The sequence below is a fragment of the Mytilus edulis genome, chromosome 14 (genome assembly GCF_963676685.1).
Source record: "Mytilus edulis chromosome 14, xbMytEdul2.2, whole genome shotgun sequence".
Taxonomy (NCBI): Eukaryota; Metazoa; Mollusca; class Bivalvia; order Mytilida; family Mytilidae; genus Mytilus; species Mytilus edulis.
This window is the reverse complement of record NC_092357.1, coordinates 3,907,227-3,979,315: the sequence shown is the minus strand read 5'-3', so window position 1 is coordinate 3,979,315 and position 72,089 is coordinate 3,907,227. Positions and strand designations below refer to the sequence as shown.

The 72,089-nt window shown below is 32.0% G+C and overlaps 1 protein-coding gene across 1 annotated transcript; it reads left to right on the top strand.

Moving 5' to 3' along the window:
• The first annotated feature begins 39,135 nt into the window (after positions 1-39,135).
• LOC139503401 (ankyrin repeat domain-containing protein 2-like) lies at positions 39,136-41,190 on the top strand. The gene is made up of 4 exons (XM_071293180.1): positions 39,136-39,162; positions 39,824-39,922; positions 40,290-40,388; positions 41,080-41,190. The coding sequence occupies exons 1-4, from the start codon at positions 39,136-39,138 to the stop codon at positions 41,188-41,190; spliced, it is 336 nt and encodes a 111-aa protein (XP_071149281.1).
• The last annotated feature ends 30,899 nt before the right edge of the window (positions 41,191-72,089 follow it).

The following is a 72,089-nucleotide window of genomic DNA, read 5'->3' as shown; positions in this document are numbered from 1 at the left end:
ATGACAAGTGTTCATGGAAATTAATTAAATATTTTATTGTCTACGATGTATGACAATTTTATATATTCATTAAGTTTTTGCCTAATAGCACATTTGTTACTTAATTCATACTCCTGTTTGTTAAACAGGTAGATATTTAAAAGTATTTCTATTCATCTGAAGGTCGTGAGTACTTTTCACAATTTACACGTGTTTTACCTGCACAGGTACACATTTTTGTATTACAATGGCTGAATTTGTTTATGCAAATGTATTGTTTTTGCAAGATGTTTAGAATGATGTTTACACTTACAAGGGTGATGGTTATGATTTTCATCACCTCTGGAATGTTTTAGAAATTAAAGATGATAAATTTAATAGGAATACAAGAGGTATTTTGAATAAATCCTCTTCTTAAACAGTTATAAAACCTAGTAGTTTTATAATAGATCATAATGGCATGGCAATTGGAAATAATTGACAAAGCAACAGAACCTGTAAAAAGTAAGTTTTAAAATCTAGTGTTACTTGTATAACTTCAAAATCTACTTGATTTGTGATTGTTTCTAACGAAAGTGCTGTTGAGATTTAGATAGGCATGTATATTGATACATTTACTATTTATTATTAATGTATTAAAGAACCTGTATGAATCATGAGGTTTGAGACAGTTTCACTGCCTTCAACTCTAGCAGAGTTTGTAGAGAAACCTGCTGCTATATTTGAATTTTTGCCATTAGAGGCTTACTTTAATGAAGATTTAGTTCTAAATTTTGATCTTATCTACTGAATTGATACGGTGTATGTACCTCCTTTTGGAGTATGTGCCATGGCTGATGATAGTCCAGCCGGAGTTGAATTTGATACGTCTTTTGATCCTGCATTAAGGTCTTTTGATCCTGCATTAAGGTTTTCAGAAGCCTTTAAGGCTTCTTTTAGTGAGATTAATGGTCCATTATCTCATCCTGTTTGTTGAACAGTTTAATCATGATTTTGATAAAATCAGGAATATATAAAGTTCTTAGAGGAAATACTATCACACTGAGAACTGTGACAATCCTAGTGTGTCTAGGATAATTAAAAAATCGAAATGGCAATGCCTAGACAGGCCCACTCTGTGGTTTCAAAGATGCAGGAAACCCAGAGATACTTTATTAAGGGGTTGATCATCACCCCTATTGTTGAGTTTGCTATTTCTTGTTGTAGGAATGAGCCATTGGATCTTGATAATACAAGGATTTTATTGTAAAATTATATTTGTTTGTTTTACCATGGTTTTCTGGTTAAACCCATAGGAGATGCTCAGAAATATTTAGATGATAAAACTTATTTGTAATTCTGTTGTGATAGTTGCTTTATCACATTTCTAGTTATGATTGCAAAAAGCAAACTTAGTGTTTATACAAAGATTCTTAGCAAATTATAGATTCCTTGGAAGAGGTTCCAGGTCTAGCAATTAATTTACTACCAGCTGTTATGGGAAAGGCAATATCAGTTTTTTAACTGCAGAGGCTCTGTTGGTCAACAGGGCGACTATACTACATGTAGTAGGCAATTCCCTTCATTGAGAGGGAGACGTTTCCAAAAAGGGAACAGAGAATCTCAAAGAGGTCACATTTCTCAACCAGTTGCTATATATACAGTAGATAACTTAAATATTATGATTTGGAAAATGTTACTAATGATCTATTGATATTAGATTTATTAAGAAATGGTTATAAAATTATTTTTAATCATGTACCACAAGGTTTATCCTTTTTGAATTAAATACATTTCACCTTTCATAAGGATGAATTAATTTCAGAAGTCCAAAAATTGATAGCTAAGAGAGCTATTTAAAAGGTTGATCGATCAATGGAAAATCAGTTTATTTCCTATATTTTCTTGGTTCCTAAGAAAGATTGGTCTTCAAGGCCTGTATCTATTTGAAAAATTAAAACAAACTAAGTTTGTGGCTTATCAGCATTTGGAGCAGGACCATTTATCTTTTGTTTAGATGTAATTCTTTAGAATAATTATCTATATATATATATATATATATAGATAGAGCTAACATCTATAGATCTCACAGATGCATATTTAAGTATCATTTATGTTTATATCACAATTTCCTGATTTATGTGGAAAAGACATTGATATGATATTTATGTTTTTTTGTTTTGGATTGGCTTCTGCATCAAGAGTTTTTACTAAGGTTTTAAAACCTGTCTATGTATTTATGAAATAATGTCACTTGAAGTATATACATGCTATAGTTTATACATTGATGATTATAATTTATTATGGATCAGAGTTTAGATGATTGTATTGTGAATACAGAAGAAGTGGTGCAAATGCTTGATAAGCTGTGCTTCAGAAAAATTTTGAGAAGTTGGTACTCATTCCTTGGAAGCACATTGTTTTCCTTTGTCTCATTATTGATACTGAGCTATTTAAGTTTTTTCTGACAGATGAGAAATGGTAAAATTATCTCCCTTGGGAAATTCTTTTTAAATAGAATTGTGTAACGGTATTATAGATGTTTTACATCATTTATTGGTCTTGTGATGAATGCTTTTAATGCAGTATCTGTGGCATGCATGGGAATGTTACATTGCAGAAACATGGCGAGAAATAATGTTGAAACACTGTATAGTTGTTACAGTGTTTATTATCATCAATAGGTGAAATTTTTTAACAATTTAAAATCAGAAATTAAAAATTTGATTTATAGACCCATCCAAATAAGTTTTTGGGTTGTACCAGATTCCTCTGACATAAGGATTTGGGATCCAAATTTGAAGAAAATGTTTCTGTTGGTAGACGGAGCTTCTTTAAGAGTATGCACTCATTTCATATAGATTTCATAGTATTGTTGGCTATAATATTCTTCTGGAGAAAAAGTTTTAGTCACAGAGAGTTATACAATCAGAAGATACAATTTCAGTAGCTTTTATTATGCAATAGGAGGTGTAACCTCTTTGTCACTTAACATGCTTACTACAAATATTTCATTATTTGGGCTTGGTGTTCAAGAAAGAACATTTTTATCACAGCTCTTTATATTCCTGGTAAGAAAATTTTTGATGCTTATCATATGTCTAAAAAATTTACAGATTCAAAAGGATGTCAATTGAAAGAAGATATATTTGTTTTGTTGTTATTACGTTTTCATTTTCAATCTGTAGATAATTACTTCGTTGTCTTTTGACCAACAAGCTCCTTTCAGAGATGTTTTTATTTTCATGATCAGAATTATGACCTTATGTTTTCCCATCTTTTTCATTGTTGGGGATATTTATAAAGAAAATTATTAGTGATAAAGTTCAGAAGGCTCTTTTGATTATCCTTTTTGGCTTGCTCAGAGTTGGTTTTCTTTGCTAAGACCAATTTTAATTTATTTGCCAGTTAAACTGTTAAGCATAAAAATTAGTAACAATGTTACATACTGAAGATAATGTCTTTCCGTCAGGAAGAGACTTAATTTAACTGTATATTGTAAAAAATTAAAGTGAACCAACACCTGAAGGGTTGATTGTGCAGTAGGGTAAAAGCGTGTGTATTATACTCAGAAATCACTTTAATATAAACAGGAGATTTCAGAATCATTTGTAAAATATATTTACACTTCATCTTGGAGACCATGCATCTATAATCAAGCATTATCAATATTTTTTTGAGAAATTTCATTATTTGATGTGTTCAATTAGAGAACCAATTCCTTATCACCATCTAAAAAGGATGTTAGTCACGGATTATTGAAATTTTTGTAAAACACAAGCTTTTCATATTCAGCATGTTTAATGTGAATTTTTCTTGGTCTATGTTGAAACAGACTTTATCCTTTAAGAAATAGATTTTACTGAATTTGTTTGTTTACTACATGTATTTGTGGAAGGTTGCTTAAACCTGAATCTGCAATTGAAGAGTTAGATACTCTTTCACTTGGGAAATGAATTTTAGCACTATCTTTTTTAAGTTCTTAATATTCATTGGAGTATTTAACATTGAAACTGTCTTTTATACTTGTGTCTTTATTTGCCTTGACTACATCTGCCTTGAAGTACTATCTTTATCAGCTGTAGATTTACATTCTATGTCTTTCATTCAGAGACATGGCACTTTATTTTTTCATATACATGAGTTTTTGAAAAATACTAGATCTGTTAGTTAGTTTACCTAATGAGGTGATCAAAGGTTTTGATAAACCAAAACTTTGTGTTGATTAAGACAATGATTTATCATGTTTTGTGTACAAAATAGGTGAGAGAATTCATCTAAGTCTTTTCGTAAAGTTTAGATAGTTAGAGAGAGTTCTAATTTTATCCGAGGTTTTAAGGTTAACTCATTTGGAGGAACCTCTTCATAAGTGCATTTAGCTTCAGGATGTTCTATTAAGGACATTATGGCAACAGTTTTGTCTGGACATATGGTAAAACTTTTTACAAGTTCTATAACAGGAAAGTAAATAATATCAGTACTAAAACACTTTTCTTCAGTTGTAGTTACTGGATGATCTTGTGATTTTTATCCTTTATTAAATGTTGGCATTTATATAAAAATTGTTTTTAGTTTGTGTCTACACTTTAAACAAGCTAATTCATTACTTGAGACCGAAGGCGAAATATGAATAAGAATGTTCCTTCATCCAAGCATATCTTGGATGTGCAGGATGAAGGTCATTCTTAGAATATGAGCCTGAGGCTCGAAAGTAATTAATTCCCACCCTAGGGATTATCAGTCAGACCCACCCTTTTCCACTGGGTTTTATATTTGGTCGACACAAACTTGCTTTAAATTATGACAAGTTATTATGGAACAGGTGCTTATATACTAGGGTCAAGGTCACTGGCCAGCTATAGGTGGTTATATAGTTTGTTTCTTTAAACAGAGATATTATATGTAAGCTTCACCCCTCATAGAGAAGTAAAGCTAATTCATTACTTTCGAGCCTCAGGCTCATATTCTAAGAATGACCTTCATCCTGCACATCCAAGATATGCTTGGATGAAGGAACATTTTCTTTTGCAAAACAAGCTAACAGGTAACATCGCTAAGGGAGAACCTATTGTAAATGCTGAAATCTTGAGAAAGATAACTCTTACTCTACCAATTTGTCTTTTAGTTACACAATTGACTTTAAAATTGAACTTCTACTGTTGGTATTTTTTTTTATTATAAGCCCAACATACACCTCCCGAATCATTAAACAATGTTTGTATATATCAAAATGCAATAAAAAGTGATAAATCCTGATAACAAATGATATGAATGATAGTCCTATTTCAGGTCTGAAGGGATTTATAGTAAAAAATAACAGTTTATTCTGGCTGTATCAAAGGCTTTAAGAAAACATTAAGGATGTTTTGATAATATTTTATACTGTAAACTGTATATAGTGTATCACAAAACATTCATGTCTAACATATGCAAGTGTTATTTTAATGTATTGTCATGTCTGTGACTTTAAAAGACCAAATATTATAACATAGTTTTGCCTTTTTTATAATGACCCATACAAGTCATGTTACTTGGAAATATGTGGGCTACAACATCTTTTTTGTTTATTTTTTTTAAACCTGATCAAAACATTTTCACTCTACCAAATACTTTTATCAGGTGCACGTTTCAACCTAAGTAAGAAATAAACACTTATGGCTATAGTTAGCAACTAAACACCTACAAATTATTTGTCATGATCAAAAGAAAAAAAAGAACCAACCAAAAAGCAACAAATGCTTCGCTGAGGGCAGACTGATACGACCGCAGATTTGATTTGGCATACACAAAAACACCAAAAATTAAATGTCAAACTTTTATATAGACTATATTGAAAACAGGTATCAGTTGAGCGGCAGAGCCCAACACATTTCTATTCAGCAGCAGTCTCCAACTACATATTCCTATATTTTGTATGGTAGTCCCACAAAAATGTTGAAAATGTGTACTTCTATTTTTTTACCCTAGCTTCTCTAATTTAAAAGCCACTAGAACACACCCGCGAAATCGCGGGCATATACAGCTTGTGAACTGTTATAGGATGATTTTTTGTAAAAGATATTATGCATGGAGAATTTCATAAAAGGTATCAAAAGCTCCCTCCCTTTTCCCCTCTCCCTTTTTCCAAAGCCCGATATTTGTTTCCTCTCTGTTAAATTCAATTATTTTCGTGTGTCTGGCCTCAGACCACAATTATTCCTCTCCTTTGCTACAATGCTTCTTTTGGTAAAAGTCAAATCAAAATAAAAATATGCACCGTTTCAAACATGAAATAAACGTAACTGCTTATATATAGACCATTATTAGTCTAATAAAATATGCTTCTAGGACAATCCTATCAGTGCTTTTTCTTTTGAGATCCTTATTTACATGCAAATGGTAGGATATGAATCATGTATAAATGACTAAGACCGACTAAGGCTTATTTGAGGGGTGGTCGGAGGGGTCCTGATCCCGAAATCCCGAAATCGAAAAATATATTCCCGGATCCCGTAAGGATCAATCCCCAAATCCCGAGCTTAAAAACACCGATACCGACGCCTCTAATCTCCACCTTACCTTCATTTTTGTCAAATCACTATTTTCCCTTTCAACAATAAATTTTTATGCCCAATTTATAGGCATTATGTTTTCTAATCTGTGCATCCGTGAGTTCGTTCGTTCGGTCGTCCGTTTGTCCGTCTGTCCTGCTTCCAGTTAAAGTTTTTGGTCGAGGTAGTTTTAGATGAAGTTGAGCATGTTTTACTTATTTTAATCTATATGCAAGTGGTATGACCCTTAAATAGTAAACATTCAAAGAAAGCAGTAGAGAGAATACAGAGAGTCTCTATATATTAAAGTAGTATAATCGTAGTTTACATGTAGATAAACGCGAAAAATAATTGTCCTCTTTAAGGAGGTGTAATAGTTGTGATTCCTGTGAGAACGCTCTGAATGGCTTATTCATTTTTCATTTTTGTTATCCATCATACGATTGGTTGTACTTGTGTCACTGTTTTACTCTTTTTTAATATATATGCAACTGGTATGACCCCTTAAATAGTAAACATTCAAAGAAACAGTAGAAAGAATACAGAGTCTCTATATATTCAAGTAGTGTAATCGTAGTTTAAATGTAGATAGACGTGAAAAATAATTGTTCTCTATCAGGAGGTAAAATAGTTGTGGTTCTTGCGATCTAAACACCATGATATGGAGAACGCTCTGATTTGCTTATTTATTTTTCATTTTTGTCATCTATCATACCATTTGTTGTATTTGTGCATGTTTCAAACCGGAAGTCTTATCTATGACTAAAAGTCAATCCGATGACGGAATCATATCCGGACTCCTTTTTTTGTCGTTTTTCTCCCAAAATAACTCAATCGGAATAATCATAAGAATGGATGACAAATGCGACTATGCATGTTACCTATAGGACACAGAAGCATGATGATTGGTTTACTGTGGAAGGAAGAGAAGCGACACCCAAAATGAGGTCTTCTCGTTTAATAGTATAGATACGTTTTTGGCCACTTTATATGTGTTGGGTCTACATATGAATTGTAATACTTTATAGTGACTGGACAGGTTAAACAAATACTTCTCAAGAAACAGAAAAAGGAGACAACTTGGAACAGCACCATCTATGCCGGACAATTTATGAATAAAAACTCAGATTCGAATAGTATGGACAATATGTTAGTTATATCTCCTTGTGAATAGTAATGAAAGCTATCAATAATTCTGAAGATAACGCAGTTTTATCAGGTGTTAGTACATGTTCTGTTAAAATTTTCACACAATCAGTGAATCGTTCAAAAAGCCTAAACTATATAACTTTTAATTACTGAAAGTTTCAAACCATAACAAGTGTTAAATTCACCAAATAACTGCGTATCTGCGAACAAAAATCATGTGCAATTTTTTGAAAAAAAGAGAAAGTAGAACATTTTGCGGAGCACTCATGCATGGCATTCGTGTGTATCTCCTGCCATATCAGTATTTGAAATTTGGAAAATCTTCAAGAAAAATGAATGAACCCCTACAAAAAATATTGGTATCAAAATCCCCCATCCCATAAAAAAAATAAAAATAAAAAAAAAACGTTTTAAGCAATTACCCTGAATATCAATCTCAGCCTTCCCTTTGTAAAAAAAATACATTTTTATGGCTATGTAAGGAATCGTATATTTAAGTTGTAACAGCATGTATTGTCCAGAATGGATAGAAAACGGCAAATGTTGTGATTCAAGACCGTGTTGTGTGTGTAAGTATACTAGTATTAATCTTATCTATACTTCATACAAATGAGAGGTTTAGCGCTATAAAACCAGGTTGAATCTATCATTTTCACATAATACAATGCATGTACCAAGTCAGGACAGTTGTTGTCCATAATGATTATCGTATTAAAAGCTAATATCAATGTTTGTTTTAGCTTTTTTTCAAATGTTTTCCATGCCCATTACATGCTTTTAAAATGGGTTTTACAAAACACTTGTAAACTGACCACTTGTGAAAAATCTAAAGGCAGAAGAATTTAAAATTGTCAGAAGCAATATGAGAGAGACTACTTATATGACCTGTGCCTGCTCGCCTTAATGTGACGAATCGCACTGGCGCTTAGTAAAATAGGCTAGGAAAATCGACTTCTAATAGAAGATATCGTATTATTAAGATTGTTCTGGATTTCTTGAAAGTAAAATTGAAATCATTATTTATGAAGATATACACCTAAAATTTTGAGCTACAGTCTGGATTTACCATGTATTGTTTCATTAATAATCTACAATAATTGAATTGCAGTTCAACATGTTCAATGTGAAGATATTTCACAGATTCCAAACGGAAAACTTACCAAACCGGAACAGCTGTTGGTTCTACTGCAACTTTTTCCTGTGACACTGGGTATCGATTACTCGGAAACCAGTTAATCGATTGCATCACAGATGGATGAAATGACTACACTCCAATATGTTTTGGTACGGACATCATTAACGGAGTTATTAATGTTACAGTGAATTAGTATAATCATGGATTTTGTAAAATCCCTGAAATTTTCAGGGATTATGTAGATCACTAATTAGTCTAGGGATAATAAATACATAGTAATTGAAATGATGAAAAGTTTTTGAGAATAAAGAAAATTAATGAAAGTTAAATAAGTTATTCTATCGAATCATATTAAAACTTCATTATAAACATGAATTATAAACGGTTTAGTACAATACATGTGTTTATTAAGATGTTAGGTACAATATTTCAAATGTAAAGTACAATATTTAAAAATGCAAACCTTTATATATGAATAAAATGTTAGGCATAATATTTTAAAATGCTACACGAAATTGAAATATTAAGCACAATAGATCATTATTAAAATGATAACCTAAAATGTATATTTTAATGTAGGTCACATTATATTTAAATATTACATCTTACTCGTATACAGAAATGTTAAGCACACTATATTAAAACATTCATTACACAAACTTGGATGGCAGTAACTATTGCACATTGAATATGCTTTTCTACAGGTAAATCTACTTGAAACGCATCTGTTTAACCACACTATCCATATTAAATTTTTTGTTTAATGATTTAGGAGGTGTATGTTGGTTTTATAATAAAAAAGTTCATCAAAAGGAAATATAACATTTTTTAAGTCAATGGTGTAACCAAAGGACAAATTAGTAGGTTAAGAGTTATCTTTCGCAAGATTTAGGCATTTACAACAGTTTCTCCCTTAGCAATGTTACCCGTAAACATGTTATGCAAAATAAAACAAACAACTATGTTAAAGATTTAGTAAACAAAATCGTAAAAGTAAGTAAAGGTTATATCGTAATTGGAAATAGTGTCCATGTTTTACCCTTTATAAAAATCATTTTTTGAAAACATTTCCTTAACTTTGAATAATGAAATATATTGATTATAGAAACATGCACCAGTAACAACATATAGAATGGGGGGAATGGAGCACTAATTTCGTAACTGAATCTTAAAATACACCTTAAATCATTGGTGTTACTGTCATTGGTGAGACCATTTTGATAAAATAACACCATTGACCAGTTTAGTAACACCACTGAATATATCATGACAATCAGCATTGTTGTGTGTCTATTTCATGTTTAACAAGCGAAACATCATATTATTTATGAAAAAAAATATTTATTTAACAATGTTTTAACAATATCATGTATAACAGTTATACACAGTTTTCACAAACTGATGTACTTTGGTAACACCAATGACACTATTTAGAAACACTATTGACATTTTTAGGAATGGATGTTATGTTATATAATTTGAGATTTTTTAGCCTAAAATTATTTTTTCATCTTTTTCTTTTGCCAGGTGATCTTTGCTTTGTGTTCAGTATTTGATAAAGGTAAAATTTGAAATGTGATATCAATGGTGATACTTTTGTGTCATTGGGGTTACTGAAGGTTTCAGTGGTGTTACTATATAAAAATGCGATTTTATTTTATCGTTATTCATAAATGAAAGTGTTTTTAGGTCTTGTACGAAGGATTAGGTATATTATTATCATTTAATCTTATACAATTCACACATATTCAGATTAACTGTATTTTTTAGTATTAACAATGGCCATAATTAGGACAGCCAACTTTTTTACGACAATGTATTCTGAAATTTATGTTTAAATAGAATGAAAAGCTAAATGAATAATGTCAATAAGTCGTCATTTAAACCTAAACAACAAATTGGAACAGTTTTTTGATGTTTAACAATCATATTTAGTACCTAAATGTATGCTTTAAATTGGTAACACCATTTACACGATTCTATCAAAGGATGACCTAACATTGTTGAAAATGAAGAAACTCTTCATTTTTCCCATTGCATATTTCTGAATATCGTTGCTATCATACTATAGAATAGCGGGACACATTTAAATGTTTTAAACAATGACATCATTTTTCAAAATATTACCTCGTCGAAATTTGCACATTTTTTTATAATGACCCATATATGAGTACACAATTTTGTACAAATAAACATACAGAACAGTTATCCCTATTTAAATATTTACTTTGTTAGTAGAGAGTTTATTACTAGGTTCGTATGTCATCAAAGTAAAAATACCATTGTATTTGTTCCTTGTCAATATCTTGTATTTGTTTCCTCTGTCATACTTATTTGTGTGTAATATAATGTGGTGAACATATCACTAGTAAAACCTTTCCCTATTTTTTTTCATTATTGATAATCCATGAAATGATATCAGGGAATTTGTAAAATAATTAATAAATGTTCAGTGAATATGTAAAATCACTAGCCATTGACAGGGGTTATATATCATCACTACTACGTTTAGTGATTCTACACAATCCCTGAAACTTCACTGTAACATATATATGAGTACAGAATTTTGTACGAATAAACATATAGTGCAGGTTACCCCTCATAAATACAAAGCCGACATTAAATTTATAATAATGAATCATTGTGTGTTCCCTGCACTCCCGACGAATTGGTCTCAACATGGTCTGTGACTAATATACTGTGTCCTTCCTTACAACGACTAGTGATAGTTTCCTGATCAACGCTGTTTATACCGGTGAACAAGTTCACACATTTCTAGATTTTGACCTCAAATCCGGAGAATATAATTATTTTCCCGTCTATCCTCTAAATGCCTTTACCATGTCAGTATTATAACAGTCGTTGTCCATGCGTTTGATTTGTTTTATCTTTTGATTTTGTCATCTGATTAAGGACTTTCCGATTTGAATTTTCCTCGGAGTTCTGATGATATACCTATAACCAATTCACATGTGAGTGTCTAGGTGAGTTGAACGCTTAGGCGAGTTTTCAACTTTTCAAAGAGAAATAATCTATGTTTTGCTTACAAAGGTTTGATATTTCACCCATTTAACTTTTATATTGGTTATGTTTCCCCAAAACTACACATTATTTAAGAACAAGATAGACTTCTAGAAGAATATTTTTGAGTTTAGAAATATGTCTTGTTGTAGATTTTCACGTTTTGATGTAGCTATGAACAATTCTGGATAAGCGTATGAATGAAGAAGAAATTAGTGATGATTGAATTGATATTAAAAAACAAAACAGTTGTTATATCAGTATACAGTAGTGGATTGAGGCCCCCTGGGCCCCTTTTTTCAGAAATAGTGTGGTTGGTTATATAGGGAATCACTGAAGCATGACGGGATCGGGCCCCCTCTTAGGCAGTCAGTGGGCCCCCACTTATAAACATTTCTAGATCCGTCCCTGGTATAAATGGGAATTGTGTTTACTCTATTGTTATAAGACTTTCATTCTCTCTCTCTCTCTCTCTCTCTCTCTCTCTCTCTCTCTCTCTCTCTCTCTCTCTCTCTCTCTCTCTCTCTCTCAAATATTGACACTACACATGCCACACGAGTGGTTTAATTATCTAATTATAAATGTAAACTAATACATTAATAAATGTCCAACACAGTTTTATGTTCTCAAGTTTAGCTTTGATACTACTATATTGTGTAACAACAACGTGGTTCCTAAGCTGCATCTTTTTAACTTTAGACTTTCTGTCAAGTTCAAGGCGATCAACTGACAAGCATTGGGAATGAAGATGGAAACAATTATCTAAAATATGTGGCTTCTTTAATAACGTTTGCAGACCAATCCATTCCAGGTAATGATTTTTTTAAAATTCAATGTATTCAATCGACGATTTTAGTTTTATATACATAGTACTTACTTTCTAATACATTTTTGTATGAATTATTCCTTTTAAATCCAGACCTGAATTACTATGTTTTAGAGTTTTAGAGTTTAAGGTTGTACTAAGGTAAAAGTAAAAAAAAATCTCGAATTTAGAATAGGTCCTATAAGCATGATAAGTCAGAAGAGCATTAGTTAAGGAACTAAAAAAGCTAAATATATTAAGAGGTTCCTTTTCAAGATATTCGATTGTTTTTAAATTACGGGAAAAGTCTGACTAGGACTGTTAATTTATAGTTGCATAGATATAATAAAGAATGAAAATAAATCTTGAATCTGTTTAAAATCGGTCAGATGACCTTTCATTGACTTACATTGGTTTATATAAAAAGAAACATCGGCATCATATTGCAATGTATGTTACCCTGCTATAGAATAAAACAAGGAGACATTTGACTCAAAGTCCTAGAATCACTGTTTGTAAGGAAAACTATTGTATAATGGAGTCTTTTTTAAGTATTGTGCTTCTTGAATCAGATGACTTTGTAACACCGTATATATGGCAGGCTATTCTTCGTCTTGTCCTGATTGACATCATTAGCATCACTGTACACACCACAATCCCAACCCTTGTGTGGAAAAAATGCACTTCTGGCGTATTACAATTTTAAACTTGTTGCCTTTTGTTAGCTATTATTCGTTTGTTTCTTTGTCAATTATGTTCTCCTATTTATTTATATTGTAGTCCTGTAATGTTGTGTTGTCATTTTAATGTTATATTTCACATGGCCATAAAAAATGGAGGTTTGACATGCCACAAAACCAGGTTCAACCCACCATTTTTTCCTTTAAAAATGTCCTGTACCAAGTCAGGAATATGGCGATTGTTATATTATAGTTCGTTTCTGTGTGTGTTACATTTTAACATTGTGTTTCCGTTGAGTCGTTTGTTTTCTCTTATTTTTGAGTGTGAATTCACATTACTATAAGACGTGTCACGGTACTTATCTATACAAAATTCATGTATTTTGTTTTGATGTTATATTTTCTATTCTCATAGGATTTTGTCTAATGCTTAGTCCGTTTCTGTGTGTGTTACATTTTAATGTTGTGTCGTTGTTCTCCTCTTATATTTAATGCGTTTCCCTCAGTTTTAGTTTGTTACCCCGATGTTGATGTTGTCCTAGGATGATTTATGAGTTTTGAACAGCGGTATACTACTGTTGCCTTTATTTACCCTAACCCAACCCCTAATTCTAACAATAAACCGAACCGTTAACATTAACCCTAACCCTAACACAAATCCTAATTCTAACCCTACACAAACCACAAACTTAAAATCCTAACCCAAACCTTAACCCTAACACTAACCCTTAACCTAACCTTTACCCTAACCACACACTTACCACAACCCTCACCATAACTCAAACCTTAAACTGAAATTCATTCCTTAAAACACAACTATTCAAAAGATTTTTTTTATATTTATACAGCACGTAGTGTGTGGTCTTAATGATGTTTCATGTTTGGGTATTTTTAATGATGTAAATATATTTCAACTTATATTTAACTTATTTCTAGGTCATTGGTGGATAGGACTATCAGATAGAAACAAGGAAGGCTCATTTCAGTGCCTTTTGGGACAATTACTTGTATTCACTAACTGGATTCAAGGTCCACCCACGCAACCTGATGACTTGGATAATAATAGGAAACTTGATGCGGACTGTGCTTCCCTAAATCCTTTTTATTGATTTCAATGGGTTGATGAGTTATGCGATTCTGTAGGTTGCCAAGCAATTTGTTAAATTTGGTCAGTATGCAGACAGTTTTGTAAATAAGGTACCTTTTTAACGTTAGCTTTCTTGCATGGTTTCATGTCACGTGTTTAGTAAACACTAATCGTGTAGTCGTTGCAAAGCCCAATAATGCATTTGGTACATAGTCATTTTCATTCTTAAATATGAGGTCATGATAAGATGGATAATATACTTAATCATACACGTGTAATAGGATCACACTCTGTTATGTTTATTGCTGAACAAAAATAGTTGACAAACCTTAATAAATTTGATATTTGTTGATGAATTGGACTGGCTTACAAAAAGGTGTCCTGTTGTCGAATTCTGTTTTAAAAACGTTTTTATTTGACCTTGCTATACCAATCTTGTTTTCCCAATCTGGTTGATTATTGACTAAACGTTTCCGTTTCACTTTCTTTGTCAATGAACATCAACATCACGATTTTATTTTTGAAGTCAAAGTTTGAAACATATCAGACACCAAAGGACATCATAATTAATGTGTGACAGTATGATACCAACACCCAGGTTCTTAACTTGAAACTTCTTTCCAAACACGTTATTTAAATTAATGATGATTCCATGAACTTCAACCTGTTTTTATTCTTGTTCTTTCTGTTTATCTTTTATCCCGTTGTTTTAACCCATTGAAAGATCATTAAATATATTTTATTTGCTTCACTGCCTATGAGAAGTGAACGTGTCTTTTAATGTTTATTATGTAATGTGTTGATATTTTACTAATGCATACGTAAAGTGTTTTGAGCAACTATAAAATATTAACTAAAATTGCTTAAATAACAGTTTATGTTTTGTCTTTTGTAGATAACAGTCATTGATTGAGAACAACATAGTTTATCATTTGAGAACATGCAAAAGGTCTATCTGATAAGATTCAATAAAATAAATTGAAAGGACTATGTCTAATATCTGTATATGTATTTCTTTTTGATATAAAGCTACAAGTCCAATAAAAGGTTGGTATTTTAAGCTTGCCATTGCAACAAATATAATGAATTTGTTTCAAAGTTCCTAAAAGTTTTGACAAATACAGCTAAGGGCAAACTATGCCTGAGGTAGAAAAGCCTTAGTATTTTCAAAAATTCAAAACCAGATTTTATCTAATAAAATTTGTTAATATTAGCCCGAAACATCATACTTACACATATCAACAATGTCGATTGTAAAAAAAACGGATCCTTTTCTCAATATTGTCCCAACCGCAGAAGCAGAGATCATTGTATTATGGTATTAATCGAGGCACAATATCCACATTTTGCATGTACATAATGTAAATGTCCACATCCACATTCATTTAAGCTGTTATTATAATAAGATTTCTTGCAAATCAATTATCACAAATGTTTTGGGTCTCAATGGCTACAATGATTGCTATGGAATGTGTCATTTTAGCAATTTACCTCTGAAATTTGATCATGTTATTAAGATATTTGCCTTTAAAGTGATTATTATTGAACAACTATGATGTGCAACGGTCGAACACTGAACTACAATGGACCATAACATTGATCAAAGGTCTAAGGACATTCAATCTGATTATTTCGACATAATGCCATGGTATAATTATTGAATTTTGTAAAAAAACACATTATATGTATTCTAATAACACTGGTGATCAAAATATATTTTAGGAAACTTCATTAACTAGAAATGTTTGAAAAAATGTATTAATGATAAACTAAATATTTTTCATAAAAACGACAGGAAATATGTCGGTGAAACAAAAAGTTAAAATTTAACTGAAATTTAAAGTACACATAAACTCACTGATCATGATATTATTGCAAAGGAGACAATTGTCCGCCAGACTCCAACGGATATATCTAAGACAAGTCTTTTAAATTAAGAATAATAGAAAAGAGTCAGAACTGTTAAAAGCAATACCAATTCATTTTTATGGTTTGATTTGGGCTTTGCTGTCTAAATTAATGGCGTGCTGTTCAAATTTGCAATCGTTTAACAATTAAGGTAATGTGTTTATTGAAAACAGTTTGTTAGGACATTAAATATTCCTTTGTTTCTCAAGGTATATGCAATGTAATGTGATGTATTCAATTAAATAACAAAATAGATGATTGATTGTCAAATTTTTTTATTATAAATTAAGCAATGTATCTCCCTCATGCAAAGCTCTGATTCATTTCACGGATTTGGCTATACTTTTTGGATCTTTTGGATTATAGCTCTTCGTCTCTTATATAAAATTTTGGATTTCAAATATGGATTTTCTTATCTCAGGCATAGATTACCTTAGCCGTATTTGCACAACTTTTTGGAATTTTGGATCCTCAATGCTTTTAACTTTATACTTGTTTGCCTTTATAAATATTTTGATATGAGCGTCACTGATGAGTCTTATGTAGACGAAACGCACGTCTGGCGTACTAAATTATAATTCTGGTACCTTAGATAAATATTTACACCACTGGGTTGATGCCACTGCTGGTGGACGTTTCGTCCCCGAGGGTATCACCAGCTCAGTAGTCTGATCAAGTCAAGTCAAACAAGTACAAAGTTGAAGAGCATTAAGGATCCAAAATTCCAAAAAGTTGTGCCAAATACGGCTAAGGCAGTCTATGCCTGGGATAAGAAAATCCTTATTTTTTTCGAAAAATTCAAAGTTTTGTGAACAGTAATTTTATACAAATAACCACACGATTGATATTCATGTGAACACTTCACCACTTAAGTGTTGACTACTGGGCTGGTAATGCCATCGGGGACGAAACGTCCTCCAGCAGTGGCATCGACCCAGTGGTGTAAATAGTTATCAAAGGTACCAGAATTATAATTTAGTACGCCAGACGCGCGTTTCGTCTACATAAAACTCATCAGTGACGCTCATATCAAAAATAGTACAAAGTTGAAGAGCATTGAGGATCCAAAACTCCAAAAAGTTGTGCCAAATTCGTCTAAGGTAATCTATGCCTGGGATAAGAAAATCCATTTTTGAAATCCAAAGCTTATAAAAAAAGACGAAGAGCTATAATCCAAAAGGTCCAAAAAGTATAGCCAAATCCGTGAAAGGAATCAGAGCTTTGCATGAGGGAGATACATTTCTTAATTTATAATAATTTCTAAAATTTTGTAACAGCAAATCTTAATAACACAAACAAAATCGTATTTTCATGCCAGTACCAAAGTACTGGCTACCTGGCTAGTGATACCCTCGGGGACTAACAGTCCATCAGCAGAGACATCGACCCAGTGGTAGTAGTAACATATACGGTAACAATTTTCCTATACCAGATGCGCATTTCGACAATAAATGTCTCTTCAGTGATGCTCGTGGCCAAAATATTTCAAATCCATAGCTTATATAAAAGATGAAGAGCTATAATCCAAAAGGTCCAAAAACTATAGCCGAATCCGTACAAGAAGTCAGAGCTTTGCATGAGGGAGATACATTCCTTAATTTATAATAATTTCTAACACTTTGTAACAGCATATTTTAATAACACAAAAAATACGTATTTCCATGCCAGTACCGAAGTACTGGGTACTGACTGGGCTGGTGATACCCTCGGAAACTATCAGTCCACCAGCTGTCATCGACCAAGTGGTAATAGTAACATTAACGGTACCAACTACGTCTGCATACGGGAATCAGTACGTGTTAATTGATTAATTAAATATTTCTTAATGTGCTATGTATTGGTTGACATTCTGCCTAGTTGGCAATCAATTCATATCACTTATAATAATTATCTGTGTTACATATTATTAACATACCTATAACGAGTGTACATATATAATTACAATGTGTACATTGATCATCTAACCTTAAATTTGGCAATGGCAATTGCAGATATTTGCGTTTTTGTAAGTGAACAAACGAGTGTTATCAATATATTTGATTTTTTCAATACTTATTAGCATATTGAATATTCAAATAAGATGACGGATAACACAGCATACCAATATCCCACTTCTATTTAAGAGAAAGCTCAGAATAATATATATTTCAATATCAAGTAGTATGTAATTGCTAACAAAGAAGCTATTCACGAGCGATGAAATGATGTAGATATTTATATAATTCACCATTTTGGCCTCAATAATGATTGAAACGTATAATATGTTATAACAGGTCTCGACGTAAGTTATTTAAACGAGAAAAAACATATCTTCCTGCCTGGTTAACCGGTAGCAGAAGTTGAATTTAGACATGCATTCATAATTGTTTTTAGCAGTATTTAAGACATTGTATATGATTTGTTCAGTCTGACTATTAAACATTAGCACCCTTGTAATTGTAAAGTAATATATGTTTATTCATATAAAGTTGTATACATATATGCTTAAGACGTAATTTGACATCCTTTTTTTGTTCATAATTAAAAAAAAATGAAAGTACCGAATGACCTTCTGTTAAATTGTTTTACTTTACCCTTTGCATTCACAGTTTTTTTGTGCAGTTGGTTTGCCGTTTTTTATGTTTATCCTCAACCTTTATATATGTTATGTATTATCATCAAATTCAACTTTTATTTCAATATTAAGAATGAACACAAATGCGGTCACTTTCATTTAGTGAAAAAAATAACTAAAATTCTAAAATTGTGAAGATTTCAATCATTTAGTACCCGATATATGTGCATTGTATTGTCAAAATAAGCCCACATGTATGCAGCAGAAGCATTCTTCTTTCCTATAAATAACTGAAAGTTTAAAATTTTAACAATTTTGTAAAACTGCTATATTTTGGGGCCAAAAAGGAGTTTAACCAGACCTACTCCTTTCTACCGACCAACTACAATTGACAACTTGTTTATTTCAGTGTATTTGATTGATCAAATTATATCATTTCATTGACATCATTACATAGTTGTGTCCATAAAATATAAATGACAACCCGAATCTCCCTTTGATGTTGTGTGTTTTTGTTTGTCCATATATATATATATATATATATATATTAATGATGATGATGATGACAATACAATGCACATATATATATAAGTTGTAACTTGTTTCTTGATAAATAAAGTTATAGAATAACTGAACCTTTTACAATTAATATTTCCTTGTTTATCTTACATCCGCTCCATCATTTAATTCACTTTAATCTCATGAAAAATCTACAAACCTCAAACCCTCTCTGAATGTGTTTTTATTTCCGTATTTCTATATAGTTATCAGATAATCAATGTTTATAATTTTTAGGGCAAACTCATTAACTTCAATAATCACGCATGTCATTACTATTGTGTAAATCTGATAATATATTACACGTGGAATGATTGTGTCTCGTTACCTACTTCCTCTCGCGCAACAACTATTTTTAAAACACACCCGTTGTTTTTTAGATAGTCGTCACTAAAGACAATAGTTGTTGTCCACTGTATTTTGTGTTCCTTTCACAGGGTCAAATTGCATGTTTTGTTTGTAAATTTTTATTTAAAGGATTGACAAGTTTATCAGTTCTTATAAGTTAAGGTAGCACAATACAAAGATTTGTCATCCCCAATCAGACATCTTTAAACTGATGCAATTCCAGTCATCCTTCTTTAAATTCTATAAATGATGTACCAAAAGAAAGAAGAATGATTAATCTTTCAAATTGTGATAATTTCATTATGACATAATTATTACATAATTAATTGTTATGTAATTAATTGCTATATTGTGATGTCCATACTTGAATGCATTTAGCTTCTTTGTTATTCATAGCATCCCAAAATATTTTATAAATTCTTGCACAACACAGTTTGACAATATAGCAACTAATAACATAACAATTGCTTATGTAATAATTATGTCATAATGAAATTATCACAATTTGAAAGATTAATCTTTCTTCTTTCTTTTGGTACCTCATTTATAAAATATAAAGAAGGATGAAATGAATTACATCAGTTTAAAGTTATCTGATTGGGAGTGAAAAAATCCTTGTATTGTGCTACCTTAAGTTGTGTTCGATCTGCTACAACTTCACAATTCCATATATACTAATCACCTTTTTACCCTGTTGAGTAGCTCCTAATTTCATAATTTAGCAATATAACTCAAATGTTCCGTTCCCAAAGTATAAATAATATGTCACGTGCTTTATGTATAAATCAGTACAATTTTTAATCAGATTAGTTAGTTTTCTTAAAAGCAAGGGTAAGTAAAACTACCCAGACCAGAGTATATTCAAAATAATGAAAACACTATATAACAATGACATCTGGCTGGAAATTGAATGATGAGGAAGTTTTTTTCACTTTGTACATTTAGGTTAACCATTAATCAATCGAGGATCTCAAGTGGGATGTAGTTTAGTACTTTGTGTTTGTATGTTATGGACGTGTCAGTCAAATGATCAGGCGAACACACAGACTTTCTGAATTAAATGATGGCAGGATTATTGTACTATTGTTGCCAGAAAAATCGAAACAGGTTGACCGTTCTTGGTGTATAATCAAAGCTAAGGTTAGTAATTTGATATATATGTATGAAGAGTCTATGTGACAAAACTATAAAATAAGCTGTTAATATACTTTCTTGTATTACACACTTAAAACCATTATGTTAACACAGGTTATAAAAGAGTGTGATTGAAACTTCTATAGTATAAAGCATATGATCATACACATTTGGTTTGTGATATAAAATAATATACGATCAATTTCTTGATTAGTTGATTAACACATAAAAAAGTTTATTTATGTGGTTCATAAGTGTTTCTCGTTTCTCTCTATAGATTAGACCCTTGGTTTTCCCGTTTGTATGGTTTCACACTATGTAATGATCCCTTTATGGCTTGCTGGTCGGTGTGAGCCAGGGCTCCGTGTTGAACACATTGACCTATAATGGTTTACTTTTATGAATTGGCACTCACACCGCGTCTGGTTATATCTGCTATGAACAAAGTTAGAAAGTCCTTAACATTAATTCATATTTTTATTGGTGGAAGGAAAAGACACATCACAAGATACGAATCGTACACGTTTAACATTACATATAATATATTCAATAGAACATGTACTAGGAAAACGAGCAAGTCGACCACGCTATAAGTATCGTTCTATATTGAAGACAACGCAGAGTCAATGTATCCCGTGTATTGCGTTTCCATCCAATTTCAAGATTATTTTTCTTTTTTATAAATGCGCAATTTAGCTCACCATTTTAAGCAAATTCTCAAATATTCTCCTTTTCTAAATGATATATGAATATTTGTATATTTGTATATCTTGTTATTTATTTGTGATTTTGATTTTTTTTTCTTGGATGTTCGACTGTTCTGTATATCTGTGTAAAGATTTTTACTTTAATATTTAATTCCCACGTTTAGTTTCGCAACTGACCCCAGAGGATATAATTGTTACTCTTATATATTCGATAACATAGATATTAATCATGTTAATGATATTTAACATATTCAAAGATTGTTATCCATTCTTTTGTTTTATTTCCGTGAAATTATTGATTGACTTTTGTTTGTTTCAATATACAACGGATGAGTCAGTTCAGTAGACAGGGAAATACATATAGCTTACCGAATCTATAAATTCATGAATGCAATACAGTGTACTGTCGTTACCAGGAAAACCATGTCTAGAAAGTCTAGTTGACCATTTATGTATAATTTAATCCATGAGTAATCTTTTCTAGGATTTTCAGAGATTATTAGAATTAAATGTAATAAAACTATAGGATAAACTGTTGATAAAAATATAAGTGTATTTATATATATATACCGGTGTATTTATTGCATTACATAATAATTTCCTTGTATCTTACTATTAAGATCATAATATAAAAGTTATAAACAGGAAAGATGTATCAACATATACAGGATTTCATGGACATAACGATACTCTAAATTAAGTGTGTGTTCTGCACTAGTTATTAAAGTACATTAGCGTAGTCTATACTTTACCTTACAAAACATTGCACAACTGTCATAGGGATAAGTCTCTTATATGATCATGGTTCCTACTCCCTTTTCGACTTGTGCACACCTAAAACCTTAAGGGAAATGACACTTGTAAAATGCAATAACATCCAGCTTTTTGTTCTAGTCCGTCATTGAAAGCTAACCTCACTCAGTTTCTATAGCTCTGATAAGTCTTTGCTTTGCTATTTACATAGACGTTTTATATTGCCGACATTCATAACTGATGGAATCCATAATATTTGATACAGAATATTCCAAAAAAGCATGCGGTGCGCAGATGATGCAGATATGAGGATTATATAATACAGTTGTATTTGCATTGTTTGCAAATTAATTTTGTTTTCCGAATATTTTATACTAAAAATCGTTAATCTGCTTGAACACCAGTCTAATTCACAATTTACGCACATTGCATCTTTGGTATATTTCTTTTTCCCATTCCACACTACCTTTGTTTTTTTTTTTAAATTGTTCTTATCCAGACCATTCAGCTTATTATTCTAAAATACAAAGAGATGATTTCAAAGATCTGGTGAACCATCTAGAATAAGAATGGTGTCATCATCAAAGTGTGATAACAAAAATTCTTATCCCATTACTTTCAACACATAACAACACAACCTCCTTGATTGGTGGATAATTATTCTATGTTACCGCTGATTTAGTATATGTGTAGAAAGTTTTGAGTGTTTTATGGAATATCCCAAGTTGAAATAATCAAAATCATCTTGTATTAAAATCCTGGAGATGGAATTAAAAGATATTTCAAAATCAAAGAGAAAGAACATGCCTGGAATATCATTTTCTTCAGTGTAGTGGAATTTATCATATATCTTTCTGATATTTTTACCAATAAATCTACCAGGTATCAATCCGGTCTGGTCATTCTGGTTAAAATGGACGAAACAAATTGTGTCCTGTTTGCAATGCAACATTGTTTAAAAAACTGATAAGAAATATTCATGTCTCTTTGAAGGCGGGACTTGAATTTATTTTCCTTCAATGTCGCACTTGGAAAAAAGTAAAGAGAAATTCTAATTTTTGAATCCAAGTCCCCCAATGAAATGAATGATCAGTCTCTTATATGATAAGTGTATTAATCATTATTCATAAACCTTTATCTATCTTTAGGGAAATGACACTTGTAAAATGCAATAACATCAACTTTTTGTTCTAGTCCGTCGTTGAAAGCTAACTTATCAGTTTCTACAGTTCTGAAAAGTTTATGTTTTGTTATTCACATTGAACTGTCAAAAAAGACTATTTACCAGATTTGTAAACATAAACATCGCGAAGGGTGCGACGTGTGGAGCAGGATCTGCTTACCCTTCCAGAGCATTAGAGATCACCTCCAGTTTTTGGTAGTTTTCTATGTTATGTCTCCTGTACTGGTGTTTGTCTGTTTGTCTTTTTATTTTTAGTAATGACGTTGTCAGTTTATTTTCGATCTATGAGCGTAACTGTCAACTGTTTTCGTTTTTTTATAGTTTGATATGATATATGCACTGCATGATAAATTGTTCTTTAGAGTAACTAGTTGTCTCTGTTTTAGAATTTCAGTAAAAATTCCAGCTTTTTCAACCAATTTAGGAATTTTTTTTGTTGATATCTTTTATTTCTCTCTAAGTTCGCTTCCTTCATTTAACCGTTGTGTTTTAAAACTTGTGCTGTTACACCACTCACTGTCCACTGTAAAGATAGGTTTAATCTTATCCAAAGTTGAAGGCCGTACTTTGACCTATAATGGTTAAATTTAACTTTGATGGAAAGTTGTCTCATTGACTCTCACTCCCACATCTTCGTAAACCCCCGCATAATTACCATGTCCCTGTATTTGGTCATGAGCCCGTAGTTCATTATCATTTTATTCAATTGCATTAATTCATACTTATAAAGTCAGTGACTTTTATAGCCAAATATACGGTATAGGATTTTTTGTCATTTATAAAGTCCGTACAAAACAATGGTGTTTTTATATGTTGTATGTATGCAGCGTATTGTAGGGAGCACATTGGTTAGTAATGCATCAACAATGACACTCGTTACTACTTTTACTACTTTACGTTTATCTTAACCACTCTTTAATCCCTGACCCTCTGCAAAAGGAAGAGTTTTTTTTTTGACAATCATTACGTAAATTTTCAGTATACAGGTGACTACTGTTCAATTCTAATTTGAAGCTAAAGTCAGCAGAGAGTGTCCTTTATTCCAGTGATGAGTCAGTGTTCTTCAGTATTCCGAGTTGAATAAAATAATCAAAGGTTTTGTAAACATTAGATAAAAAAAGGAATTCATAATTTGAAATGGATTCTTTTCCGTTATTACAAAAAGTGATGTTTTAATATTGAATTGGTCATCACCTGAGTTGAAATCTAAGAAGTTGTCATATCATACATAATCAGTATTTTTACTCGGAATTAATTCTCATTGATCGATGTTTCATCTATGATCATCACACACAAATAATAACTGAGTTTAACAATTGATAATGTCAGAATAATAATTTCGATTCGCCCTTAAATATTTACATCTAAGTTTTTTGATTTTTCCCCAAATAATAAAGAAATGAAATAAATGACAATTGTACAATTTATTTTACGATGTCTATCTTACATTCGCTCCAACATTATTTTGTTTTATTTAAAACAAAATACATAAAGCAATTCGTCTGTCATCGTGTTTCTTTTCCTTATTATCAACAAATTATTAGATTTTCAGTATTTGTATCTGTGCTGTTTTATAAAACCCTTATTTTGTGTCAACTAACTTATCATTTTATTTCATCATACACATATGGTTGAAACACACTTCGCGACACTTTTGTGTAACTAACAAGGTACATTTTCAACTTAACGATTTAAATTGACAAAGCGGATTCCAATTAACAGTAACATGAGTAACGTTACATTGCATGTTTTACCCATGGGTGGATGTTATTTTTTTTGTTTGCTAGTTATACAAACATACAAAACATGGCCTTTGTGATATTTTATTTATGTTTTGATATGGAAAATTGCAATACTATTTTCTGTAAAACAAAATATGCATAAAACATAGAAGCCTGACACAATCTCTAAAACTGCATTGTTGGAAGTTGATCTTTTAACATTGGTATTTTCTGGGTGTTTTTCGCCAGGAAATATCAATCATGTTGAGGAGTTAAAATGTCGACCTATTACATTGCCATCTAAATGGTAATAAATCCGAACAAGAGGGTAGGTCATGATATGCATAACACGTTTAAATATTCTTGTCTTGTTATACATGTAACAATGGGGGCAAAAGTGCCAGAGGAACATTCATCAATCGAAAATAAACTGACAAAATAATGGCTAAAAAGAAAAAAGACAAACAGACAAATAAAAGTAATCAAGAAACATGAAAGAAAAGAAAACTAAAGACAAAGCACCTTGAACCCCTCCAAAAATTGGGAATGCTCTCAGATGCTGCAGAGGGGTAAGCAGATCGGGAAAATCGTATAAATTTGGAGATATTTACTCCATATGTAGGCGCTGCTGGATTGTTGCTACATAGAAATGAAATTTCAAAATTAATTGGACAACTGAAATCATCTCATTTGTCGTAAAGTTTTGTTTTCAACCGTACCTCAATGTCAATTTCTAGATGTAAGTCAAGATATGAGGCAGACTTAACATTATCTGTTGTTACCTTTGTCTATTAGTAAAATGTTCCGCCTCATGGACAGTAAGTTATACAATTGGGAAATGAACCAGCGTAATATAATGGTAATCACAGAGAGGGACCAGCAAGCAATTTTTAATTGTAGCTTATTCAACGTTAAAACAATTTTCCACTATAAACGAATGTTACTTTGTTCAAATATAAGGACTTTGTTAGCTAAATCTACAAATGTTATTAGATATTATGATATTTTATTGCAATAGATTAATATGCTAAATTATAAAACATCACTGTTTACATTAGGAGACGACGACATGCATGTTACAGTTGTTTTCAATTCGTTAGATGTGTGTGTATTTTACTTTTTAAATAATACTGAGGAATCCACATGATGACAAGCGCGACACTTCGTCACGATTTGTCAAGTGGGCAGAATTTTGTCGGTATACCAGCATTCCAAGTTAATTTGATGATCAAGTGTTATCATACAACAGATCTGTCTACGCCTCCACATTTAGGTCACGGCTGACTAAACCAAATGATTGGCCATCAATCAAGTAAAATTACAAAATACAGAATACCTGGGATGGAAAACGGAAAATCTCTAAAAAAAAATGGCCAAACGTATTATCTATAATGCACGCACTGATTTGCTAGTCTAACACTTGAAGTAATTTAAATTGAATCATCTTACGATACATGCGCTTTAACTTAACCACTGTTTGTCCTTTGCAATTTTATATTTCATTACACAGTTCTCTTAGAGAATCAAATAAACTGTGACATTATAACATCTAAATAATTTGCAACGAAGTTTAAAGAGTTGATATAAATCGGAACATATCATTCAAACATTAATGATTATAAATATAAACAAGTATTTTATTTATATCTGCTTAGGTTAGTGTTATTCAAGGGAATATCAATTCTATTTGATTGTTGAAAAAAATATGATTGAAAACATGAATAAATTGGTTGGATATATATAGCAGTTTGACTGACACTAATTTAGATCGATAATTATTTTCTACATGTGATTACATACAGCACACTCGATATTGTTAAACATTAACCTGTCTTCACTTGTTTTCACCTAATAAGAAATAAAAACCAAGAAGCAAAGGGAGTACTAGAGGAGGATTTTATTTCACAATAATAACTTGCCATTATTTGATACTATAACCATTTTATTGTTCGCCCTGATATATCTGATACATATTTATCATCATTCAAAAAAAATGTTATGTGTGAAATCGGAGAAAGTAAAATTCTAAATGTAAGTAAACCACAATATTATCTTTCTTTCAGAAATCTCACAATCAGTATGGAAACAAACAGTAGAGAGATTGGCAAGGTAACATATTATATATATATATATATATATATGAACGAGTCTAAATTGAAAACGACGTTCAAACTTATGAGTGCGTTGGATAAAAACCGCACTTTTTATACGTGTGCAGGTACAACAAATTTCGTTGTAGAAGGGTCTAAATACAGCACAAACAACATTTTCCAAAAGACCAAAAAAGTGAAAAAGTATATTTAAACAAAACGCATTTGCCTAACAGGTCGAACAACTGATGTTCTTTAACCCTGCTGACTGCCATTGGCGATTGCCAAATAAAATTGAGCACCAGATGTAACAAAATGGATCTTATTATAAATTGAATACTAAACAGAAAACAATTAACTTGTGGCCACGATGTTATGCCCCAAACATAAGGTGTCAATATTCTGTTTGTACACCAGATCCGGATTTCGACAATAAATGTCTCTTAAGTGATGTTAGGGATCGAAACGGTATTTGGAAGTCCATATAAAATGTACCCTCATTTTTAGATAGACTCTTGAATTTTAAGAGTCAATATAGGATGAATGGATCATATAAACCGGGGAAAATATGATACAAGCTCAAACGAAAAAATATAAACGAGTCTAAATTGAAAGTAACGTTCAAACCTATGATTGCGTTGGATAAAAACCGTAATTTGTATCATGTGCATGTAAAACAGTTTCGTTGTAGAAGGGTCCAAACACAGCACAAACAACATTTTCCAAAAGACCGAAAAAGTGAAAAAGTATATTTAAACAAAACGTATTTGACTAACTTCAGTTTGACTTTTAGACAAATAAATATCCCAGAAACAAAGCGAGATTAAACATCCCATTTGGTTAAGGAATATGACTATGCCAGAGTCAGGAATATGTCAGTTGTTTTTCATCCGTTTTTTTATCAATGTTTTTTTTCTCAACAAGGATCTTTGTTTTATAAATATCAAACTAAACGGAAATCAGTTGAGACAATCTAAACTTGTAAAAACAACATAAAACGTATGCAGATCAGACAGACAGACTTTATTTTATAGTTGGTGTAGTATTATAAAATCACCAGACCCAATGGCATTGAACAATCAATATTTTCACAAACAAAAGTGAAGCTGAATAAGTCATGTAAATCCAATCTTTTGGTGTACCAATTATAAATATAAACTATTATCTTACCTCTTATACATTTCCAGGAATATGATTGGTTAAAAGCGTCCGCGTGCAAACCGTGTATATTTGATATAGGTTAGTAGGGAGGCGGGGCTTATCTCATACACGGTTAGTAGTGAAGTTACGTCCATTTATATTCCTTATTAGGTAAGAAGGGGCGGGGCTTATTTCATACACGGTTAGTAATGGTGTTATGTTCCTTTATAAAAAACAAAACGGTACTGAGAAAAAATCTTAAAAGTTCCAACAGACGAAGAAATTGATGATTAAGATTGAAATAAAAACACATTTAAACCTTACAAGTCGTTATTGTTGGCATCTGTTTTTGTAGGATCAATGGAAGTATTTCTAAGTGCTAACAGTATTGAAGACTTGCTCATTTTGAGAATCACTAGTCTTAATTTCACACGTTAAGATAGTCGGTAAGATAAATTCGTTACATAGTGTGCTAGTGACCTAATACGGTATATATGGGGTCAGTAAATTCCATATGGGGATTCGAGCTAGCTTCGCTCGAATCCCCATATGGAATTTACTGACCCCATATATACCGTATTAGGTCACTAGCACACTATGTAACTAATAGTTCTTGTTTAAAGAAAGATTTGATTTTTTTCATGGACTTTTTCAAATATCGAATAAGTGGCAACATATCTTTTGAGATCCTTTTCACAATCATTAAAATGCTGTACAAGATCTTTCATGATACACAATATCAAATTTTACAACTGTAATCGTTTTTGCAAAGTTTCTAAAATCCTCAAATCGTGTGAATCAATGCATTTTTCACCAAAATTCATACTTAAAACTGTTGTACAAGTTGTAAGTGAATTTTGGTCAAATTTTGTACAAATTGTAATTTGTACAGGCACGTTTTGTACAAATTACAATTTGTACAAAGTCAAAATACAAATTATAATTTGTACAATATTTCCGTACAAATTATAATTTGTACAAAATGATAACTTGTACACAACATATATATATATATGAGTTGTTTAACGATTTTTTATTATTATTTATTTTAACAGGAAAAATCTAATTAACTAAATTAACACACAATGTTCAAGTAATGCTTCTTATTGTAACATATAAAAATAATATTGGAATAAACACGGAAGACATAGTTATGTTATATTTCAAGGAATCGCAATATTTATGACTTCTTGACAACTAACAAAGTCAAAACAGGGCTGTATCAAGATAGGGTTATGCATTGGGGCCAATGTAAAACTCACCATATTTGCCTATCAACTTCATATCAATTCTGCGTGATACATTAAGACTGCAGCTTCTTAATTGTGTCTTCATTGATTAACATGTGATTGGTGAATGATGTCCGTTCGTTAATTTGTATACACATATGAGCAAATTGAAATTTGGTTATGTGTTATTAAAAAAGTTTACGTTGATGACAGTTCAGAAACATAACCATTCCATATAACTTTTTCTTTTCAAATTTCTTAGATAATTTATAACAAGGAAGTTGAATTAATATTAATGTTGGTCTTTAAACAGAGAAAAATAAAAAAATCACAAAATTGACAACGAAAAAGCATCAAAATATTATAAAACTTTTTTATATTAACACCTACCTATATTTTTGTTTTAGTTGAATTTATTCGAATTAGTCCATTTCATTATTTTTGAGATTATGAAAAAATATTAATTGTGGAACTATGATTTTTCACGATAATAGCCCAAAAATGTGAAAAACATTGATGAAAAATGGAAAATCACAAAATTGGGTACACTCATAGAGCTGTAGCAAAAAAAGAAGCACACCACCATATACATTTTTCTTCACCAATCATTTTTTACAGTCATATAAATCCTAAAATCAGGTTTATAAAAAAAAATTGAATTCAAGATATGTACATCCATATACATTAAATTATTGACTTATAAAGAATAAAACTTGATTGTATAGCGTTGAAAAATTAAATGAAAATTTCTGACTCCCTGAAGTTGCTCCCTCAGAAAACAGTTGCACTGATGCTTGTAAGAATAATATGCATTTATCATATATATGTAGCTCCATAATGGATACTAAATCCGCTTCTTTTTTTAAAAAAGCGAGTTAAAGGAAGCAGGATTTGTTTTGTATAGACGTATAGTTCTGTATTTCTGAACAGTATACTGGCTCCAAGCTATTAATTATTTCATCCTACTCATAAATTCAGCGTGAATAGCGGGTAGCATGTAACACGTCTTTTAGCCATTAAATAGCCTTAAGTAAAGAACAAAATATGAATATAATTAACCCTTAGCTACCATACTATTTGGCCTCCTGCGAGTAGGTCACTTTTGATTATTACTCCTGAATGGTGGATGCTTAGAAATCAAATAGTTCTGAACTATTTATCTGATATGCTAAGCTTATTTTTGAGATTTTTGTAAAACAATATGTCAATGCCGATTTAAATATTTGTTTCTATAAAAGTTATCTTGATATTGTTTATTTATCATATTAATTATTATGCATTCAGTTGTTTTATGTTTTACAGGATCTTCATAATGCTGCTAGTCGGGGAGATATTTAGTTCATTTTTGTTATGTTTCGTTTCGTTACGCTTTAAGTTCTTTTTTTAAGTAACATGTACCCCTTTTTTAGGTTATTTTTTATTTTTGAAATCATAATCCAAAATTAAAAAAAATTAAATTCAAATGCGAAATAACCAAAAATGCAAGTTTAGTACTGATTAAGTTTGATCAAAAATATAAGAAATCAATTTCATAAACGATCTTTACATTTTTAAGTTCTAATTATTAGTTGAACCATTGGAAATTTTAAAACTTTCAAAAAATAAAATAAAACTTAGATCAAAATTCCAAAAATCCTCTTTTGTTTAAAGTTTTGAATTGACAAGTGTTACAGAGACCTTGGTTATTTTTACATCGGTAGTATACGCATTGTAGAATGTCAGCATCCTCTTACAGGATGTGTACTGATAGGATTCTTCATGTACAAGTTAGGAGAATCTGGATATTTTTTTAAGCCCCGATGTTAAATGTTGTGTCTTAATTTCTTGATTTTGTTTATTTATCATATTAATTATTTTTACATTCGAACAGTTGTTTTATGTTATACAGGCTCTTCATACTGCTGCAAGTTTGGGTGACACGCAGACAATAAAGAGATGTTTAGAGGGAGGAGCAAATGTCAACTATCAAGACTATGTGAGTTACAGTAATAGTATACAAATACACGCTTCATTTGTTTCTTTGATTTTTGTAATTGATATTTTATGCAGTACTTCAAACCTCTTTCATATACAAATAAACAAACTTTTTTTTTAGGTTATCGCTGGCTATTCTCTATTCCTCAACCAGATACCCATGAATACTTATGACGTTCCCCTTTACATTACCATGATTACCAGTATTATAGGCACTGCATAATTATCAGACGTAATGCGACTGTAGTCAGTGTTTTTCTTAACTCAGTTGCTAGATTACTTGCATTTATTTATATCATTATATATATATACAACTTGTCTAAACATCAACCCAACAATGTTAGATCTGTAAATTTGCTTTCGCAAATTTTTGGTTCTTCCCTCGCCGGGATTCGAACCCATGCTACTGTGATATCGTGACACCAAATCGCCTGCACTGCAGCCGTCCCGCTAGACCACACGACCACCTGGGCTCTCAAAAAAAGAGCTTTCGCAGGCCATGTGTTACCTTTCCTCGTCAGTTTTGATCTAGCGGCGTACTACAGTACATGATATATAAGGCATGTTATTGTTACAGATCAGCTAAATTATCTATAGTAAAGGATCCTACACATTAATGTAATATACAGTCACAGAAAATAATTATATTTATAAGTACGTCTGAGTCAGTGACAACTCTACAACAGATGTATCCATCGGATCGCCATCAATAATGGTGATACATGGCTGTGTACATAATGTATATACAACTCGTCTAAATATATATATATAATAGCCTATAAATAGCAGCCCATGACATACAAATCTATGGGAGTGTGGATTAATCAGTACAGAGATTAATTCAATTACACAAATAAAATTATAGATTGCCTAACAATGTAATTTTAGCACACTATTTAGTATTTAAATATAAGAATGTTTTAAATATTTACAAAATGATAAAAATAAACGCAATATTTTGCTAGACAAACTTTTGCAGCTCAACGTATATGTTGCACTTAGCTGCCTTGAAAATAAGAAAATTTAGCAGCTCAATGTCTATGTTGCATTTTAATTTAGCTGCCTTGAAAATAGGAAAATTTTGCAGCTCAATGTATATGTTGCACTTGGATTTAGCTGTCTTGAAAATACATAATTGGTAGTTGATGTAAGCAACGTCCATTGACCAATATTACGGGATAAAAAGGACGATGCTTTGTTTTAAATTATTCTTTATCTTTCCTGTATCTTTTCTCGTCTTTTTCGTTAAGACCATCAGGTTCTAAAGTGTGGAGTTGGTGGATCCAAAAGTTTTCTCTTCTCCTTCTTGCCGTACTTTCCCACTCGGTGTTGACTTCTATAATTTGGAAAGTAACATTATCAGACGATGTTTCGTTGAACGAAGATGTCTTGTGAGAGGACAGATTTTGTTGGTTTTGTACGATGAACGATGGTTATTGAGCCGAATATTAAATGTGTCCAGTATTTCTCCCACATACTGCATGCCACAAGTGTCACATGTTGATATATAAATTGAGTTCTCCGTTTTACAGTCGGAATTAGAGTAGATGGTATAATTTTGTTAAGTAACGGAGGTGATGAAAGAACTGCTTGTATTGGCAACTTTACAACACAAACAATTCCTTCGACCACATTGTTTGTGGCAACCGGGCGATGGAGTAGGCTGCTTTGCTAATACAGAAGTCACTAATTTGTCACGGATGTTTTTAGGTCTTCTGAATTCAAAATTACATAAACTGCACTGTTTGGAAATTAACACAAGATATGATATTTTGTTTACATATAAGAACAGAAAATGATTGAACGGACTGAGCAACAAAACTACAGAAACACACGTTACTATCAATATTGTCAAAACTATTAAAATTATAAAAATGATAAATCTTATTTAATAATTATCAGAGCAAAGAGTGGTAGCCGTATCGCTGTACAGTAGGTTAGATTAAACCATTTTTGAAAACAGCAAAACAAGGAAGGAAGGTCTGACTGATCAATTTAGAAGTAGACGAAAGCATACTGACAATTGTTAATGTAATTATATCAAACAATACAAAGATGTACAATTCTTTTTGTCTAATCAGTTTAAAATCTGACTGTAGAGTATTGTTGAGAAAGTTTAATCATTTTGACAGACATGTCTTTTTTTCGGATTTGCTCAGCGTTTTAAAAATTCAATGATTTTTTCACCTTTTTTAAATTTCCATTTCTAAGTAGCAACATTCCAGCACCACCTGCATACGGGGAATATATCTCCCAATTGACACGATATTGCCGTGCTTGCATTTCCTATCATGGTTTTCTTGATAGAGGGATGCTGCTTACAAGGAAGCTATTAAACCAAGAGTTCCAAATGGTGAAGTTGAAATCATCCCTTCGTAAATTTTACGGACGCCATCACGAGTTGGTTGACCGTTATGGAATAATCGTTTCACAAATGATATCGGATATGTTCCTTACGTCGTAACTACAATCCCCTTCCCTTTCATGAATGTGACCTACCGGATTAGACTATTTACCGGATTTGTTATCACATAAGCAACACGACGGGTGCCACATGTGGAGCAGGATATGCTTACCCTTCCGGAACACCTGAGATCAGCCCTAGTTTTTGGTGGGGTTCGTGTTGTTTATTCTTTAGTTTTCTATGATGTGTCATGTGTACTATTGTTTGTCCGTTTTTCTTTTTCATTTTTAGCCATGGCGTTGTCAGTTTATTTTAAATTTATGAGTTTTACTGTCCCTTTGGTATGATTCGTCCATCCCTTGAAGTAGAATTTTTTTTCAATTACATTTATGGTCCGATACGAGATCCTTCACGTACCAATCGCAAATCTCGACCATTGTAATATATTCTTTTACAATCTATTATCTCGTTCAATTGAATGACACTTGTGTTATATACTGACTGCGAACTCCTGTTTTCTTTACAGAAAACGTTTATAGTGATAAAACCATATCCTTTACATGTTAAATTATCTGTTTTATTACCTAGGGGCTGGGAATTTGTCTCTGTTTTTGCCACTTGGGCATCACATTTGCTGAATATTATGTTGTTTCTGTGAATATGGAATAGTTAATACATATGTATATTATATCACTTTAGTAATCATTTCATTGAGGTATGTGTGTATCTCTAGCTTGGCTTTTGTTTGTATTTATACTAGTAGAATTCCCAAATTATACATATACAGTACGTAGGCAAAACACAATATCTCTGAATATTACATATCTCCCTATATGAGGCGTGGTTTGTGAAACAGCTGTTTTTACAAAGTGCAACCATAATGTATCTCATTTTATCGATCAAAATAAAGTGTGATTTTCTTGTTTCACGCGTTTATGTGCATGATGTATAACAGATCTCAGAGCGCACTCATTTTTGAAATACAACTCACAAATCTAGATTATATATCAATGTTCAGATAACCACCACGAGGCAAGTGTTTCGGTATGTTAAAATACAAGTTTATAATTTGGTAATTAATTAATTATGTTAATTTTATATAAGGGGTGTTATGTTTTCCCCGGTTTAATGACACTGAGCATCAGCTAAATATAGATTCTACCACCACTGATTCGAGTTTGATACGATAGTTATACACTCGATACAGTTGAACTTTTAAATTTAAAACGCGAGGCGTCTTTTGATGTGACGTCACAATAGGAAATTCAGAAGTAAGCAAACAAAATTGATGTCATAATCGAATTTTGACCAATACGGAATTGAGATCAAACGAACCACACATTGATTCCATAAAAATAGAATAAAAATATTTCTTGTAAGAATTAGAGAAAATACTATACAATTTTAGCTCGCATAAGAAGTATATATCAAGCAAGGGATTGTTTTTGTACAAAACTTTGGAGGAATATTTCAAACAATGGTATACCAATTGACAACAACACACGATCACAATTAAATTGTGTTTTAAAAAATGTTACTAGTGTAGGTTGCATTATAATTGCGTTAAAATGACATGAAACAGGTTATTAATTGATCGGTTAAAACACCACCTTTCAATAGAGCTTGGTATCCGGGTTGATATTTCTATCAGTTTTATACATTTCATAAAGTTTTGAATATTTTTGTCTGAAAAAACGTCAACAAAGACGAAACCCAAAAGATAACGACGCTAACAAAATGTAGGTTTACATTCTTTATATTCCACAATTATCTTTGCATGTTTATCACAAATAACACATTGTTTATAACAAAAGATAATATATGTACTGCAAAATATCAAATGATAATATTGTTAAGTATGGAACAAACGAAAATTTTGACAAATATACAGTCAGATAATATTAGTTACATGGTGTGTTAGTGACCTAATATGAGATATATGGAGTCAAACAAATCCATATGGGATAAGACCCTATATATCTCGTATTAGGTCATTAGCACACAGTGTAACGAATTCATCTTACCGACTATCTACACATGTTGAATTTTGACTAGCGGCCTATCAAAGTGATCAAGTCTTCAATATTTAATATTAATATCGTATACTTCTATTTGAGTATACCGAAAACAAACGCAAACAATAACAACTGTTTAGCTTTAATTTTGTTGTATCAATTTATTTCAATCGTGTATCACACGTATTTATTTCTGCGTCTGTTGAATCCTTTCAGATTTCTTTTTTTTTTTTTTTTTTTTGAAAGAGAAGCAACTGCGTTATGCCAACAGTAACAACTTCTTAGCTTTAGTTATGTTTTATGAATGTATTGCTTATTGAGATCAATGTTCATAACAAGGCAAGTTTTACATTAGCAATATAACAGGCGAACTACCAATATGCCCATTTAACATTCATGTATAATGTTGATTATGAGATAAATCATTCATTAAATATTCACTATTTTTTCGCTTGTACTTGTTTTTTTTTAGAATCAAATGTGTTGTTTCTTTTAAATCTGTATGCACTTTTTATTATACCTTTTATTATATACTTTTTTTGAAATTCAGTAACTAGATATAATATAATGTATTTTTTTTTCATATTCTAAATAAACTTCTTCTCACAATTGATTTATTTGATATCACTTTTTAAAAGCTTCTTTTAACTCAAATGGAAGAGGAAACTAAAATATGCCCATTTTACATGTTAAAAACATTTCAAACGGAATTTAGCGTAATCATAAACTAAGCATGCTAACGTATATGTCAGCAATTCAGTCGTATAACTTGGAAAAACTAACATCGGTAGTAGATAACTTTTTCAAAAGAAATTACTTACGCGACTACTTTATTGCTATAAACAAAATTAGAGGCATACCATTATATATAGGTGAAACAATATTTCATTAAATACTAACCATTTTTTTTCCAATACTAACGCTATACCAACTTTAAATCTTAAGATAAGTAAAATAATCATCTGTAATGTTGATTCATTGTAGAGAATTGCAGACCGTAACCCAAATATAGTTTGAAAACTGTATGCTTTACTGCTGGCAAAATCCATAAAAAAAAATACAAGATCACAAAATGACCTACTTTATCTACATGTCCCACTGATGAATACAGATTATTGAGTCTTGTAAAAAAAACCCACTGAAGAAGCATATTGATATATAGAAATAATGAAAATATATACATAGAACTGATCAGCTTTTGGATTGTACATGTATAAAAAAGGGGGTCAAGCTATATGATCCCATGCATACTCATTGATCAGCCCAAAAAGGGGGCTTCCAACACCCGGACCCCCTTGGATCCGACAATGACCCAATATAACTATATACATGTTCACTGTAAAGTTTTGAGCTCGCATGTCGAAGATTACAGAAACATACTGCATCAATATATGAAGTGACGTATTGATGTAGAATATCGTAACTGTGATAATGCCTTTATTTGAATATACTATTGAAATATGTAGTAGTGTTTCCTTTAGAATCAACGTAACCGTAAAGCAACGCGAATTATAGAAATACTAACATTGGTGCCATGTTTAGGATGTCGTGGATTGCGGAAGCATTACGCGTAATCATGTGTGCCGCTTCAGTATTTTTGTGATTTTACTTTCCACTAACTATTTGACGTCGCATGTAAAATGTCGTAACTATGTTTCTGCTTGTTTTGAAAAGAATATTGAACTGTACATAATTATTTCCTTTAAAATCAACCTCCCCTATAACAAAATAAAATTAACAACCAAAAGTGATCATAAACAGTTTTCAAATAAAGAAGAACTATATAGTAACGTAATCATCTAATAAGAATTGCAGCGTAATAGTCAACAGATGCACCCTGGTGTTTTCCAAGACATTAGAGTTATATGTAGTTCATTGACTTTTAATACCGTCCTCAGGCTGTGTGAAATAACTGAGATAAGAACTGGTAAATGTTACCATGAATGGGACAGTTGATCTGTGTTTATAAATTTAACCTGGCCGTCTGGAGGTTTTGATGTTCTCCCTCGCTTAGATTTATCAGATTCATCTGCTGTGTTATCTTTCAGTTTACTATTGTAATTCATTAGGAATTGTTTTAAAATTATGTTTAACAATTTAGTATCAGGCTTTTCAGTGAGAATTGAACCATTATATGTAAATGTACGGCCTTTAACACGGAGCAATCTATGATGAGTTTATTTTAAGTTAGTCATCATTTCAATTTAATCATGTATATCTATTGTATAGTCATTTTATAAAGTTTACTTTTTGCAAATCTGTGTATTATTCTTGATAATAATGATGTTTTTGTCCCAGGTATGGATGGAGAGTTGTCTCATTGGCACTCATACAACATCATCTTATATGTATGACAGTATCTTTATAATCATGAAAGCATGTGCATCAAACAAATAAAGAGTGCCTTTCAATATATAAACCAAGAAAATGGTTTTGAAAAAAACAAAAGAATAGATAACGCTATGTAGTTTAATTACGATTATAACGATTACATCACTGTCCCAGGCTAAGGGAGGGTTGAGCGCATGTTTAAACATATTTAACCATGCCACATGTTTTATTCTTTGTTCTCTTTTTTGTAACCGTACGGTTGCTTATAAATGTTTCCATTTACTTCATATGAACGTAGGTTGATAGTTGTCTCGTTTGTAATCAAACCAAATCTCCTTTGAAAACTTTTCTGCAAACTAACAAGATCAATGTCACCAATCAGTTTTTAACACAGCGAAAAGATACCGCACTTGAGTTAGGTTTCAGTTGTCCCCTAAACAATATTTTGTTTATGTTTCTTCATTAAGTCAAAATGCATCCGTGCATCATACAATATGTCGATGCTGTTTTCGTTCTTTAAAGATAGGGACAGGTCAATGGGTTATAAGTAAAACTTATAATTATATTGCTTCATCTGCAATAACAAAAACCAAATATACTGCATCATATGTGCATGTCAAAGTAAACAATTTACGCTTGCTATTGTATGTGTGGATACGCATTAGTAAAGTAGTAACAATTGAAGTTACAAACCACTGACCCTGATTGAGCGCATACTAAAATGATTAATCCCGCTACATTCCTTATGGTTTGTTCTCATTGTTAAAGTAGTTATCAAAGGTACCAGAACTTAGTACACCATACGCGCGTTTCGTCTACATAAGACTCATCAGTGACGCTCATATCAAAATATTTATAAAGCCGAAAAGTACAAAATTGTAGAGCATTGAGGATAAAAAAAATTAAAAAGTTGTGCCAAATACGACTACGGTAATCTATGCCTTGGATAAGAAAATCCTTAGTTTTTCGAAAAATCCAAAGTTTTGTAAACAGGAAATTTATTTTAAAAAAGTCCACATTATTGATATTCATGTCAACACCGAAGAGTTAACTACTGGGCTGGTGATACCCTCGGAGACGAAACGTTGACCTGGCATCGACCCAGTAGTGTACCAAAATAGTTATCAAAGGTACCATGATTATAATTAAGTACGCCAGACGCGCGTTTCGTCTACAATAGACTCATCAGTGACGCCGAAGGTCGTACGATTGGTTATAAATGACAATCTAACCAAATTTTCTTTTTTAATACTGCACTTCAAGATAACGACAACAATGTAATAAATCGGGTACCAGTTTGACTTTACGCTAAGTGCGAGTCTATGATGTTTCACTTCCTTTAATGTTATAAGTTGTTTTCTGTTTTATTTCATATCATATTAAAATTACAATTATGTTTTTCTATCCAGTATGGTAACACTGCTCTGCACGTTGCTGCATTGGACAAAAACACAGAAATGGTCAAGTTGCTGATTGATGGTGGTATTGATCTCAATATACAGAATCGGGTTAGTGGATCATAACTTGCAATCGTATCTGCAATGACAAAAACTAAATGCACTGCATCATATATGATTTCAAACTAGACAACACTTGATGGGGTGTGTTTGGTTACTATTTAGTAAAGTATCATTCAAGGTTGCAACATGAGTGAAAAGTGACAAATTGATATTTTCAATAACAAGCCCTGCAGAATGGAGAACCATGGAAAATACTGCACTTCAAGATAATGACAACAATGTAATAAATCGGGTACCAGTTTGACTTTACGCTAAGTGCGAGTCTATGATGTGTCACTTCCTTTAATGTTATAAGTTGTTTTCTGTTTTATTTCATATCATATTAAAATTACAATTATGTTTTTTTTCTATCCAGGGTGGTGACACTGCACTTCACATTGCTGTAACGAACACACACATACCAATCGTCAAGTTGCTGATTGATGGTGGCATTGATCTCGATATAAAGAATGAGGTCAGTGGATTATAAGTTAAACTTGCAAACGTATTGAACTATCTTCAATGACAAAAACTAAATGTACTGCATCATATATGATTACCTAGACAACACTTGATGCAGTGTGTGTGTTACTCTTTAGTAAAGTATCATTTAAGGTTGCACCATAAGTGATAAGTTGCAAATTGATATCTTCCATAACAAGCACTGCAGAATGAAGAACCATTGAAAATGTTGTTGACTTTAAAATGTTCCAATGTTGAGGTCACTATATATCGAAAAAAACACAATATTATAACAATTCTAGTACTTAAGCTTACAAATTTTGCAATTTAAATGTGAACATTCGTATATGCTTTGCATATAAGGGAATACGTTGATTGGTCGAGATGACTTCCAGTAATTGATCTTGCCGTTGGTTATGTTTCGATAGTCAACGTTGACCGAACATTTTTTCGTAACCAATGTGAACAAGATGACGGCGACAATAGCACTGTCATTAACATAATTAATTTTCACTGCACGTGAATCGTTAACTAAAATAATACACAAACACATACACATTCGTTTAAATGATAATACGTTTTTGCAGTTTATTTTGTTAATAACATTTTATTGACACGGTGTTGTTTTATTCTCTTATTTGACATAATCTGCTATCGTTATCATTCAATGATATGTTAAAACTTTTGTATGTAATTATGTATAGAATGGTGACACTGCACTTCACGATGCAGCACGACAAGGAAACACGGAAATCACCATGTTGCTTATTGATGCTGGTATTGATCTAAATGCACAGAACAAGGTTAGTAAATGATCAACAAAACTGACACAAAACTATGTTCTACGTGTTTATATATGCAACGACAAATAACATTGTTTGTTAACATTGTATAACGTTTGATTTCTTCAAATTGAATTGACCTCACCCTTTTTATATTAATTTAGAGTTCTGTATTTTATTACTATTTGTTAACTGCACCATATATACTTTGACAAAAGTAATTGAGCTATATTGTGAGCATCTCTTTTGTCATATACAAACACACGTTACACCGTTGACGCATCCATGTTTGTTAAGTACAGCTCTTTATAAGAACCAGGCAGGGTGCCATATACATGTAATTTATGAGGGTTTCTGATTTGATCTATAAATGGCATAGAAGAAGCGGTAACTGAATACTGCTCAAAAAAATAAATATGATTTTGAAAATACGAGTGGTTGCCATGGTAACGGACATTCTATTTTTGTTGTTGTGAAGCATAGTAAATTTTTTTTTTAAATTAGTTAAATCACTACAATGCAGTGCCTGATCATGAATAGAATCAAGCATTTTTCATTAATTTCCATATGTAACATTGATACAACTTGGTTTAAGCATCATTTTAGTTAAGATTGCATGTAAACCAAATTTGTAAATGTTTTGTAAAATTTTGCCAAAAAATGCATATTTTTAACTTTTCTGAATTTGGGATTTTTGCGAAATTATCAAATTGTCTGTGGTGTTTTTCAGACAAGGGAAACTGTGTATAACATAGTTAGCACTTTAGTTAAGAAGTTTGGATACCACTTTACCAGATTAAATAGAAAAAATCTTGGGACTTTCTTTAGTTTTCTCACCATAGCAACCGATTTTTCCTTGGAAACGGAGTTATTATTTGCAGAATATTGCAGTTTTAGAGCTTAAATGTACTGAACTGTTTCATAAGTGATAAAAAAATTACATTCAAGCAAAATCTTACTCTAAATTACCATCGTTATAGTTGCTGATTTCAATAGTTACCATGGAAATACAAATTACCCATAGCAACATCTATTTTAAAATGTATCAATAGAAACTTATGTAAAAAAAAATACATCTATAATACTAAAATAACGAGGTCCAATTATAAGCCGTCATCGGGTAAAAACGACAAATCAAAGAATTCAACTTTATCTATAGCTTATATAGGACAATGGTGTAGACTAAAAATTACACCACTCCAGACCCTTTTGTTTTTCACATAATTAATATTGCCAATAATTAACAAGTTCCGGGTCGAATCCGATACCGATACCAATAGTATATTCACCTGTTACCTATTACCTTATCTGTACGTTCCGCATCTGACAGGCGCACCACCAAACGGTATATTTGATTTTGCTATATATACGGGTCATAATCACAAGGTTGACACTACTAAATTAAACAATTGTCAAATTGTTCCCTATTGTATGATTGTAGTATTTTAATCAGTAAGACTTTCTAAGATAACAAAACGAATACTAAAAATACGGACTTAAAATAAGGCGTATAGGTACAGTTTTCAATTTGTTAGCGGGCATTACGTAAAACAGCAAATCAAAGAATTCAACTTTGTTGGACAATGCTGTTGATTAAAAAATACTCAATTCCAGGAACTGAATATTACCAATAATTGATGAGTTTTAGGTCGACGGGTTCAAACAGAAAAATTTGAAAGCAGAGAAAACTGTGTATCTTATAATCAGCACGACTTTATCAGATGACAATACCGATACTAAAATAAGGCTTACGTGCATAGTTATATACTTTAATTCAGTAACGGACCCGCAATATCACGGGTGTGTTCTAGTATATTATATACAGACGATGTTTATATTGAAATTGGAATATGACTGCATGCTTTGCTTCACGCACAGTCTTGTCTGTTCTTTTCAAAAGGTTCAACAAATGTAATATATAATAAAACATTGGGGTTAGAACCGAAGGTTTCCTTGCTTGGGGAATGGTGAAACATGTAAGTGGGATTCCAATCTTCCCCGTAAAACATAAACACAAAGTGGACATGGCCGTTTACTTGTACATACTAACAACAAAAAGACACTTAGTACATATATCAGAGTACTTGCAGTTACTGAAAGCTAATTACGAGCCAAAACAACAAATAAAAAAATTACACAACTAATTAAACTGCATGCTCTTTACTGATTATGAAACAAAATACTGATGGGATCATTATACAATACTGGGACTGCGACTACACATTATCTAAAGGGATGGCAAAGCAAGTCAACGAAACATTCCAGAACCCGCGACCAAACATTTTAAACAAATAAAACTACTGAAACATGAGGAATCTAGGCCTCAACCATGATTCACTGTGCAGCAGTAATACCCTACCAAGAAGTAACAACAGTTCAGTTTGGCAATGCAGCCACCCAACTTATTCGCGTTGAATATATTAATAAACTTTAACATGTTTAATAGACTAATCTACGGTGGATTTCTGATGTGTGTGCTACAATGTGTGATTTGCTTTAGTGCTGTTTACTGGTATTGTTTGTTTCATAGTATAATGCTTACGTGACTTTACTTTGGAATTTGTGTTATTAAAGAAATATAAGATAATTTGCTACATTTCTTTATTTCGATTGATTTATGAATATATGGTTGCGTTTTAGTCTCTTTCACTTATTCAGAATTGCCATTCTCAATTTTATTCCATTTCTTTCATTTTTATTTGAATTAAAAACACACAATTCAAACATACACAAAAATAACCTATTTCCTATCCCAAATCCCCAAAAAAACATTGGCCAATTAAAAGTTAATAAAGTATAATCCTTTATTTGCATAAGTATTCCTCCTATTCCAACATGAAATTTTAACTTTTCGTACCAGATTTAGAAAAAGTGGGAAAAGAAGGAATGAACTGTCTAAATAATGTTAAATATCTTATTTATTTATGATTATTTTACTATAAAATTTGAAAGTTTGCATTAAATATTTATCTCTACCATAATATGTAAAAATATTACATACAGCATTTTTATGCCATATTTTGTTATTACAATAACCAAATGATCCTTTCATAAAATCAAGAGATATGAGTTGTAAATATAGAGAAATATACAGATGGGTGCAGTCCTAACCTGTACAGCAAGTTAACTTGATAACCAGTCATTTGGACTGGTCAAAGTTAACCTGTGACCAAATTTAGGACTGCTCTGACCAGTCCTAGGACCAAAATCTAGTTAACTTGAAAAGCGAACTTGGTCCTAGGACTGTTTTTATGTCTGCCAAAAAGTTAACTTCGAAACAGGTCCGCTATTGATATAAGTTAACTTCTAACCAGTCCTGCCGTAAAGTTAACATAAGTTAACTTCGAAACCTGTCCTGCCATAAAGTTAACATAAGTTAACTTCGAGACCAGTCCTGCCACAAAGTTAACTTTTGCTTTGACAAATCCTATCGAAACCAGACCTGTTCCCAAGTTGACTTTTGCCCTGGTCTGCTCAACACTAAGTTAACTTGTAACCAGGACCGCTCTACGTCGATTTTTAAAAAATATTTTTTAATATCTTTGTTTCGTAGTACTAGTATAAACATCGAAAATAAAGTAAAACTAATACTTCCGTTATATAAACAGGATTTAATACAAATATTTGAAAATAAAGTTCGAATAAAACGTTGCTTGAAATACAAATTTATCTGTGATCTGCCAATCTATAAATTAAAAAACGATCTTGGTTACAATGATAACGGGCACTGAATATATATTCCAATACCTATCAAATTCAACCATTTTTGCACTTTTTTATATGTATATCTATGAAAGGACGTATTTTAGAGGAAAGCATCATTTTAACACATGGCTACAAATTTTTGTTCGCATAAATTTAGGGTGCCAGCATGTCCTCCTTTTATTCAAAATATTGATGCATAAAAAAATTTAGTTACGTTTTGATACCTCATGCTGACTTGTACAACACAATTATTTGACCGCGTTGACCAAAACTGACCATGTGTGCACTTTTATTTATAAATCTATATACACGCATAGTAAATCAGCCATATTTTTTATGTCAGGATTCAATGTATATTACAATGGACAGCAATATTGCTATACAATAACAACAATTTTTTGTTTGCATAAATTTAGGGTGCCAGCATATGTCCTCCTTTTATTCAAAATTTTGATATGTAACAAAATTTCAGTAGTTTTGATACCTCTTGCTGACTTGTGCAACAAAATTATTTGACCGTGTTGACCAAAACTGACTATGTGTGCACTTTTTTTTATAAATCTATATACCCGCATAGTAAATAAGCCATATTTTTTCAAATTTTTGTTCGCATAAATTTAGGGTATCAGCATGTCCTCCTTTTATTCAAAATTTTGATACGTAACAAAATTTCAGTAGTTTTGATACCTCTTGCTGACTTGTGAAACAAAATTAATTGACCGTGTTGACCAAAACTGACCATGTGTGCACTTTAATTTGTAAATCTATATACCCGCAATGTAAATCAGCCATATTTTTTCAAATTTTTGTTCGCATAAATTTAGGGTGCCAGCATGTCCTCCTTTTATTCAAAATTTTGATACGTAACAAAATTTCAGTAGTTTTGATACCTCATGCTGACTTGTACAACACAATTATTTGACTGCATCAACTAAAACTGACAATTTGTGCACTTTAATTTCTAAATCTATATACCAGCATAGTTATTCAGCCATATTGTTTATGTCAGGATTCAATGTATAATACAATGGACAGCAATATTGTAATACAATAACAACAAATTCTTGTTCGCATAAATTTAGGGAACCGGCATGTCCTCCTTTTATTCAAAATTTTGATACGTGACAAATTTTAGTAGTTTTGATACCTCATACTGACTTGTACGACAAAATTATTTGACTGCATCAACTAAAACTGACCATATGTGCACTTTAATTTGTAAATCTATATACCAGCATAGTAAATCAGCCATATTAGTTATGTCAGGATTCAATGTATATTACAATGGACAGCAATATTGCTATACAATAACAACAATTTTTTGTTTGCATAAATTTAGGGTGCCAGCATATGTCCTCCTTTTATTCAAAATATTGATACGTAACAAAATTTCAGTAGTTTTGATACCTCTTGCTGACTTGTGCAACAACATTATTTGACCGTGTTGACCAAAACTGACCATGTGTGCACTTTTTTTTATAAACCTATATACCCACATAGTAAATCAGCCATATTTTTTCAAATTTTTGTTCGCATAAATTTAGGGTGCCAGCATGTCCTCCTTTTATTCAAAATATTAATACGTAACAAAATTACATTAGTTTTGATATCTCATGCTGACTTGTCCGGCAAAATTATTTAACCCCATCAACTTTAACTGAACATATGTGCACTTTAATTTGTAAATCTATATACCCGCAATGTAAATCAGCCATATTTTTTCAAATTTTTGTTCGCATAAATTTAGGGTGCCAGCATGTCCTCCTTTTATTCAAAATTTTGATACGTAACAAAATTTCAGTAGTTTTGATACCTCATGCTGACTTGTACAACACAATTATTTGACTGCATCAACTAAAACTGACAATTTGTGCACTTTAATTTCTAAATCTATATACCAGCATAGTTATTCAGCCATATTGTTTATGTCAGGATTCAATGTATAATACAATGGACAGCAATATTGTAATACAATAACAACAAATTTTTGTTCGCATAAATTTAGGGTACCAGCATGTCCTCCTTTTATTCAAAATTTTGATACGTGACAAAATTTCAGTAGTTTTGATACCTCATCCTGACTTGTACGACAAAATTATTTGACTGCATCAACTAAAACTGACCATATGTGCACTTTAATTTGTAAATCTATATACCAGCATAGTAAATCAGCCATATTTGTTATGTCAGGATTCAATGTATATTACAATGGACAGCAATATTGCTATACAATAACAACAATTTTTTGTTTGCATAAATTTAGGGTGCCAGCATATGTCCTCCTTTTATTCAAAATATTGATACGTAACAAAATTTCAGTAGTTTTGATACCTCTTGCTGACTTGTGAAACAAAATTATTTGACCGTGTTGACCAAAACTGACCATGTGAGCACTTTTTTTTATAAATCTATATACCCGCATAGTAAATCAGCCATATTTTTTTCAAATTTTTGTTCGCATAAATTTAGGGTGCCAGCATGTCCTCCTTTTATTCAAAATTTTGATACGTAACAAAATTTCAGTAGTTTTGATACCTCATGCTGACTTGTACAACACAATTATTTGACTGCATCAACTAAAACTGACAATTTGTGCACTTTAATTTCTAAATCTATATACCAGCATAGTTATTCAGCCATATTGTTTATGTCAGGATTCAATGTATAATACAATGGACAGCAATATTGTAATACAATAACAACAAATTTTTGTTCGCATAAATTAAGGGTGACAGCACGTCATCCTTTTATTCAAAATATTAATACGTAACAAAATTACATTAGTTTTGATACCTCATGCTGACTTGTCCGGCAAAATTATTTGACCGCATCAACTTAAACTGACCATATGTGCGCTTTAATTTGTAAATCTATATACCCGCATAGTAAATCAGCCATATTTTTTATGTCAGGATTCAATGTATAATACAATGGACAGCAATATTGCAATACAATAACAACAAATTTGTGTTCGCATAAATTTATGGTGCCAGCATGTCCTCCTTTAATTCAAAATATTGATACGTAACAAAATTTCAGTAGTTTTGATACCTCATGCTGACCATGTTGACTTGTACAACAAAATTATTTGACCGCATCAACTAAAACTGACCATATGTACACTTTAATTTGTAAAGTTATATACCTGTATAGTAAATCAGCCATATTTTTTGTGTTAGGATTCAATATACAATACAAAGGACAGCAACATTGCAATACAATAACAACAAATTTGTGTTCGCATACTTTAAGGGTGCTAGAATGACCTCTTTTTATTCAAAATATTGATACATATCAAAATTACAGTGTTTTGATACCTCATGCTGACTTGTACAACAAAATATTTTGAGCGCTTCCACCAAAACTGACCATATGTGCACTTAAATTTGTAAATCTATATACCATATATACCCGCATAGTAATTCAGCCATATTTTTTATGTCAGGATTCAATGTATAATACAATGGATTGCAATATTGCAATACAATAACCAGCTGATAACAACAAATTTTTGTTTCGCATAAATTTGAGTGCCAGCATGTTCTCCTTATATTCAAAATATTGATACGTAACAAAATTTCAATAGTTTTGATACCTCATGTTGACTTGTACAATGAAATAATTTGACCGCATTGACCAAGACCAAAACTGACCATATGTGCACTCTAATTTGTAAATCTATATGCCAGCATAGTAAATCAGCCATATTTTTTTATGTCACGATTCAATGTATAATACAACGGACAGCTATATTGCAATACAACATGTACAATAACAACATGAACAACAAATGTTTGTTCGCATAAATTTAGCATGTTTAGGGTGCCAGCATGTCCTCCTTTTATTCAAAATATTGATACGTCACAAAATTTCAGTAGTTTTGATACCTCATGCTGACTTGTACAACAAAATGAATTGACCGCATTGACCAAAACTGACCATACATGTATGTGCACTTTAATTTGTAAATCTATATATCATGTATACCATCATAGTACATAAGCCATATTTTTTATACCAGGATTCAATGTATAATACAATGGACAGTAATATTGCAATATAATAACAACAAATGTTTGTTCGCATTAATTTTGGATGTCAGCATGTCCTCCTTTTATTCAAAATATTGATACGTAACAAAATTTCAGTAAATTTGATACCTCATGCTGACTTATACAACATCATTATTTGACTGCATCGACCAAAAACTAACCTGCATATGTGCACTTTAATTTAAAAATCTATATATATCCGCATAGTAAATCAGCCATATTTTTGATGTCTGGATTCAATGTATAAAATAAATGACCGCTGTTGGGATGGTGCCTAATTATGTCTTCTCCTGGCACTCCTTTGAACATGTTAGTAGGACGGCAAATGTAAGCAATAAGGAAAACAATTAATGCAATTTTTTTTCCGCATACATTGAGAATGTCAGCGTTTCATCTCTGTATTCATAATATTGAACAGTCACTAGGGTGTGTAAAACAAAACTATTAGGCCGCATCATCCAAGTACAAGTACCAACACTGACATGACTGAATTCATTTGTGATATTTAATAAAAATGTATTTGAGGTTCTCTTCTGGTAATAGTATACTGTTAATCTATTATGTCGGTTGATTGATTTTGTTTGTAGTTAAACGTCAAGTGACAACTATTTCATTCATGTGTATAAATCTCTCGACAAATCTGACGAATTTGGCGAGATTGTTGGTAGTTTTACCACATCGTACATATCCGGACACTGTACAACTGTACAATTTTCGTTAGAATATTCTGCGGAAAAAGAATAGTAAATCCAATCCAAATAAGTAGAATAACAATGAAATATCCATGCATGTATAAATGCGTAAATTAAAAATTATGAAGGGTCAGGTAAAACACGGGGAACGAAGTAACGTCGACAAAGATGTTGATATCCCATGATATATGAATGTTGTTCCGATGCGTTGGATAACCCTAATTTCTATCCGCCTTCCAATTAAAAAAATATGAAACCGATAACGAGATTTGAAGTGTGAAGACGTACTTTTGGTGGCGGGATAACATTTTATAGAAACATTGTATTTTATCAGGAACTTTTAAATGCCACAGCATTCTATGTGACCAATTGACTTTTTAAACCATTTATTAACTTTTAGTGCGAAATTTTATGGTTTTAAATTGATAAACTTTGTATCTCTGCCAACAAGCATGGCGTCCGACCAATGAAAAAAATGGCCGCCATATTTTGAAAAACATTTTGATTGTCTTATGCTGAGTCCCAAACATACCCATCCATCTACGCTTCATTCATATTATCATTCATAGCGTGTGACTGAATAGCAAATAATAACATTTTTCTGTCTGCAGTAATAATAACATTGCTTTTTTCTCGCTTCATGCATATATGGTACACCGCTTCATCCATACAACACTATATAGCTGTGCACGTATAGATAGCTGAAATATATATTTATATATAAACATTCTAATCCTAACATCTAGTTCTAGTCATTAAATCTCATCGTAATTACAAGGCTTCATCCTGTAAAATATATATGTCCGAGACAAAATTAGTCAAGTATCTACAGAGACCTGTTGCACCTGTTAATGATAGTTTAAATTACACACCTGTAATATTATCAGATAGCAAAGGATTTTGTTTAAGGAATCAAATCACCAATCCAGTAGATAGACATATAAAATGGTGGTGTAAGAGTGGCTCCAAAGTCCAAGACAGTTACAGTTGGCTTAACAATAACATTCATAGTAGAATTAAAAATATTGGAAAAATTCACATCTATATTTGGCTAGGCACCTGCAATCTAACCACTAAATGCAAGAAAAAGATAACACTGAACAGTCAAGGAGATCAAACAGTTGATTACATTGTGCAATACCTTAACAAATTTATTGAACTGTTAAATCAATATCATAGCTCAAAATTAACATTTTTAGAAGTACCAGTATACTCTATAAAAGGATATAATAAATCAACAGATGACAATTTAAACCAGGAATATAAAACCTTAGATAAAGAACTTGAACGCCAAATATTTGTGCTTAATGGCCATATTAGACAATTGAACACCCAACTCAATACAAGCTCGCCTAACTTCTCTATTCATCTGAAGGTTTCCTCGAAACGTCGAACTCGCTCTCGTACCGAAACAGTCCATTACTTCAACTATTCGCTATACAGTGACGGAATCCATCCAAAACAAAACTTGGCATTAGTCTGGCTACGTGAAATCTCCGAGAGAATCAAAACTGACTGCTGGTCATAAACAGTGGAGTTATTAAGAATAGCAACTAAATAACTGCCGATAGTGTTTCAGTACAGTCTGCATGGGAACTCCAAGCTAGCTGTATCTGAACACATATAAAAACAGTTAATATGGCGCTAACTACAAAAACTCCCGATACAAACACTAGTAACAAAGTTATTGATCACATACATGACTCTGACACCATCACAAAATGCTATAGCTTGAATATTGAAAAAGCTTTGAAAAAGAAACTTGATGCTACAAAACGCACAGAAATATCTTATGAAACAACGGGTGGTGGTCTGACCGCTGAGCTTGACGCAATTTCATTTGAGCTTCTTCTATTTGCTTGCAAGACACTTTACAATGACATGTCAAATGTTTGCACTGATATAAGCAAAGATAAAGGTGGCAACATAGTACAATATACATTTATGGTTAAAGATAGCATTAATGGAGGCTATACAATCAATTTATATACAACTAGATGCTCCATGTTAGTCAATGGCAAAAAGACAAATAATTTTATCCATAAAGACCTCGTAAAGATCCATGCAATTATGAGGAATAAAAATCTAAATGGTTTAAAAATAGACAAAGACAACCTCAATAAAATACTAGCAGATAAGCTTGAACATATCATAAGCAATGTAGAGGCTAATAATACAACTTCTGTGGACTCAAACTCTGTTAGATGCTTAAAATGTAATCGTAACTGCAAGACTAGGGCAGTACAGTGTATAAATGGCCACATGTTACATAAACTTGAAGCTAGAAATAATGAGCTTGAAAAAACAGTTAAGTCCCTATACCACAAGATCAACAATGAGGACAACACAATGAACAGTAACAATGAAACACGGGAGAGTGATAGGTCAAGCTCAAATTCTACGAGAAGCAACAGCAATAGTCTAGCCAATGCTATAAAGGAAAAAGTCTCAGGATATATATTAAGGAAAGTAGACAAAGAAATAGATCCAATTCCACCAACGCATATGCCTAGAGGTCACGGAGGTGTAGCAATCATGTGGAAAAAACAACTTGATAGCTATATAACACAACTTCCAGATGGGAACGAACGTATACAATGTATTGAATTCAGTGGTGCTGAACCACTTTTAATCATATCAGTATATCTGCCTTGTAAGGGGTCATCAGACAGTATTGAAGAATTTCAGGAGTGTATAGATCTACTGCACGAAATATATTCAAAATTTAAAGATACTCACAACATACTGCTAGGAGGAGATTTAAATGAAAATGCAAGCCAATTTTCCAATAGTAAAAGATCAAAACATCTTCAGGAATTTATGAAAGAACATAATCTTTTAACTAAAGACCTAGGTCCAACTTTTATACACCCAAATGGCTGTGACTCAACTTGCATTGACTTCTTCTTATATAGCGAAAATTTCAGCAGGAGTATTGTTAAAATCATCAAGCTTGAAAACATACCTGGAAACATTTCAGACCACTACCCCATCGTAGCAAGAATTAAATATGAATATTGTATACACAATAAATCTAACAAAAGGATATGTTCGACTCCGAAAATCAACTGGGACAAAGTAGATATTGAGAAATATAACTCAACAATAGAAAATGGCATATTAGAACTGAACAAAAACCTCCAATCTATACAGGATATTGAACATGCTTATATAGACTTAAATCAGCTACTAGCCAAAGCGGCATCTACCTCAGGACCATCCAAACAAATAAGGAAGAAGAAACCAAAACTACAAGTTATGACACCAGAAATTCGTCAAGCAATAACTGACAAGAAGAATGCATACTATAATTGGAAACAGAACAACCGACCTAATGATCCAAATAATCAGTGGTTACAGAAGAAGAAAGTAACAACCTGTAACCTTAGAAAAGAATGCCGACTAACACTAGCAAAACAACAGCTAGAAAGGAAAAGCGAACTGATTAATGCCAAAAGTAACAACTCCAATTTATTTTTCAAACTTATCCGACGTCAAAGAGGAAGATTTGGAATGCATATTGATGAGCTAAATGTAAACGGACAAAAATACAATACAGAAGGAGGAATATTGGAGGGTTTTAGAGAACACTTTGCAAATCTTGCTAAACAAAGTGATAACAGTCAATTCGACCAAGCATATATTGAGCAGGTAGACAATGAATATGCTACTATCATAGATATATGCAAACATGACTTCAGGCATATTCCAGTAGAGAAGCAAGAGATCATGAATGCCATTAAAAGTCTTAATCGAAACAAATCCCCGGATACCTATGGAGTCACTGCTGAAAATTTAATTCATGGTGGAGAAATACTTGCCTCATATTTACAAACTCTACTAAACAGTTCTTTTGAATTCTGCTTTATACCCGATATTATCAAATTTGGAATATTAACACCAGTCTTCAAAAATAAAGGCAACAAGAATGACGCAAAAAACTATAAAGGCATCACAATAACTCCAACTCTATCAAAGATCATAGAAACAGTACTTAAATTTCGCATCAATCCCAAAATTATATGTATACAAAATCCACTCCAGCGAGGCTTTACCAAGAATGCATCTCCTTTATATTGCTCTTTAATTATGGAGGAATTTCAACGAGAGAACAAAGATCTGAAAAAAGAAACAATATTTGTTATGCTAGATGCTAAGTCGGCCTTTGACGTAGTAAAACATTCGAGCCTTATACGCAAATTATTTCACATGGGACTCACACCGCAAGAAATACTCATGATTGATGATCTATATAAAAATGCAAGATCCAGTGTCAAATTGAACGGTGAACAATCAAATGCATTTAATATTGAACAAGGTGTCCGACAAGGAGGTACTCTTAGTGCCGACCTTTACAAAGTTTATGTAAACGATCTATTAAACGAAATATGTAACACTGGGTTTGGAGGACATATTGGAACGATCAACTGTAGTGCGCCTACTTGTGCTGATGATCTTACCATAACTAGTAATTCTCAGTTTGAAGCACAAATACTAGTCAACATAGCTAACGATTACAGCAAAAGAGAGTCATATATAATACAACCTACTAAAAGCGTTGTACTACCTATCCAAACCAACACCAATGCCCATAATGATATGACACTTCTTATGGATGATAGGGAAATGCCTACAGTTGATAAAACCACACATGTTGGGATACAAAGATCGAACTGTAACACACAACTAGTAACTGCGGAGGAAAACATTAAGAAGGCAAGAAGAGCTTTATACAGTTTAATGGCAAGTGGCTTGCATGGAGAAAATGGACTAGACCCATCCACATCTATATCCACCTTCAGAACATATGTTATGCCTATCCTACTATATGGACTAGATGTTGTAATGACCAACAGCAAATCTTTGAAAATATTACAATCTTTCTACAAGAAAACGATAAAGCAAATATTATCTTTACCAATATCAACTGCAGACCCGGCTATATATTTATTTTCTGGATTACTACCCATAAATGCTGAAATTGATATAAAAATTATAACTTTACTTGGAAATATTCTATGTTCTGACAAATCAACTGTTGAATGGAAAATAGCAAACCGTCAATTGAAAATTAAATCGTGCAAAAGCAACAGTTGGTTCATAGATGCAAAGAAAATTTGTTTTAAATATCAACTAACAGACCCAGTAGAATTTTTGGATACAATAACAACAAAAGAAACATGGAAAAGAAGCATGGTGAATAAAATTAAAACATACTGGCATAGAAAGATCTTGGATGAGAAAGAACATTTCAATAGCCTACAATATTTATCTCCAATATACAGCCTTGGTCATTGTCATCCGTTGATCAGTATATCTACTTCTGACCCAAAAATAATACAAAAACTGCCACCACGAGTGAAAATTGCAACAGGGGTATACATCCTACAATCACAAAGAGCCAAATATAACTCTAATGCAGTGGACCCAACATGTCAATTATGCAAAAATGGAGAAGAAACATTATCCCATTTCCTGCTTACTTGTGTAACTCTAGATGCTGTAAGAAAACCCATATTGGAAAAAATAGTGAGAACTGCTGGTAGAATTTTCTCTGAGAGCAACAGACTCAGTAACATTGAACTACTCCGATTGATTTGCGATCCTTACAACTATTGCAAAAATAACAGTGATCAAATATTTGATAATATATCAAAAATTCTTGAACCTCAATGTAGGAAAATGTTACACCTACTCCATACAACAAGATATAGACTTCTCGGTCTGGATACTAAACAACTCAAAAAGAGGAGGAAAGTTTAAGACTATAAGTTAATTATATATAATTGTATATGATTAAAGTGTTATGTAAGTGGCTCAGCATAAGACAGTCCAAATTATCACTTCTTATTTAGTTAATTTTAGATTTTAAAATTGCCTATTGCGTATAGTATAAATTGACATTTGTGTATATAATATTCCGGTGGATGGAACCATTATTTGTGTGATAATTATATATATATTCGTGGTGGTGGATGTCACTCCAGCTATAATTGGAGGTGTGCCTTGACTGGCAGAATTTATTATACAGATTACAGATTACAGATAGCTCTATGTAATTGACTTATGTTTATAAGAATATATAAAAAGAAAAAAAGAAAGAATTGTGTTGTTATTAATAATGTCTATAGTAGAGTATAGCGAGTAAAGAAATTTGCTATCAGAGGCCTTCTTGGGAAGAACAATGCGAATGTTGTTTATATATATATTTTAATAAAGCTCACGTCTGATATGAAAAGTCGCAAAAACGATAACATTTCATAAGCAGACATGTCCCCAGGTCTGGTCAATAGCAGACTTGTCCACAGGTCTGGTCAAAAGCAGACCTGTCCACAGGTCTGGTCAGAAGCAGACCTGTCCACAGGTTTGGTCAGAAGCAGACCTGTCCACAGAACTGGTCAGGAGCAGACCTGTCCACAGGTCTGGTCTGGGGCAGACCTGTCCTCAGGACTGGTCAAAAGCAGACTTGTCCACAGGTCTGGTCTGGAACAGACCCGTCGATAGGTCTGCAGCAGTCATAAAAAAGCGGACCGTAGGTCTGGTCCACCGTAGACGAAGTTAACTTGCTGGTCTGCTTAAAAATTCTCAAGTTAACTTAAAAAGCAGTCAACAAGTTAACTCTAAGTTAACTTTTGTCAAGGTTAGGAACGCACCCATCTGTAATTGCTTGTTGATTATGGTTGAAAGAAGTCCATTTACAGGGCTGCAAAACAGATATTATAAGGTACATAATGGTTGTGTATCAAATCATGTATTTGATGCTGATTTTGAATTAATTCAGCAATTTCAGACCGGTTGCTAGGGCTTTTTTTTTTGGTTGCTCTGGTCTTTCAGCCACTTAAGTTAAAGCTTATATATTTTGTATCATTTTCAAACAAATCATAAGTTTTATTGTCTGTTAAAATACATTTATATAAAAAAAAATAGCAAAGATTTTGATAATGAACAAGTATTGTGTTTTGTCACTTTTATGAATTTTACCAATTTTTGTTGCCATAGTAAAAAAAATTAAAAAAAAAAATGTTTTTTCCTGTTTTTAATAATTAAATGTATGAACTTAAAGACACAGTCATAGTTTATCATGAACTTGTCTGCCCAATGTCAATTTTTCTTGATTTAAAATATGATATTTAAGCTTGTTTTTTTCTTGAATTTGTCATTATCATAAAATTGCTGCAACCAAAAAGTAGACATTTTCCAATTTTCATGCCTGATGTCATCATAAATTCCTTAAACAAATGGCTACATGTTTCCATAGCAACCGTTCAACAAAATTAAAAAAATAAGCTTGCAAACTTTATTTCAATCTTAGCTGCCTATTATATAAAAGAATAAAGCAGTTCTGAGACATACATGAATCACCCCCTGCCTGGATCTTACAAATAGCTGTACCTAAATGTTATTTCTATGTGTTGCGGAGTGGGGACATTCTAGAAAACGCTTCATCGACGGCGTCATCATCGTCTGTGTTATAGTCGTCATCATTAGGGAAAGTCGTATTAGTCTTTAGCTTTGATAGTTGTTCATAGTTCACATGCTGATATAGTTTTCGATGCCTGTTATATTGTGCCTATGCCTCCTATTTTATAAGACACCATTTTTTATATATCATTACGGAAACATATATAATAATGTCATTTTAACAGAATGACGGTGACGATAATTTTTCAGCGTTCTTCATGAACATTATCACGTTCATTATGAAATGAAAAAAACACCAAGATACTATTTGAGGGGATCGGTCACCTATATCTATAATATGAGGAGGGCGTTACCTTAAATGCCAGCTTTATACCAAGACAATGTTTTATATATTGATTGGTTGTTGGTTGCTTAACGTCCAGTGGCAAATATTTTATGCATGTCCTAGGGTACATTAACATATAGTTTTTGTCTAAAATAAAATAATAAGTTCAGATGGAAAATGTTTAGGGAATGATCATTGAACTTCAAAAGGCAGGAGGTGGTATGGTATATAGAAATAATGAAAAAATATATATAGAACTGATCAGCTAAGGATTGTACATGTATACATTTCAACATTTACTAGTATATTGAAATTAACAATGTTAATAAATGTCTTATAAATTTGATCGCATATGATTTGAGTAATAAAAATAAAAAATGTTTCATTTTTTTTTTCAATTTAATTATTTTCTCAGCTGCCTGTAGTGGATTTTTCTAAAAACATGATTCATGATATGCAGTTGTCTTTAATACAGAAGGCAGCTAATAATATTTGGAAATAATGGAAATCATAATACCAAGTGACAGTTGTGGTAAATGCACATGCTTTGTTTCATCTTTAACCTCTGACCTAAATGGCCACTTGAATTATTTTACATCATTTGGCATTTGTTGTCCATCCAGATGCTATTCTGTTTCTATTTCTGGATATAATGAGACAGCAACCAAACAAAACAACTTGTGTGTCACGTACCATGCTACATATAACTAATAACCTATTTACCTATAATAGTAAATTCTGAAATTATTACAATTTTGCACGAAAGGACTAAATGTTTAGTTCAATTATTGTAATTACCAAAAATTCTGCATAAAGATCTTTAACATTCAGTTATCAGAATGCGAGTTCTTATTATTGAGATGATAACCCTTTTGCATTATTTGCATTAATTAAAACATCACAATAATTTCTGAATTTACAGTATCCTAAAGATCCAGATTACTGATCATAAAATCAGATAAATATTGTTTTGTAAAATTAGATTGCAACAAAGATCTCAACCTCATTTTCAATTCATAGATAAGTGATTAAGGTTGAAGTTACCTGATTATGGCTATTATTTTCAACGTCAAGTTTTGAAAATTGGTGTTTTTTCTAATACTAACAGTACATGTACTAGGAAAGTCATGTTTATATGCTACAGAGTGTAATCAATAGGTCTACTATATTTAGTGTATTGGAATGATTATTAAATGTATAAATTGAAATATGGAATAGGAGGGTGTGATATGATTGTAAATGAGACCCTCCACAAGAGATCAAATAACACAGAAATAAATATAGGTCTCCAAAACAGCCTTCAACAATAAAACCTATTCTGCATATAAGGCCTTAAAATGACAAATGAACAACTTAAAACAATTCAAATAAGAAAACTAATCGCATAATTTATGTACAAAATAATGAATGAAAAACAAATATACCTATATACTGCAGGGTATATCTGTACGGTGACCTATGGTTGTTAATTTCTGTGTCATTTTTATCTATTGTGTAGAGTTGTCTCATTGGCAATCATACCACAATTTCTTTTTATACGACTGCACCAAATATTCTAGGATCGTATAATGGTACATGTATGATGTCATCATCGTTCTGAAGACACACTGGTTTCCAGACAATCACTTTTGTTTAAGTGAAAAGATCTTTAAGAACATTTTTCAGAAGGTTTAATACTAATAAAAGAAGGTTGGGATTGTTTTTGGTGATGATATTCCAATCCGTTTAGGAATTAGGGGCCCAAAAGAAGCATTTTTCTAGTTTTAGGATAATAACTTGTGTATAATTGTTTTGATTTCTCTGAAATTGTATCACAATGCTTAATACCACAAGTAGAAAGTTGGGAATCATATTAGGGGTTATGGGGCCAAGAAACCAGCATTTTTATAGTTTCCAGACAATAGCTTGTGTGCAAGTGTATGGATCTCTCTGAAATTGTACCATAATGTTCCATATAACGTAGGAAAGACTGGGATTGAAATATGGGTTAATTGCCTCAAACATGTAGGAATTCTGAGTCGAAAAAGGTCCAAAAAAAGAATTTTTCTCGTTTCCAGACAATAATTTGTGTTTAAGTGTATGGATCTCTTTGGAATTGTGTTACAAAGGAAAGGCTGGGATTGGGGGAGGGGAGAGGGGGGGGGGGGGGGAGATTTCGTTCACAATCTTTTAAGGGGATTAAAATTTCAAATTTTCTAAAAGTTTCAAGACGAAATTTTTTATTGCGCACTGACAATATTGTGCGATTGATTTGTACATGTAAGATCTGTGACCACACTTATTTTGTGTCCGAAACCTATATTATGTCAAAAATTTGATCACATTCCAAATGCATATAGTATCGAGCTTAAATATTGGGTCCAAATTTGCCCAAACTGTTCAGGGCTAGTCCTCTGCGGTTGTATCATGTTGCACTCAGAGAAGCATTTGATTTTATACCCTATTTTCAATTACAAAGGTTGGAGAGATGTGTGAAATATACATATAAAAAAGGAAGATGTGTGATATTTTTTATGAGGCAACTCTCCACCAGAGACCGATTTACTTAGATGATAACAACTATAGGTCACCGTAAATTTAATGTGTGCATACTGAACTTTCACTGAACAAATATTTCAAGCATAATACGGATGAAAACATATAGATGATAAGTATCATGAAAGTTATGCAAAGTAGGAGGAGTTCGATATATGCTCTACCATAGGAAATTGAATCGATAATGTATGCGAGGTATGTGCACAATCCTCCCTTTTTACACTACGAGGCTTCGTATGTATACATCCAGCTGTATACACACTTTGTCTAAGCAAGGGAACATCTGTCAGATTTTTCATATTTCTATGTTAACCCTATACGATAAGAAAATAAGAAGATTGGCAATGGACAACTACATGTATCCACAAAAGTTCAAATTTAGAAGTCAATATAATAAAAAAAAACATCTTATTATATCATCTTGCATAGATCGATAACTTTTTTACGTTTCTTTGCATCAGGTGGATCAAACCAGTTTTCAAAAAGAAAATTGTCATCCATATTTTTGGTCGCAATGACACACTCCACTTTATTTGTTTTTAATCAAATGCTTTCCTTATTAGCTTCCCTTTTTAAAACGCATGTCAAAAAGTAAGACAGAACTTGAAGTTTGCCAACATCACCGACTAATTAGGACTATAGCGTTCCTGTATACTGGGCGATTTTTAAAAATTACAATCCTAATTTTCTCCTGAACCTAGTAAGTAGATTTTTTATATTGATAAAGTCTTTAGTAGTGTTTGGAACTGCCCGGTAACTACTGGTGTCTCTCCTATAGTCAAAATATCGACATGCATGTCAAACGGAACAATTAGCTGTCATCCGCAAAGCATGCAGTATTGAGGGATAATATCATAGACCGATATAAGGTCGGAATACCACGTCCCGGTTACGATTGATCAATTTTAATCTACATGAAAAAGTGAAAATCAGCAAACTATTGAAGTGTCCTTTTATTTCTGCGTAAAATAAATAATCAATTTAGTGAAATGTGTTGCTGGATCCGTAAGTCTATTATAATGACACTTTCTTCAAGACTAAAGTTTTTAAGCTGGTATTTCCTCTTTTTTACAGCAAAAAATTGCAAATTAACAAAAAAACAATTAGCAAAATATGTAATAGGAATATATCATATTAAATAGAAAACATTTACGCCGCCGAGGTCTTATATAGGACTAGTGTTCGGGAAACTCATAGACTTATGATACGAGAAAATGTGTTCGATATGTTTGTGCCATTATTTGATTAAATGAAAATGTGAGAACCAAGACCCTCAGATCTTTCTATATGTTTTTTTCTTAATATCTGTCTGTCTTAATTTTTAAAGAGTGCGCGCTTATTCTTAATTTACAAATTGACCGTCTTTTTTTGAAGTCCTGTAATTCTAAATATTTTTCTTTTTTTTTCACATTATCGGGAATAAAATCCTAACAAAACTTAGAAATTAAGATCTTTCAAGTAAAAAAAAAGTAATTAATATGACAGTAACAAAATGTTATAAAACGCTAAAAGATAGCTTGAAAATAAACCCCGGTGACTTTATTGCATACAATACGGGCTTTATTTGAATTTGAAAGCCGTACGATTATTGTAAACATGCAGTTGTTTATATCTATAATCGCTATCATATGTTTACGGGTAAACATTGCGTCATTGGCAAGATATTTTTAAATTTCTGTTCGTCGTGACTTGGGGTTTCCCCTGTGTTATAGTTATACTATTTATCAATTTAAAACTAGTTAGTGAGAGTAGTTGTATAACGAGTTCTTGTTTTTATTAAAAATATATACGGGTAATATATGCACGTGAAATACTTTGGCGGTTTAAAAGGTTGGGTTCCGTTAATTTATATAACGAAAATGTGTGGGTGTCATTTCATCGAAAGTGTTCACAGTAACTACGACGGTTTGCAGTTTTTTCCCGACAACGTTATGTCAAACTCCGATTCAGACCTAGATGTTAGAGATCTGACAGAATCTAGTGGTGTTAATACCGAATTATCGACAGACGGTGTCGAAATTATCGAAGTTACTGCGAGCAACTAAACCTATATCTAGAGTTTTGTTTTATCTATTATACCAATGATTTTGCAAAGAAATGTTTTAAATTCGGACGACCATGGCGAGGGAGAATTTAATCATATATAAATCTTAAAGACATCATTATGCCGGTATTTTAATGAAAAAAGAGTGCGAACGGACTTGAGGGGCGAACGTGTATGATGAGAATGTGTGTTTGGAAGCGAACGCATCAGATACCGTCGACATCGTACATGTCAGTAATTATATTTTCCTTTTTATAATGTTATACTTTTAATATCGTGTATATTCAAACTATTATGTGAAAAATAAAGAAAGCACTGTACATATCTGACCGTACGTATTTTCTGTTTTGTAGAACGTTTTGCATCGCTTGTTTACATTTGCTAAGCTTTTTTTGACGTTGTATAAGTCAATGTAAAATAGAGACTGAAATGGGGAATGTGTCAAAGAGACAACAACTCGCTCAATGAGTAAAAAATCCCAAACTGAAGGTCACCAAATGGTGGGTCTTCAACACTGCGAAAACGCCCTCACGGACTTCAGCTGGTCAAAAAACTTAAAAGTGTACTAGTTCAATGACGAACATGGGACCGGACAAAGGGAAACTGAAAATTACTAGGCAAAAAAATAGCTGCTAAATCTCCAAGCAATCAACATGTGAAAACAAATGTTATACTGGCGAGTCCAAAATACATTTCTTTGAGATATTTATACATGATACTGGTTATGACTGTTAATCCACAGGGGCGGATCCAGCCATTTTAAAAGGGGGGTTCCCAACCCAGAGTGAAAAGGAGGGATGGTTATAGCTATATGCTCCCATGCATATGCATTGATCAGCCAAAAAAGGGGAATTCCAACCCCCGGACCCCCTGGATACGCCAATGATCCAATATAACTATATACATGTTCACTGTAAAGTTTTGAGCTCACATGTTGCTGATTACAGGAACATACTGCGTAAATATATGTGACGTCACGTATTTATGTATAATATCGTAACTATGATAATGTTTGTATTTGAATATAATATTGAAATATACATTAGTGTTTCCTTTAGAATCAACGTAACCGTAAAGCAACGATTATTTTAGAACTGAAAACCTAACATTGGTGCCGTGTTTAGGATGTCGAGGATCGCGTGCAACTTACTATTTGACGTCGCATATATATTAGTCCGGCTGATTGGTGAAAAATTGTGGGTTTGATGGATAAAAGAACCAAATTTGACATTGTAGTAGTTCTAGATATTTCAAAACATATTAGCTACGGACCCACCTTGCAATTTCAATATGGCGGCTTTTTTCAAGATGGCCGCCATAAAATATCGAAATATGCATCAATAACTTATATAAGGTCAGTTTAAGATCCAAATTTGGTGTGACAGTAGTGAGAGGTGTTTCAAAAAGTATAGACTATGAATACATCTTGCAATTTCAATATGGAGTGGTTTATTTTAAGATAGCCGCCATAAAAATAAAAATCAGCAAATATCACTTATACATGTTGAAATTTGGGATGTGAGTAGTCCGGGATTATTAGTACAATAATACCTATGGACAAAGTTTACATTTAAAAATGGCGGCTTTTTTCAAGATGGTCGCCATATGATATCAAATCAACACATATATATTACATATAGTTACGAAGAGTTTTGTCTTGACATACCATCAGTAACACAAAGTGTCCTTTTTGTTATACTTAAGCAAAGCAACATTGACTCTCTCAACATTAAAATATTTGCGAAGAAATTATAGAAAATCGTTACTGTGATACCCTTCTTGCAGAAATGTAGCCTACAACAGGAATGACGTGTAGACACTGGCGTTTTTTCAAATATCTAAACTAGAATGAAAACTTCCAGACTCAAACATTTCCTTTATGATTAGGTGAAAGAGGACATAATAATGATCTTAGCATAATTGAAGTTATATGATGCTTGGCATGATCACAGGGCATGCCATTAGCAATGCAGTTACTTCATCTAGTCAAATATTATTTTGTTAAATAAAAAAATAAATGCAATTAAACAGGGTAACTACAACATATTTGTATGACTACGATACAAGAATAAGCTGCACATACAGATAGTTCACACAGACATGATGTAGTCATGATTTCGTTTATGTACTAGATTGATCAAATTATTCATTTATCTAAAGTTACTGTACTAGAAGATTCCATTTACTATGTGTAACCTGTCTCGAATTCTGGTGTTTTCATGGACATAATTGCCAACAAGCTAGAGAATCGGTACACACACGTAGTGTAGCATTGCCTTATTTCAGCATTCTTTTTCTGTCTAAACCAAATGGTTCGAAATGTTTTTATTTTTCTTATATTCTCTGATACTTTGACCAATTTATAAGGTACCAGCACAACTGATTGTCCTATGGCTATGACATATTAACAAGAAATATTTGTATAGACTAAGAATTATCCTAGCACTAACCAAATATAATAATGCGATTCATACTTACATCTAGTCAACAAAATGATAACAAAGATGGGTTGAAGCAGATGACAATACAAATATTTAGTATGTCTTGACATCATTCCACGCATTTAAGCAAGACAAATGGCCGTCCGCATTGAATACTGTTTCAGTAAGAGGTCAAATCTGTCACTACGAATCAACATTCTCTAAGTACAATCCAGCAATGTGTCAATAGTTTTCCTTGACATGTATCAATTATTAATTGTGATAAATCTTCCTTTGTTAGTGCTGATGCCAAATTGCACCAGTGGAACATGGTGAACATTTTGCTTAAGATATATATTTAGTAATGTCATTATAAAGAAGCTTAGTATCTGATTGGTTAGAAAGCTGTAAATGAACATTGTTTTTCGTGAACAGCAGATTCTTTTCACAGGCTCTCATGAATCATGAACAAAATATATCCATGATGTTATAGCATGTTTACTCCTCATTCTGATACAAAGATCATAACATAATTTTAACTGACGAACGAGACAGTGGTAAACTATGTTATATTCAAAGAAAGAATTAATAAGGATAAATTGAGTCCACGTAACCCCTACTAATTTGTAACATTAATGAATTAAGTAGACTTTTGTATGTTAGAAGATTAAGATAAGGTCCCTTCTAATGTCATGAATGTATAAAGGTGTTATTATGCTGCTTATTCTGTGGTTCAAAGCATTGTTATCCCATTTATCATATTGTATGTGTGCTATAGTATGTGATGTACTATTAACTATACAGTTCTAGTGTTGTAAACGTGACTTGAAAGTGGTATATGTAGATCAAGCAATGAATACAATTAAACACTTGTCAAATAAGAAGGCCTGGCTATGGTGTTGAATGTTATTAATAATGTGATTGAAAGATACTCTAGCGGTAGATAAAAATGTAGGAGGATTATGATTTTATGTACATTTCTTTTTCAAATGTGGTGAAGAGTTGTGCAAAGACTAAATGGGTAAAACTTGGCACACATTTTTAAAACTGCTGTGAAAATATGTTGTTGTTTAAATGTTAAAGAAGTTGAGGAAGACACCATGAGCAACATAAACCCTTTCATAAAACTAGGGGTTGATCTAAGGTGTTCAAGGAGGGTCAGCAGGTGTTATTGGTTAAATAGCTTGACGAGTCATATTCAGTCAAGTCAAATTAGAAACATGTTGGTATATGTTAAGTATACCAACATCTTTTTAATTTTGTTATCTTATATTTGACCAAATGTTAAAGTTTGACATGAAATCAGGTTTGCCATTTCTGTAAGATGGATACTACTGCTTTAAAAACTCATTTGCAGACAACACAGATATGAAAAAATAAGGATCAAATCATACAGCATTGACAAATTTTCTTTGGGAAAAAAACCATGTACTATGAATCGGACAAGGAGAGGTAGAACATGTGGTATAGGCTTTACTCATAGTTATAGGCCGTCTGGTGTCTTATAGCTGTTTTTTGTGACATTTGGTCTCTTGTCGAGATTTGTCTCAAAAGCAATCATACAAATTCGTCTTTATTTAAAATCATCATTTGTGATTTAGATGGTACACAGTCAAACAAATCATAAAGGCGTCATGAAAACGTTTGAATGTTTCTATCTATGGGATATTTGATTAACATATCAAAACACAATCCTTAGAACGTAGTATCAACTGCAAATAGAAATTCGAAGAATGAAATGAATATCAACAGAGCCATGTTTTAGTTAGAATTATTTTAACATTTTTGGTGGCCATTTTGAAATGTCCGCCTTTCTTTTTGTAAAGTTTTAAATTCCGCCATGACTTACTTGAAACATTGAATTACATTTGTTATGCTTTAAAAATATTAAATTTGAATATTATTCGCTGTCGGTTAAAACTGGTAACTGATATTTTGACTGATTGACAGCCATCTTGAAAATTGCCGCCATGTTGGATTTTTCTTGGTGGGTTCAAAGCTTAAATTGACTACCATATATAGATCTACCACTGTGCAAAGTTTCATGCTTTTATCATCAAACCCACCATTCTTTTGAAAAAATGCACGAATCAGCTGGACTATATGTAAAATGTTGTAACTATGTTTCTGCTTGTTCTGAAAAGAATATTGAACTGTACATGATTATTTCACTTAATATAAACCTCCCCTTAGGACACAATAAAATTAACAACAAAAAGTGATCAAACCAGTTTTCAAATAAAGACGAACTATATAGTAACGTAAGCATCTAATAAGAATTGCAACTTAATAGTCAACAGATGCACCCTGGGGTTTTCCAAGTTACATGTAGTTCATTGACTTATAATACCGTCTTCAGGTTGTGCATGTGAAATTACTGATATAAGAACTGATCAATGTTACCATGAATGGAACAGTTGATCTGTGTTTATAAATTTAACCTGACCGTCTGGAGGTTTTGATGTTCTCCTTCACTTAAATTTATCAGATTCATCTGCTGTAGTATCAGGCTTTTCAGTGAGAATTGAAAAGTGTCACAACTTCCTACTAACTTCATCATTGTCAGATTGGGATCTATGTGTTTAGTTTTCGCCTTATCAAAATTTCAGCCGAGCTGTAGCCGTTGTCAAGCCATTTTGTTCTAAAAGAAATAGTTATATGTGTCGTCCGACATTTTAGCATTTTTTTTTAATTAGGTGGAGGAAGATGTGATATGAGTGCCAATTAGACAACTCTCAATCCAAATAACATTTTTTTTTTTAAAGTAAACCATTCATTTCAGTTTAATCATGTATATCTATTGTATAGTCATTTTACTGTTTGCAAATATGTGTATTTTTCTTGATAATAATGATTTTTTTGTCCCAGGCTTGGGTGGAGAGTTGTCTCATTGGCACTCATACCACATCGTCTTATGTATGACAGCATCTTTATAATTATGACAGTATATGCATCAAAAAAATAAAGAGTGCCTTTCAAATATATAAATCAAGCTAATGGTTTTGAAAAAAAAACAAAACAATGGATAACACTATGTGGTTTAATTACGATTATAGGGATTACACTACTGTCCCAGGCTAAGGGAGGAGGGTTGAGCGCATGTTTAAACATATTTAACTATGCCACATTTTGTATTCTTTGTTCTCTGTTTTGTAACCGTACGGTTGCTTATAAGTGTTTCCATTTACATTATATAAACGTAGGTTGATAGTTTTCTCGTTGCAATCAAACCAAATCTCGTTTTAAAACTGTTCTGCAAACTAACAACATCAATGTCACCAATCAGTTTTTAACCCAGCGAACAGATACCGCACTTAAGTCAGGTTTCAGTTGTCCCCTAAACTTTAAACTTATAATCATATTGCTTCATCTGCAATAACAAAAACCAAATATACTGCATCATATGTGCATGTCAAAGTAAACAAATTACGCTTGCTATTGTATGTGTGGATACTCATTAGTAAAGTAGTAACAATTGAAGTTACAACCACTGACCCTGGTTGAGCGCTTTCTATAATGATTAATTCCACTACATTCTTTATGTTTTTTTCTCATTGTTAAAGTAGTTATCAAGGGTACCAGAACTTAGTACGCCAGACGCACGTTTCGTCTACATAAGAATCATCAGTGACGTTCATATCAAAATATTTATAAAGCCGAAAAAGTACAAAGTTGAAGAGCATTGAGGATAAAAAATTCCAAAAAGTTCTGCCAAATACTGTAAAACAACTTATTTTCGCGGATACTTTATTTCGCGTTTTACTCTACCTAGACCATATCGCGGCTATTAAATTTCGCGATTTTCTGATTTACTCAATGCAGTTTAATGAGGAGAGATCAATGTTTTACATATTCGCGACGATTTATATTCGCTATTTTTTTTCTACCCAATCCGCACAGGTAATTCTGTACACACGGTCCTACTAAAAAGCGCCAGGAAAAATTTTTGATTTCAAAATTGTATATAAGTAAGCCGTAAATATACACAAGAATATTTAGAAGAATCATGAACGATATTGTCCTCGATCAAAACTTATATTTCGTCATTAAAAAAAAACAGTGCCCGAGCTCTAATATTCGCAGCTGCATTTTAAACACTCTACCAAGTTTTGTATTTTGTGAAACATCCTGGAATGTTCAACTTTATTTGGAAATTATTGGCAAAGTACTGAGTCTGGCAGAATTTACACCAGAAGCCAGTATCATATTGTCTTGCAATTGGGAACTATATGTAAACAGCTGAAACTTGAGAACAACATTAGAAGCCAAGATCAACAATATTTGGAAATATTGGAAATCATAATACCAAGTGGCAGTTGTGGTAAATGCACATGCTTTGTTTCATCTTTAACCTCTGACCTAAATGGTCACTTGGATTATTTTACATCATTTGGCATTTGTTGTCAATCCATATGCTATTCTGTTTCTATTTCAAAAGTTATATTTTCTGGATATTATGAGACAGCAACCAAACAAAACAACTTGTGTCCCACTAACCATGCTACATATAGCTGATAACCTATTTACCTATAATAGTAAATTCTGAAATTATTACATTTTTTTCAAGAGGGACTAAATGTTTAGTTCAATTATTGTAATTACCAAAAATTCTGCATAAAGATCTTTAATATTCAGTTATCAGAATGCGAATTATTATTTTTGAGATAATAACCCTTTCGCATTATTTGCATTAATTAAAACATCACAATAATTTCGGAATGTACAGTATCATGAAGATCCAGATTACTGATCATAAAATCAGATAAATATTGTTTTGTAAACTAAGATATCACTTAAATTGATACAGATTGCAACACAGATCTCAACCTCATTTCAAATTCAAAGATACGTGATCAAGGTTGAAGTTACCTGATTATGGATATTATTGTCAAAGTCAAGTTTTGAAAGTTTGTGTTTTTCTTATACTAAAAGTACATGTACATGCACTAGCAAAGCCATTTGTATATACTAAATAATGTAATCAATAGGTCTACTATATTGTGTGTATTGGAATGATTATTAAATGTATAAATTGAAATATTGAATAAGAGGATGTGATATGATTGTAAATGAGACACTCCACAAGAGACCAAATAACACAGAAATAACTATAGATCTCCAAAACAGCCTTCAACAATGAATAAAACATATTCTGCACATAAGGCCTTAAAATGACAAATGAACAATTTAAAACAATTCAAATAAGAAAACTAACCGCATAAATAATGTACAAAATAATGAATAAAAACCAAATATGCCTATATACAGCAGGTTATATCTGTACGGTGACCTATGGTTGTTAATTTCTGTGTCATTTTTATCTATTGTGGAGAGTTTTCTCATTGGCAATCATACCACATCTTCTTTTTACACGACTGCAAAAAATATTCTAGGATAGTATAATGGTACATGTATGATGTCGTCATTGCCTTGAAGACACACTGGTGTCCAGACAATAACTTTTGTTTAAGAGAAAAGATATTTATTAACATTTTTCAGAAGGTTCAATACTACAAAAAGTAGGTTGGGTTTGATTGTGGTGATGATAGTCCAATCTGTTTAGGAATTAGGGGTATTTTTTTACTCTCAGTATAATAACTTATGTATAATTGTTTTGATTGCTCTGAAATTGTACCACAATGCTTACTACCACAAGTAAAAGGTTAGGATTCATTTAAGGAGTTATAGGGCCAAAAACAAGCATTTGCCTAGTTTCCAGACAATAACTTGTGTGCAAGTGTGTGGATCTCTCTGAAATTGTACCAAAATGCTCCATATAACAAAGGAAAGACTTGGATTGAATTCTTGGTTAATTGCCTCAAACATGTAGGAATTGGGAGCCGAAAAAAGTAAAAAAAAAAACATTTCTCGTTTCCAGACAATAATTTGTGTTTAAGTGTATGGATCTCTCTTGAATTGTGCACCAAAGGAAAGGCTGGGATTGGGGGAGGGGGGATTTTGTTCAAAATGTTTTTAGTGTATTCAAATTTCAAATTTTGTAAAAGTTTCAAGACGAAATCTTAAATTGCACACTGACAATATTGTGTGATAGATTTGTACATGTAAGATCTTTGACTACATTTATGTTGTGCCAGAAACCTATATTATGTCAAAAAATTTATCACAATCCAAATTCAGATAGTATCCAGCTTAAATATTGGGTCCAAATTTGCCCAAACTGTTCAGGGTTATTTATCTGCGGTTGTATCAGGCTGCACTCAGCGACGCATTTTTATTTTATACCCCATTTTCATGTTTTTTTCTGTTTCTTGAACATTACGTATGTTTCAAAATATTTTGTTGCTAGGATGATTGTAAATAGTCGGATTTTTTGGGAGGGCTCGTTTGTTGATTATACAGGGAATAACAGGAGCTGGCCTCTCAATGGCAGTAAGTACCAACACCCCCCTTTTATGAAAATGTGTGGTTTCGCCATAGTGTATGTAAGGCTGACTTGGATTGATGTATCTGACTTTTGCCTCATTTTCATTCTTATTTATAATCTTAAAAAAATCTGATAGTTGTAGTAAAACTTTAATCTTTAGGAATATGAATAACAAAACCATCATGAATGGTAATTAGTACAGCAGTTGAGACATTTCAGCTTGTGCACTCTTTAACACAATATATGTGCTGAAAGCTGTGACTGTCATATGTGCAGATATTTCTAGGAATATGTTATAACAACTTGATAAATATGTGTAGACTATCCTGATACTTGTGTGTATTGGAACAAGTCCTTATAGTTTGCTTGTATTAGCATTATATTTTTAAAGAAATTATTTTTTCACATTTTATTCACAGCTATCGTGGTTAAAATCAATATCAATGCATCCAACCAAATCTGTCTACTCACCGTTTCAAATTTAGTACATCAAGTTGTTCTTGCAGATATATTACAACTGTGATGTTCAGGTCCCTCAAATAAAACTTTTCACAATGAAATATGTATTTGGCAAACTTTACCATAATATATTTTCAATTACAAAGGTTGGGGAGATGTGTGAAATATACATATAAAAAAAGAAGATGTGGTATAATTTTTATGAGGCAACTTGCCACCAGAGACCGATTTACGTAGATGATAACTACTATAGGTCACCGTACCGACTTCACCAATGATAAAAATCGATATGGCGTAGGCAGCTATGATAAAAGACCCAGAAATTATGTTCTTTTGTATGTATTGCACATAACAACAATTTAATGTGTGCATATTAAACTTTCACTGAAAAATATTTCAAGCATAATACGGATGAAAACATATAGATGATAAGTATCATGAAAGTTATGCAAAGTATGAGAAGTTCGATATATGAACTGCCATAAGAAAATGAATCAACAATGTATGCTTAGTATGTGCAAAACCCCCTTTTTTTACACTAGGAGGCTTCGTATTTATACATCCAGCTTTATGAACACTCTGTCTAAGCAAGGGAACGTCTGTCAGATTTGTCATATTTCTATGTTAATCCTATACGTTATGAACATAAGAAGATTGTCAATGGACAACTATCCACAAAAGTTCAAATTTAAAAGTAAATATCATAAAAAAAACATCTTATTATATCATCATGCGTAGATCGATAACTTTGTTTACGTTTCTTTGCATCAGGTGGATCAAACCAGTGTTAACAAAGAAAATTTTATATCATTCATATTTTTGGTCGCAATGACAAACTCCACTTTAAAGTTTTTTAATCAAATACTTTCCTTATTACATGTATTAGCTTCCCT

What these genes read in the sequence shown, in the direction of transcription:
- LOC139503401 (XM_071293180.1), top strand. Translation starts at nt 39,136, where the DNA reads ATGATTAATCCCGCTACATTCCTTATG. An exon ending in ATCCCGCTACATTCCTTATG is followed by an intron (nt 39,163 to 39,823) that starts GTTTGTTCTCAT and finishes TTTTCTATCCAG; the next exon opens with TATGGTAACACTGCTCTGCA. An exon ending in ATCTCAATATACAGAATCGG is followed by an intron (nt 39,923 to 40,289) that starts GTTAGTGGATCA and finishes TTTTCTATCCAG; the next exon opens with GGTGGTGACACTGCACTTCA.